Source organism: Primulina tabacum, chromosome 6, assembly GCF_025594145.1.
Source record: "Primulina tabacum isolate GXHZ01 chromosome 6, ASM2559414v2, whole genome shotgun sequence".
Lineage (NCBI taxonomy): Eukaryota > Viridiplantae > Streptophyta > Magnoliopsida > Lamiales > Gesneriaceae > Primulina > Primulina tabacum.
Window position 1 is genome coordinate 10,588,591 of NC_134555.1, and position 72,089 is coordinate 10,660,679.

Here is a 72,089-nt window from a genome sequence, read left to right on the forward strand (position 1 = left end):
CGATCACACAAGCTCTCAACAAATCCTCCAAAATCTAAATCACTCGCTCAGACTGGCCATCTGTCTAAGGTGAAATGCAGTGCTGAATAGCAACTTCATCCTCATGGCTTTATGTAAACTCTTCCAGAAGGATGAGGTAAACCTAGGGTCGCTGTCGGACACAATAGAAACTGAGTACAATCTAACTATCTCCCTGATATAGAGCTCCGCATACTGCGTCATGAAAAAAGTCGTCTTAGTAAGTCGATCCATTATAACCCAAATGGCATTGGATCCTCTAACTGACCTCGACAAACCAACAACGAAGTCTATGGTGATATTCTCCCATTTACACTCGGGGATAGGGAGCGGCTTAAGCATTCCTGCTGGCCTCTGATGCTCTGCCTTCACTTGTTGACAAGTGAGGCATTCAGACACAAATCTGCGGATGTCTCGCTTCATAGCTGGTCAACAATACAAACTCTGAAAATTCTTGTACATCTTGGTACCTCCTGGGTGGATGGAATACGAAGATGTATGTGCCTCTGTCAGAATATCCTATCTGATCGAATCAACACTAGGCACCCACATCCTTTATTCTGTACTTCACAATACCATCAGACACAGTGTAGAGTACACTGCCCTTGGCTTCATCTTTCAGTCTCCATTTCTGTAACTGCTCATCTGAAGGTTGACCTCTACGGATTCGATCAAACAAAAAAGACTGGACTGTCAGATTAGACAGCTTAGGAGCCTTTCCCTTAGGATAAACCTCTAACCCAAATCTCTGAATCTCTGACTGAAGAGATGTCTGCACTGACAGCTGTGCTACGACTGCAACTTTTCTGCTCAAGGCATCTGCCACAACATTAACTTTCTTGGATGTCATAACTTAAAATAAAATACCAAATTTTAAAAATCGCCAAAATCGTTGCGGTCTCTTTTCCTCGATCCCGCATCGAATAATCGTCTGAAAAATGAATTTAAAATTATGCAATTAAATAAATAATGCATCGCTAAAATCAATTTAAATATTTGCATGGGTTTTACGTGTACTGAATTTGGGTTCTACAGTTCAAATGCTGGAAACTTGTCGTCTTCCGTTGCCGGTGCTTTGTTTGTCCCATTGATGATTCTAGTTTTGTTTTTAGCACTTGAATTTTTGCACATTGTACGACTTCATTGCCCATAGTTACTCCCATCGAATAATATGGAGACAAGAACCAAACCGAGATGATCGGATTGTTGTAAGATTAGTGGTTCCGATTGGTTTGTTCCATTCTCCGATTTCTTGCCTTTGTCTCCCATTTCAGCAAAAATACTAAATAGCTTCTCGGAACCTATGATGATCTGATACCGTAATGAATTTGGAAGAATAGATTATGGTACTATTGTTTCTTTTCGTGTATATTACACTATAAAGAGTTTACAAGAATATATATAACTATTATTAATGATTCAAGCTATTCTTTCTAATTGATTCTGCCTAAGAGAAAATTGATTCTCATATGATTTATTTACATAAATACAAGAGAAGAATCGAGGAAATTATAGTATCCAAATCATTCCTTTAATAACAAATGGAAACACTATCATTTATCTTTACCTTATTTTCCACATCAAGAATGTCAGACTCATACACTCACATTTGTACAGAATGGCTATAATATATAGTAGGTAAGGTATAAGCTTTGATGGCAAGATGTTGATTCCAAGGATCGTCCACCGTTGATTCCATCGACTTTACCGATCATTACATGTTGGTTCGACCCAACCACTTCACATCCTTAGTAGTTCGAACCACTACATTGTCACCTAGAACCGTCGTTGCAATATTAATCATATCCTCGATTGAGGCACACACCGTGGCTTGGTCTCTGTAGGGCTTGGAGCTTGTTCACACTCAAGTAGTGTGTTCTTGACCATGCGCTCTATAGTTGAGTTGTCCTGAAGTAGAAAGTTCGTTTAAGCTCGAGTATCTCGCTAGTCGAGAAGAGTAGTTTCGAGGTGATGGCTCTCGGCATCCAATATCAAAATTTGGGCATTTTCATCACCTTCCCTTCTTTCCACAGTCTTTCTCCGAACAATTTGCCCTGTTCTACACCATTATTTACCACTTTGACACTAACCTTTGTTGAATGATGCTGACAATATTGTGCAAATGTGACACCTTTTCTCGCAAAATATTGAAAAGTACTATTTAAACCATAAACCTTGAACATGTAGATTGATCAAAACCCTTTTTTGCGCACTCTATGAATGTATCATACCTTACATAAAATTAGTTGCCATGATTAGAAAAAGTTGTTTTCCCCGAACTCGATTCCCTCCCATATGACTAAAATGAATCAGTATCAACATTCGTAGAGTCTCAATAATTTGTAAAAGTATCTGCACCCCCATATCTACCGGCACCATAGTTCTTGAAATTGTTGCTAGAGTTATTTGCATTATTACTGTAACCCTTGAATGAATCGTTAGCAGCATTGCCTAGCTAGCCATAACTTGTGAATCTGGATCCCACAACATTTGAAGTGTCACTGTAATGTTGAACTCCACTGGTACCGCGTTCCCTTTTTTCCCGTAAGTGGTGAACCCTTGATTCGATCCATTGGATTTGTATTATAGATACAAATGATTAATTGGAACATAATGTATCAACGTAGCTCGAAAAAGAGAGTTTGTGAGTGTTACCCTCAGAATCATACGACAGGAAATGATTATTTGGAACATAATCTCATAACATATAGTTGTCGAACACGCTGGAGCCACCTGTGGCACTAGATACATAAGAAGTGAAGTTGGAACTAGCTACATTGCCATCATTTGCATAGCTAGCAAAGCTTTCATCATGTCCGGTGGAGCTCTGACTATACCAAGTACACAAGTCGGTGGCAAAGTTAATGCTACCGGAATAGTTCTTGAACAGATAAACCCCTCCAACTTGAGAAATCCCATATTTTTCAAGCTATTTGTTAGTGTATAATGTAAATTATACGTCATTATTCTTGAGGTTTTCTATTGCTACGTGTTTCAAGTCGAGATGGCATATAACAATTTAGCGGCTGAGTAGAAGGCGGGTAGATGGGAAGAAAGGGACTTCTGGGGCGCGAGTTTGGCGTAAAAAGCCAATTGCACAGCAGTGAGAGGCGATTATTTGGAGAGTGAACATCAAGGTTGTGTGTTGTTGTGGCAAATGTGTTGGCTCCAATATCGAATCAACGAAGCTTTTGGTGTCAAGGGATTAACTTCGGTTCTTGTTTTTGAATTTGTCTCAGAAAATGAAACCTGCAGGAAAGAGGCAAACATATAAAACATGTCACTCAAAAAGACAAGAATTAGTTAACTGTAAAGAACCTTGCAATATCGGCCGAAAATTAAGCCAATAAGAAGATGATGACTAATTACAGATAAAAATTATACCAGTAAGAACATTCAAAAATGAAGGAAATTCGCAGTTGAGTTTGATTTTTCTTTGTCCATTTTGATAATAGAGAGAATGGACAGGCATAAACCGTTTGATAATTCTTGAGGGAAAAAGTGTTGAAGTACCGTTTTCGTGTACCCAAAATGCAAAGGAATTTAAAATTTTAAAATAAATTTTATTTTTGGCAATCAAAGTATTATTGGACGTCGTATGATTCAAATTTATGCATAAGATGTTTAGAGTTATTATCTTTGCGTTATAAGACGCTGGACTACCAAACTATTCCGAATTTTAAGTAGAGATAGTCTTTGTAATTCTCTACGAATGATCTACTAGAATAACCACCATTCTTAAATCTCCTAATTAGGTTCATGATCAAAGACTGGATTCCTCGTCAAATTCGTACTAGGGAACTAGCGAAGTTTTGCATTGAGAATTGGTCTTCGGAAGTTGGGGAAACCACGGTGGCTACACGGCAAGGCGGTGGCGGTCATGTGGTAGTGTTGTGGATCACGAGCCTGTGCTTCACAAAGAATGATGGAAGTCGAAATTATGTCTTGTGAAAAAATAGAAAAAGTACAGCTCCTTAATATGACATGCATTGTCATATTTATAATTTTCATGAACTGAGTTAGATCCTACTGAGACTCATGGGACTCTTAAGTTTGAATCATAATGGGATATTTACTTGGAGCTTTTATCTTGTTACAAAACTATATTAGGTTTCAATATCAAACTATGACTCCTACTAATTAGAGTTGTATTTGGATTCTCCAGTCATATCAAATAATCCATAGATGTGTAATGATCCCATGTAGTATTTTTTTCAACTTTTGACCATATAGCAAAAAATTAAATAAATAAATATTAATTAATTAATTAATTCTAGATATTCTATGGGAATTTTACGTAGTAGCCAAAATTACATGATTAATATTTAATTATCATATTTTAAATTTACTCATTAAATAATTATGACTTCATTATAATCTCGATCGATGATCAGACATCGTCGATGTGACGAGAGTACATTTCTTGTTATTATAATGAAAAGTGGAATTTTTGAGTATCCAAATTTTCCACTAACTCATGATTGACAGCGGCCTATTTTGGAGCTTCTTCACTAAATTAGACAGTTGCTCTCTCCTCATAATATTAGCAGTCACTTTAACTTCCACAACTTTCAAATATAGAATACACTTATAAGCTCGTTAATAAAAAATTTGTTTGATCTCTATCAAACTTAACCATCAAATTCAATGGAATTTGACTATTTCAACAAGAATGCATTATTCAATAATTGCGTAACCCTCAATGATTCAGTGATACAACTAATCGTGATTTCATAACTTCATATGATTCAGGACAACATTTATCTTTATTCGAGCTTGTCCTAATTTGCACCATTCTTTACATCAATCTTTTGATCAAAAATTTCAGAACTCGGGTTTGATTGCACCCATCAGATCATGGTAAGAGCATCTAGTAGCATCATCCCATGATCCCCTAGGTATTAAGTGTACAGTATGATCCTTTCAATACATCTATCCCAATCAAATCTACAACCATTCATATATCGAGAGTTGAAAATGAATTCGACAACGATGTGATTTATCTTTGAGTATCATAGTGGTATCTTATGTGCATTTAAGAAAACATTTTTCTATCATGCACATGTCTTACTCTGGTCAGATATACATTGCACTATTAATTTATCCATAGGATATTCTTACTTGAAGGAGATCAATGAATCCCCAACTACAATGCACTGACTCCTATGAATGTCGAGACTACACCCAATATCGCTACCTGATGATCCTCTTGGAGTTGGTAAACGAGTCAAAGTATAAGACTAGAACGTAGAGGTTGTATGTTGTCCCGGGTCTAATGATTAATGGTGTACAACTATAACCCTGGACTAATTCACTCGATAAATGATAACCACTTGAAAAGTACGAGAGATGGCGATTCATTGCAATCATCTTATGATAAGTCATCTGTATGATTGGACATGTCCATACATATACCAATGAAACGTGGTGTTAACATCATATATTCTAGTCTCGAGCTCGAGCAATCTTTATGTAACGTCCCGAAAATTTGAAGGTCCACGTAAACTACATGCATGCAAGTTATTAAATTTCTTTTTGATTTTATTAAATTGTTTTAATGCATTTAACGCATGGTTATGTTATGAGTAGGGTTCATTTCATGATTATTTTAAAGTTTCACGCATTAGTGTTTTTAGTTGCATTTCGCGCTCGAACGAAGAACGGAGACCGGGAATTATCAGGAAAATTATTTTTATTACATGTTTAATTTTTATTTATTAATATAAGGTGTTTTAAGTGTATTTTTCAATAAATGGACTTTGTTGAGAATTTTACCCGTCAGAGCAATTTTTAATCGGCAGGCAAATTTTAATGATTCGGAGGACTTTTTGAGGGCTCGGGCGATATTTTAAAAAATGTATCTAAACGAAATATTTTTCGGGATTTTTATTGGGCTTGATGGGTTTATTTTAGTACTTAATGGGCCCAACCCTTTTTTACCTTTTAATTTTTAAGTAAGGGCCCATTAGCATATTATTTTATGGCTTAAACTTAATTAGCAAAACCCTAAACCTATTTTATATTGAGTGGCCACCCACCTCATCCTCCAGCAGCCTCTTTCACGTTAATTTCAGCATTAAACCTTCAACAAGCTTCAGGCCTCCATTTTCTTGCAAGCAAGTTATCTTCCCGCTCCTCCAGTGCTTCCCCGACGCGCGATTCTTCGAGTTTTCGTTAATAAACCGTCAAGGCCTGCATGTTTATTCCTTTGCACATCATTCAAGCCAATATTATACCAAAATGTGTGTAAATGCATGTAAATCTTTCGATCCATATGGTGTGTGCATTTTATTGAAGTTTCGGCATGAATATTTGCATCGTTTGTTGCATACTCACGTTTTTATGATTTGTTGCAAGGGTGCTGCTGAAATTGTGTTGCTAAGGGCCTGAACGTGTCGATTTTTATGAGGAAAGGAGGCTGAAGATCTCGTCGAGGCACGGTTAGCGAAGGGGGCCGATCCCTTTTAGCTTTTGTGTGTGTATGTTGGATAGATCAGGAATTGTAGGAGGGGGCCGATGCATGGGCATGCTAGGGATGTGGGGCAGACCTTGGTGGGTCTGAGACACACCCTTGAGCAACTCGTGTAAGGCTGGTCTCGAGTGGAAGGAAGGTTAAAGGACTTAGCCGTGAGTTAGGGTCGCGCGAGTGGTTCGGGCTCGTGTCTTGTGGTTATTGTTTGCTGCGGGCATAGGGCTAATAGAAGTGGTTGGGGACGTCCAGTAGAGTCCCGAGGTGAGCTAGAGAGGGCTGGTTTGGGGCTGGTGCTCGATGGTTGGGTCTAGGATTGATGAAACGAGAGAATAGTGCGACTAAGGTTACGACTTGAACGTGTAGAAAATTCCAGCACCATTTGGTATCGTTTTTCATGGGTCTTAGGTAGCTGGAGCATGTGGTTTTAAGTCTGGTCGGGTAAGTTTAATACATGATTCAAGTTAGGGGAAATTTGGTTAAGTTTCATGTTGATTCGGGTTAAAACCGGGACCCCGGTCCAAGTTTTAAAATGAATCGTTTAAGTTTTGGAACGGGCTCGATTTTAGGTCTAAGAAACACTTTTTAATATGTTTTGGGTTGTTTTAAGGAGTTTGGTAAGCTTCGGATCGAAATTTAGAGGTCCAGGGGTAAAAAGGTCATTTTGGGTTTCCAGGGGCAAAACAGTCATTTTGTACCCGAGTCGAGATTTTTGTCCTGGAAGCGCCCTGAGCACAAATTTATCATGTTTTTAAATGTTTATGCATCATGATCATGATTTTTATGAAATTACGAAATATACGTTGCATGCTTGATTTTAAGAAAAATTTACGCATGTGCATGATTTTGATAAGTGATGGAAGTGATGATGTTTTGAAGGATGTGAATTAGTTGTGGCTATCGAAGTATATGTAAATGCTTAAGATGTATATGTAAATGACGATGATGAGACCTAGGCACAGTGGATGTGTAATACTGTCACTGATGTCCGACAGCAGCATGGTACCTTCTATGTATATTGGATCCATCGTAAATGATGAATGATGTACGATAGTCACAACTAATGAACTGAATTCATTAAAAGAAATTATGTATGATGATGATAATGATGAGCTGTTTTGACATGTAATGATTTCATATGGCACATCTGCAATTACGCTTTTTAAGTGCATGAAATGTATGTTGATTACAGTATATTTTCACTTCTGTGTGCTATGTATATGTACTTGTTATTTCTGGTACAGGTTTGTTGAGTCTTTAGACTCACTAGGTGTGTGTGATGCAAGTGAACATGTTTTTGAGGGGACTGGAGGTGCCGAACTCTGAGTCGGCGAGATTGGATGTGCATGCATGACCCGAGGACCACATTTCTTCCGCACATGATGTTTTTATGAGTTTTGAGAGGGCATGAACATTTTTATACACTGGTTTTTATACGCTGTTGATTTTTAGGATTTTTACTCGTTTATATTTATGCATAGTTGGATGAGCTTGGCTATTTTAAACTGCTCTATTTTTACTATCAAATATTTACGATTATTTTTAAATAATATATTTTTCAGTAGAGTTGGATGCATGCAAAATATTTAAGTGCATATTTCAAAAATGTGAGCTTTTACAAAAAAAATAAAAAATATTTCCTCATTTTAAATAAGTAGATGTTTCACTTTATTCTTGTTTTATGTGGTTGAATCGACTATGAACGAATTTAGAATATACAATACACTTATTAATGAATTTCATGATTCACGTAACTTTTGGACCTCATGGTTCTTATAGTATATTCAAGGGTTTTATCTATGCAGTTCGTATATACATCAGATAAAGTAAATTCTATAACTAGATAAAATCGTAAAATATTATTAAAATAAAAAATTTTTTTCACATAAGAGTCAAAAAAATCCAAGCCACAAGTTGGCTCGATGAGCACCTACTCTAACAATCTCTCACTTGCTCTATAGCCAACTACCCATAGATCTCAATCTCATGCTTTATGATGCTTCTCAAACAATGGTCATGGCTTCGTAATGGATCAACAATGTTATCTGCAAAAGAGACTTTTTTTTACTGAGATATATCATCTTTCCACAATCTCCTAGATGATGTGGAACTTTCTCGGTATATGTATGCATCGCTAATGAGATATATCATTTTTTTACTAAGATATATCATCTTTACAGAGGTGTTGTCGCAGTACACCAGAAATCGATCAAATTTGTTAGAAATGACGTCCAACTCTTAAACGAAATTTCTCATCCAAATAGTCTCATTTATTGCAGATAATGATGTATGTATTCAGCCTCTGTGGTTGAATCTGATTTGGTGTCTTTCTTTGAACTTTTCAAAGATACACCACCACCATTGAGTTTGAATACAAATCCAGAGGTTTATTTCTAATGATCAACATCTGATTGGAAGCTAGAGTCAGTGTAGCCTTACAATTTTAATTATCTGATCGTATACCACGAACAAATTATTAGTCCTTCTCAAGTACTTAAGAATATCATTCACGATCTTCCAATGTAAGGAACTGGGGTTCGACTAATATCTCCTTGCAACACTTAGTGCAGAGACTATATCAAGTCGAGTAGATATCATATCATAATATTACCAATGGCAGAAGCATAAGGAATGTGTGTCATGGTTTCTATCTCATTATTAGTCATAGGGGACATAGACGTGGATAGAGTCTCACCATGACACATTGACAGATATCTTCTCTTGAGCTCCTCCAGAGAGAATCTCTTTAGTATAGTATCGATATAAGTGGCTTGGATGAACCCTAGCATCCTCTTTGATCTATCCATATAGATTTGTATTCTAAACACAAAAGATGCTTCACCCATCTTTTTCATTGAGAATTTACTTGTGAATCAAACATTAGTGATTGCAACAATCCTACATCAATCCCGATGGGTATTTTGTAATCAACATAAAGTATTAGGAATGTCACAGGACTCCCATAAACTTCTTTTACACACAAAATTTCTCAGGAATCTGAACACAATCAAACTCTTTGATTGTGTTATAAAATCTAAGGTTCCAACTCTCTTATGCATGTTTGAGTCCATAAATGGATATCTTAAGTTTTCATATTTTATGTTCACTTTCTATAGTTGTGAATCCTTCAGGCTGAGACAATAATTATCTTTCTTAATATCACCATTAAGGAACATTGTCTTCACGTCTATTGTTATATTTCATAGTCATACCATGCTATGTGGCTAGCAGTATCCTTATAAACTTGAACATTGTGACTAATGAAAAAGTTTCCTAATAGTCAATTCTTTGCCTTTATGTACATCATTTTAATACCAACCTGGTTTTGAATGTCATTACCTTCCCATCACCCCAAATTTTCTTTCGTAAATCCATTGCATCTTATTAGAACAATTTCCTAAAGTGGATCTACTAAGGATCATACTTGGTTCAAATACATGGAGTCCATCTTGGACTACATGATTACAAGCCATTTGGATGATTTAAATTCGGATAATAGTTCTTTGAAGTTCCTTGGATCGCATTCAAAATTTGACTTATCTTGGCCCTCTTCAAGAAGCAAACTTACGCTCATAGGTGGCCTTGAGTCCCTTTAAGTTCTTCTAGAAGAGTGTACTTATTCGACTAGCTATTGGAGCATGGGTCTACTATTTCACGATTTGGTGCTTCGAATCTTCTCGAGTTATATCATCCCACATTTTCTATCGAATAGAAACTCCTTCTCCAAGAAGGTATCATTCCTAGAAACACACTTTTATTTCTCTGAGAGTATAGAAATAATATCCAACATAATTCTTAGATATCCCACAAAGTAGCAAAAATTGACTCTATTATGCAATTTATTTTCCAGTTTCGGATTGACGTAAGCAGGACATACATATATTGTAACGTCCCAAAAATTTGAAGGTCCACGTGAACCCAATGCATCAAGTTACCAAATTCCTTATGTATTTTATTAAATTGTTTTAATGCATTAAATGCATGTTTATTGCATAAATATGTGTTTTAATTCACGGGTTATTAAAGTTTCATGCATTATGATTTTAAGTTGCATTTCATGCTCGAACGAGGAACAGAGACCAAGGATATTTATTAGGAAAATATTTTTATTGAATGATTAATTTTAATTAATTAATATGAAGTGTTTTTAAGTATGATTTTTTAAAAATGGGCCTTGGTTGAGTATTTTTACTCGCCGAGTCGTACTTTAAACTGATACGCAAATTTTAGCGAGTCGGAGGACTTTTTGAAGGTTCGAGCAATATTTTCTAAAATGTAACAAAACGAAATATTTTTCAGGAGTTTTTTTGGGCTTTATGGGATTATTTTATCCATAATGGGCCTAAAATTCTACTTAATCTCATTAATTTTAATTAAGGATCAATTACACTAATTATATTATACATAAACCTACTTTCAAAACCCTAAACACCCCACCCCTTCAACATGGCCGTCCCTCCCCAACCTTCAGCAGCACACTTTCAAAAAAAATACAGCAGCTTTTCTCTCAAGTTCCTCAAGCTCCTTTCATGAAAATCTTCCCACGTCTCTGGTGCACGTTCTACGCTAGTATCTTCAAGTTTTCGAGCGTAAATACGCAAAGGCACGCCTTGTATCTCTTTTCTCATCATTTACATCATTTATATGCTGATATATATGTAATTGCATGATGAACTCTTCGAATTACCTTAGTGGCATCCTTTTTGCAAAGTTTTGACATGAATTATGCAATATTTTTTTTACATAACTCACGTTTTCTTGCATTGTTATGTAAGGGGCCGCCAGTTGGTATTGATAAGGGTCTTAATCACGTTGAGTAATAAGGGAAATAAGTGCTGGAGTTAGTTAGGGTGCGAGTTGTTGAGAGGGTCGGTAGTTTTCCTTGGAGATAGGGTTCGGTTGTGGGTTGATCGGCGGATGGGACTGAGCTGGCGGTGCAAGGGTCAATCCAAGTTCTGGACTAGACCCTGGTGGGTCTGAGACATGGCCTAGGACGGCTCAAACGCTGCTGGAACTTGCCACAAAGCCGATCGATCGGGTTGAGTAGAGGTTGGCCGCGGGTGGTGCTTCTCTAGTGACTAGCAAGCGTTGGCGTGTTCCAGCATGCATGGGGCTGCAAGCTTGGGTTAGATCGGTCCAGGAAGGTCCTAAGGTGGACTAAGAAGGGATTTGTCCAGGCTGGTCCGAACCGGTAGAGCCTAGGGTCGAAAATTGGCAAGTTTAGTGCATTAGGGTTTGAAGATGTTTTATGCAGAAAATGCCAGCAACCTTTGAGGCTTATTTTGAGAGTCTTAAGTTTTCTGGTCTAAGTATATTAGAGGTTGGTAGATCACTTTCAGGTCATGGTTTAAGTTGGGAAAGATTTGGTTAAATCTCGGGTTGATTCGGGTTAAAATCGGGACCCTGGTCCAAGTTTTAAAACGAATTGTGTATGTTTTGAAACTGGGCTCGAGTTTACGTCTAAGAAATGTTTAAAAATATGTTTTAGGATGTTTTAAGGAGTTTGGTAAGCCTTCGGGCTAAAACTTAGAGGTCCAGCGGTAAAATGGTCATTTTGGGTTTCCAAGGGCAAAATGATCATTTTGCACCCGAGTCGAAATTTTTGTCCTGGCAGCGCCCTAAGCACGATTTGTTATGTTTTAAATTTTATGTTATCATAAATACAACTTTTTATGTAAATATGAAAAATACGTTGTATGCTTGATTTCAAGAAAAATTTACGTATATGCATGATTTTATTAAGTGATAAATATGATGACATGTTTTGAATGATGGGAGTTGGTTGTGACTAATACGATGACACGATGACATGTAAGGCCAAGGATCAGTGGACAGGTAATGCTGTCGCTGATGTCACCGCCGTCGGGTACCGCGGTTACACGTAGATGGATCCATCGACTGACATGATAATACGAAAGTCACAGCTAATGAACGGAATTCAAATAATAAAACGAACACGTATATGATGATATGTTGAGATATGTTTTGACACGCTACGCTACGTTACAATATGTTTAAGTTCATGCTTTTAAGATCATGAAACATATGTTGATTACGGTACTTTTCACTGTTACATGTTATGTATATGTACTCGTATAACGTTACAGGTGTGTTGAGTCTTTAGACTCACTAGGTATGAATGATGCAGGTGATTTTGTTGATGAGGAGGCTGGAGGTGCCGAAGTATGAGTAGGTGCACTACAAAAAAAATGGCTTTTTGCAGCGCGTAAATTCTCTTTCCGCAGCGCACTTTGCAAGCTCTAAAGTTGCAAGCTGTTGAAAATTCAAGATTATCCACAGCGTACATGTGCGCACTGTTAATACTATTATCCACGGCGTGCATATGCTCGTCGTTAATACAACTATCCGCAGCGTGCAATGTACGCCGTTAATATTCATAGAACATCTCTAATCTGCGACGGTTTTGTCAATCCGCGACGGTACGTAACCGAAGACGATGTCGCTAATTTAGCGACGGTTTATAATTCGTCGCTAAATCAGCGACGGTCTTTAAATTTTAACCGTCGCTACATTTCGCGACGGTTTTTGCTAAATTTCTCGTAAAAATTAAAAAAAATTACTTTTATAATTTATTTTAAAAAAACTACAATACAACTATGATAACAATACTCATGATCTTAACTAACATTTAAAAAATTGAACCAAAAATTTAAACAAAAAAACGTATCTAAATCGAAACTAAAATCGTATAAAAAAGAACAATTTTTAATGTTGTGAAGTGGTGTGGAGGAGAAATGGAACTGAAATCGGATATTTATAGGCAATTTGCGACTATTAGCGATGGTTGTTTATTAAATCATCGCTATTAGCGACGGTTGAAATAGAACTGTCGCTAATAGCGACATTTTTTTAATAAAATGTCGCTTATTTATGGCTATTAGCGACAGTAAATAATAATCGTCGCTAAAAACGACGGTGTTTTTATTAAATCGTCGTCGATTTTAAATCGACGACGGTTAATTATAAATCGTCGCTAAATATAGCGACGGTTTTTAAATCTTTAAATTAGCGACGGTTTCACCTAAACCGTCGCTAATATAAAAATTCGCACCCATTTTCCGTAGCATGCTAATAATACGCATTCCGTGAATAATACTATTGACGGCGTGCGATGAATGTATGCCGTTAATGTCTAAACACGATTTTTATTAAAAAAATGATTTACTTTTAACAGCGCACATAAATATGCATGCTGTTAATAATACTATTAACGGCGTGCCTTTATTGTGCGTTGCGAAAATTGCATAGGTTATTAACAGCTCACATATAACTGCACGCTGTCGTTTATATAATTTATTAACAGCACACATAAATGCAAGATGTGGATATTACTATCCGCAGCGTGCTTTTAATGCACGCCGTTATTTCTGTCAAGTGCAACAATATTAACATCGCACATATGGGTGCACGACGTTAAAAAGTAGTATTCGCAGCGTGCTTTTAATGCACGCTGTTGATGACGTGCTGCGGAAAATCATTTTTCTTGTAGTGGCGAGGCTGGCTGTACTTTTCCGCAAATATGTGATTTTATGTGAACATGTTTAAACATCTTTTTTATGTGATTTTATGGGAACACGTTTAAACATCTTTTTTTATGTGATTTTATGTGCGCACGAGAACCCGAGGACCTTGTACTTTTCCACAAATATGTGATTTTATGGGAACACGTTTAAACATCTTTTTTAAATGGTTGATGATTTTATTTTGTTGAGGGTTTTGACAGGTTTTAGTATGCATGACTTCTTATATTTTTAAACGGTAATTGTTTAGGTTGGTTGCTCTTTTCATAATTTCAACTGTAGTTATTTTATTCAGCAGTGAGCTGATTTCGAATTTAATGTATTTATGTAGACATGGATACCGCCATTGCATTTTAAACAAAAAAAATGTTCAGGAGAATTTTAAAATGAGCAGACGTTTCATATATCCTTAGAAAATAATATTTGGAAGGCTTTCCCATCCATATCTCATATAGTGTTTTATCAACTGCCTTTGTATAGACATTATTCAATAACATTGCCCCATTTTCAAGCGCAAATCCCCAAATGATGGCGGCAATTCAGTAAATTTCATCATATAGATCGAACCATGTCCATCAATATTCGATTACGACATTTCGGCACACCATTCAATTGTGGTGTGGCATGAGGAGTCTACTGAGAGAAAATATCATTCTCTTTAAGGTAGACTTGAAATTCAGTACTTAAATATTCTCCACTTCAATCAAATCGAAGTATTTTTAAACTCATTTCTAATTGTTTTTCTACTTCAACTCTGAATTCATTGAATCTTTCAAATGCTTCAAACTTGTATTTCATCAAATACACATACTCATACCTCGAGAAGTCATCAGTAAATGTAATGAAGTAAGAATGTCAAAATTTCATACTAGTACACGGGCACTAGCATCCTGAACAGGTGGAGGCTGTGGAATCTCCTCCTCCTATCTAACCTCATCAGTCCTACGCAAAATTCTTCTAGAAGGCATCTCTGTACACGTCGTCCAACCACGTAACCAACATGCATTTAAAATTTTTCATGCAGCATGCAACTAGCATTTTTATCATTTATCATATAAGCATTTAAAGAAATTCTAAGCTTATAAAATACAAAAGCAGTAAAAACTCACATATTTGAGGCGTGATTTCTTGATCTTATCGAATTGACAGTATACAACCCTTTGGGAAAAACCTTGGTTCTGATACCAACTGAAACGACCACTACTATTTTTTTTTCTCTAATCATAAATCACTAATTCTAAAATACTAAATAAAATAACTTAACATATCTACAAATCATAATAATTCAACATAATCAACAATCATAATAATTTAGCATATGAGATCTCAAGTGCATAAAATAAATCCTAAATCACCGACAAACCAAAACTCCTAAATCGACCTTTAAAAAGATCAACTAACAATAAAACAAAGTATAAAAATATCTCTAATAAAGATCATTAACATAATCTTTAAATAATTTATCTAACAAGCTAGTGCGGAAACATAAAAGCCCTCGGGTGTGTACTGTTGCACTCGATCCACTCAATCGTCGGCGCCTCCCATAAATCATCAAATCCTGCATCATACAAACCTAGTGAGTCTAAAGACTCAGCACGTTCTAAACATGAATAACAAATAATATATATAAAATCACATGCATTAAAAATCATACTTTTATTTAAAATAATCTTTTGAACATAATTGAACCATTTAAAAATCGTTAAAGCATCATAACTCGTAAAATCATTTAAAAATAACTTTAGGCATAAATAAATCCTTTAAAAATCATTTAAAAAATAATTTTTGAGCATCAATAAATCTTATATCATAAAATCATTAAAATCGTAAAGCTTTCAATCATATGTCATTTTAGGTGAAGTTTGATCCTTGAAAATGACTAGCTTTTATTCTCTGGTCGACTGATCAGTCTTCAGCTTCACATGGCCCATGGGGTGTGCACTAGGCTCCACCGTAGAAATACGATCGTCGGGATCCTCTGGGGCCTTTTCCCATACATAGGGTCCCTCTGGGGCCTTGGCCCGTATATGGGGTCTCTCTGTGGCCTTGGCCCTCACGTCATCCCCACAAAATTGTAAGTTCACCGTCCTCACAGAAACGGATCCCCCACAAATCATATATCATATGTCACAGTCAATTCACATCTCTCAAAATATTTTTCCTTTTCCTTAAAAATCATAAAATGACACAGCTTTCAAAAAATAGCATTTTAAACAGTAAAAATTGCACAGCTTTACCATAAATCGTAAAATAACATATTATCATCAAAATTATCATTTTAAATCATAAAATATCATTTAACATGCATTATGATCCTTCGAGACGCTGCCAAACTTTTACATATTTTCCTAATTGTAAAATTATCGTTTTGCCCCTAAACGTAAAAATTTTCGATTTTATCTTTCTCTTACTTTTAATGACATGGGCTTACCTTAAATAATTATATAAGCTTAAATATAATTTTTCATAATTTTATTTCGTTTAAATTTAGGTCTTTCAATTAATTCTTTAATTAACGTTTCGTGCGACGATTAAATCCCGGATAACTTCAAAACTCATTATTTTCTTCCCAAATTTTAAAAATAACATTTTTATTATATATTCTACCCTTGTGAGCCCATGAACCACACCCTTGGTGAAACGTCCACTACTCGTTTTATTAAAAAGTACTAGAAATTTTTTTTGCCTCCTTAAACTTGATAATTCGAAATATACATATATATGCTTAAAAATGCTTTGACACCATTTTAAAATAAAACAACCAACTAACATTTAAAAATCAATGGAAATAGTTCAAATCGTAAAATCGTCAAACGTTTACCAAGCTTAAAAACATTATTCGAAAGGTATAGCCCCTACTATCAACCTCTCAATACATAATCAAAGTCATAAAAAATTCTTTAACATAACTTAAAATCATGAATCGTAAACTAGCGCGAAAAACTAGCGTCGGTCCTCGGGTTATGTGCACCTTCAGTCTAGCAAAGTCAATCATCAAGACCTCCATTATCAATATGATCATAATCACCTGCATCAATCACACCTAGTAAGTCTAAAGACTCAACACACCATAATCTTGATAACAAGTACTACATATACAAATCACATACAACATGAAAAATACTTGTACTTAAAATATCATTTTCATCAAGATGCATAAACTTCAAACATAGACATTTTCAAATCAACCTTTTCATATCAACATAAACATATTCATATCCATATTCATTTTCGTTGAATTCAGATCGTTAATTGTGATTTCGTATTCGTATTGGGCGATGAATCCATCTACATGTAACCACAGTACTAGACGGCGGGGACACCAGCGATACTCTCACCCGCCAACTGGGCCTTGGCCTTACGTCTTAACATATCATGTCATTGGAAATACGATCGTCGGGCTCTCTCTGGGCATTCTCCGGTAAACGGGCTCACTCTGGGATCTTTTATCTCATGATATCTCCATTTGTATCATCGTATTAGTCACAATTACTTCACTTCCTTTAACGTTTCGTATTCTCACCACTTTATAAAATTAAGCATGCATATAACGTTTTTCTTTTAAATTAAGAATGCAACATATCTTTTAACATTATCGTTCCATCATAAAAATCCATAACCATTTAAAATAACATTTTAACATATTAAAAATCCATAAACATTTAAAATAAATATTTTAGCATATAAAAATTCATAAAAATTTAAAATAAACATTTTAGCATATAAAACATCATCCAGGATACTGCCATGACGTTTACTAATTTTTTAGTGTAAAATTACCGTTTTACCCCTAGAAATAAAATTTCACGTTTTGACATTTTCTTAATTCCATTGACTGTAACATGTCCCAAATAATTATTTAAACTTACATTAATTTTTCATATTTTTATTTAGCCTAAATCGATGACTTTTAAATTAGTCTTTAAACAAAATATATTAATATGTTTTAAATCTCGGATTAACCAAACTTTAATATAAAATTCTCATATTAAAAACTTAGACTTTTAATAATTATTTGCCCTTGGGAACCATGACTGGCCCCCGTGAGCCATGTTTCGATTTTAAAACCCAGAGGAAGACCCTAATTCGAACCAACCCAAACCCTTCGAGCCAGATTCAATTTTTCTCGAGCCAAGCTCGGACCACCTCAAACCGGACCCTGCCCAGCCCCTCTACGGATCCTCCTGGACCCTTAGAATAAAAATACTCAATCCAAGCTTATAAACCAAAGCCCCCACTTCAGCACAAGCATGGCCGAGAACCCACCTAGACTAGGACTCCATGTTTTCTTGCTTAGCCACTTAACCAACGAGCCAACCCTTGAACCAGCCCCTCATTCACCCTCCTAGGACCCCAAAGAGTCGACCTAGCCCAGCCCTAGAGCCCCCTGGCCGAGCCTTTCCTCCCTGCACAAGCTGTTGTACCTGCGCGGCTACCGCTGGGCTTCACGGGTTGGGGTTCCTAGCTTGCTAGGACTCCTTCCCAGCCCTGGTGCTCGAGTCCTAGCGTGGATAAGACTCTCTCCCTGACTCATACATGACCCTAGCCCTAGCCCTGGTCCAGCCAAGCCAAGCCATGCACCAAGTTTCCCCTCACCCGTGCCCTATGATCCTCAAACATAGAAAGATGGTTCCAGCTTATTATTTCCTTGTGTGCAGCCTTTCGTGTGTGTTCTAGGACCATGTAACTTGTGTAAAACAATCCCCTTTCAACTCCTAATCATGGCAGGCCCTTATGTACATGTAATTCATGATCTTTGGATCAAAACTCATGTTTTAAAAATCACCCTTGATGCATAAACGAAAATATAACAAAGTTTCCTTAGTTTTCATGCTAAACATGTTCAAACAATTACTATGGTGTGATAGATGAGTAAAAGGGAAAAATATAGCGTGCCTTTGTGTATTTAACGCAAGATTTAACTTTGACGAATCGAAGAATGATGGCACGAAGACGATGGCTTGAAGAACCCTTGCAAACCTTCTAATTTTCCTCTTAATTATGATGTGTGTGCCGTGTGTTTGGATGAAAGGAGTTTTGATGTGTTAGGGGAGCGGGGCGTGTAAAATTGTTGGGTATGGGGTGGTGTTTTTTGCACTTAAAATAGTAAATAAAACACTGACATAGCTTAGGCCCATTAGGAAAGTTATTTAGGCTCAAATAGCCCATTAGTGCTTAATTAAAATATTTTGTTTAATAAAGTTTGTGAATTTATTAGTCGGGTTGCCAAAAAGTTCGTATTTTTTGTTGAAAATCCAACACCGATAAAAATTACGTCCCGTCGTATAAAATCACCTCAAAATTCCTTATTTTCAAAAATAAGAAAAAGCATCAATCATATTTTAAATAATTAAAAATAATTCTTGAATAAAAATATTTTCTATTTTTCAGCCCTTGGTCTCCGTTCCTCGATCGCAACTCGAATAACCTTTAAAAATACATTTTAATACAACCATGTAGAAAAATATATTTTAAACATGTCAAAATGCACAACATATTTAATCCATGAAATTAAAACATTTAATTTAAATACACAAGGAATTTCATAGCTTGCATGCATGTGGTTTACGTGGACCTTTAAATTTTCGGAGCGTTACAATCTTCCCCTCTTAAATTGAATTTCGTCCTCAAAATTCGCTTATCATTAATAATCAAAAGTTTAGACTTAGTTCTAGTATCCCAATAATTCACGCTTCTGCTGCGATACTCTAATAAAAATTAGGTTCTAGAATGTCCTTACGTCTCCTTGATCCCAATTAAGTTTACCTTCTAAATTCTCGCTTCGGAATCGCAACTTAAACCGCCCCATGATGATTTAGTGATATGTTATTATAACCTCGATTTTCAAATTTTCTTACAATTCTCGTTATTAAAAGATGGATGACCACGCTTATCGCATATTACTTTCCTTATATTATCCTCAAAACGTTCATCATCCTACCATAATTCAACATTAAAATCTCTAACTCATCCACTAACGCTTAGATTTTCAAGTCAAATACTGATTCATCCTACAAAAACCCTTGATTAACATTCCTTATAATGTTATAACCAAGATATTTCAAGGTTCTAAATATTCTTTCAAGCCTAAATCATCGAAAATTATTATCATTAAAATCATTCAATTCTTACTTATTGCTAAACTAGTCCCCAAATTCCACAATAACTGCAAAATTATTTCTTAATTTCCTCAAAAATTACCCAATAAGTCCTTAATTTCGAAAATTTCCACAATTAACCCATAAGTTCTTGGTATTCTTATTTCCCTCTACAGGTTTCCGAGGACAAAATTTCGCTAATTTTAAACTTATTGTTGAGTGTTTTCTTGATTGCTCGCAAGCGCACGACGTCAACTTATAGTAAAATGTATTTTTGAGTACAAGTGTCGATCCCACGAGGAATGTGTATATAAATGTATATTAGTACTTGTGATTAAAATAGTCTCAACTTTATTTAGAATAATCAATTAAAAGATTTTTTTGCAAGAATAACTAAACTGAAAATGGATTTAAATGTAACACCAATTTATAGCAATTAACAATGGAATAAAAGATCTAGAGGTCCGATTTCACGCAACTGTTCACCATGTGTAATTTCTTGTAGCTATGTTATAATAATCCTTCTTATTCATTAGCCAAGAATCCTATAATTATCTACTCCCTCTCCCGAGTGTTAAGTAGACTGTAATTATCTAAAAATGGATTGCAACGTTCCCATCAAAAATCTACAAATAAATAACACATCAAGCACTAGATTCTCTATGAGCTTCGATAGCATTATAGGCCCTCCCGAACTCTATAAATACCATTGATGTATTTTTCCATTTCTTGTTTATAATTTCCTCTTCCGAGTGATAAATTGTAAACATATAAATCATTCAAATTATAGCCAATAAATTGAAATCATTAAGATTAGAACAATACAAATGAACAATATGAAGAACTTAAATAACTTAGTTCATAGATTCTAACACATGGTTTTTAGTTTTGTTCCATCTTTCCTCTAGAAAAAAGAATTAGTTCATAATAACACAAGCAAAACAACAAAACATTGTTTGAAAACAATACATATCAACTGAAAAATAAAAGAAAGAAGAACTTAGAACAAGAGTTTGAAGTGCTGATTCCGTCCCCGGAGTTGTGCAAAAAGTTTCCCAAGAACTTGATGAACTTGGATCTTCAATCCTCTAGCAGCCACCTCTACTCCTTCCTTGGCTCCCAATACCCTAGATGGTAAGTAAATGATGTCTTTTTATAGTCCCAGACAAGCCTCAATTCGCAACAAACCAAAATCTTGGACTTCCATGCGCAGCACACAAAAATACAGATTTTCCGGATTCTGTCTTGCAAGGAGCGCTGGTGCGGTCAAGAGGACACCGCGGGTGCGTTGTTGGTTCTGGTGTGCGCGCGCAGGTGCGGTATTGATTTTAGCGTAGGTGCAGTGTGACACCGCGGGTGCGGTGTAAAGATGAACGTGGGTGCGATATGGCCTCTGTATTTTTTTATCTTTTGAACTTTCCAATTCAACACTTTAATACTCCAAACTCTCATTCTAAGCTTCCAAACTACAACAACAAAAACAATAACAAATCACATAAAACCTGCTCAAGAATCATAAAATTCCAAGTTAAAAACAAGTAATAAAAGTGCAATAAATTTCACTTATCAAACTCCCCCAAACTTAGGATTTTGCTAGTCCCGAGCAAAACAAAACAACACAAACAAACAAGTAATGAAATACTTTAAAGAACTTGGCCTCAAGATAATTTAATTAACTCTTCATGCATTCATTATTCAATATATGACCAGTCAAAACAATCCAATCAATTATTTATTCGGATATAATCATGAAATCGGTTAATTTTCTAAACTTATAATCATCTTCAACTCATGTTTCAAAACATTTTCAATTGATTTCAATTTTTACAATCACAATCAAGAGGTCTTTTTCGGTAAAAATTGGGTTCAAAGCAATATTCATTCAAGAAAGGAGTACCCAATAAATATTTGATGCAATGTGGTGTGGGTAAAGTTGATCAAGATTCGTACTCAATGTAAGTGTTTATCGATTGTCCATAGGCTTGATCCTCCCAATCCCGCTCCACTAGTATATTGGACAACTATGACTTGGTCAATAGGATTTGCAATGCTTGTAATGTTAGGTCTTGGCTCATGGCTACAAATGAAGATTTGGAATTCAAATAAGGGAGTAAGTTGAATTTTTATCTCTTTTGCAAACTCCACTTTTTTCTTTTATCTCCATTTTTTTATTCATTTCATCGAACTTTTCTTTTGTAGGAGAATTTCAATATTTTTTTTTAGTCCTTTGAATTCTTACTCCCTTTATAAGGTAGGAAATTAATGTTTAAGATATTCAACGGGGTGGTAACCGTAGGATATTTGAAAAAATATCGAATGGGGGTCTTTTACACATATTTACGTGTGTCATTCGATTCATATAAGCTCAAAGAGGTGACAAATGATAAATTATTTTTATTTGGTAGCTTAAAAGGCTCAATCGATCAAAAAAATCACCTAAATCATTCTTAAATCATAAGTTGTCCGTATTTCTCCTCGAGTGTTGTTTGGATAGTTATAGACAAAATCTCAATTCACAACCGCAGAGTAGAATCTAATCATCGTGAAAAATAGTGTCTCAATGCATCAACCAAATACATATATATTCAAAAGAAAAGTGCTTGGCTTCCAAGAAATTTCAAGAACACAATTCTTTTCTCATATAGGCTCAAGAAGGCTTCAAATATATATTTATGAACAATATAAATAGGCCCAAATAAAATCAAAGATTGCCTCAATCATATAGGTGTTTGCAAAAATTTATTTCAATGTCAAATGAAAATCACAGAGTTGTTCAGAAATTATAAGTCTCAAACTTACCAAATCTCATTATTGTTCTCTAAATTTTCCAATTGATTATGAACATGAATGAAATACATGACATTTCTTCTCAATACACAAATTTTGTTCTTCATTGGCCATTTCAAAAATTTTCATGACTATGACACTACAAACACACAATAAATAAAACACTCAAATAAAACTAAATGACACTACAAACACACAAGCAAATATAAATAAACACTACAAACACACAAGCAAATATAAATAAATCTCCCCCAAACTTAAATATGTGCATCGCCCTCGATGTAAATGATCGTTAAAGTTAGGGGAATACACATACCTCGGGCAATGACTGTCACGCCCCGAGTCCGAAGCGTCGGTGACATCCGGCATTGTTTAACAATTATACTGCAAACAATAAAGCCTCGTATAAAATCAAACCAGTCTTTTTCATAAATAAAGTATTGTCTTACAATGACAATGAAATAAAATACATCAGAGTTGCGAAATGCGGAAAACTTAAACAAAAGGGATAACTTGATTTTTGCTCTTGATCATCGATCACCAACCCCAGAAAGCTTCCTGCTCCTCCTCATTTATTTGTTCTTCATTTTTATCTGAAATTGTAAGGGGGTGAGTATTTTTGGGAAAACACTCAGCAAGTGGGGGTCGATCGAATTCAAAAATACATATAGAACTTAATTCTTTAAAACAATTCTTTAACAATCTTTCAAATCTTATTACCTTTAACTTATCATATCGAAATGAACAAATATGAGACAGATAATTCAGAACAAATCAGATTTTTCAGAACGGTTCAGAAACAGATCAGATTATAACCAACAGAACACTGTTACTCATCTCATTTCCATGGTCAAATTATCCCCAATATGTTACTCCTCTAAGGGGTGAGGCCAGAACTCGGTTTTATACCCACCGGTGGGGGCCAGACAGAAATGGTTTTATACCCACCATTGGGGGCCAAACAGAAATGGTTTTATGCCCACCATTGGGGGCCAGACAGAATCACAATTCTCGTCTCATTTCAAATTGACTCGTAACAGTGTAACAAAGAGTTCAGAGGTAACAGACAGAACTTATCAATTTCTCAGAGTTCAGACTTTTAGACATGTACATCGGAATCAAAAGAATTCGAAGCATAGCAAGAAAACATAATCGATCGAATTTTTCAACGGAGCAAACCAATATTTTCGAAAAAGACATAAAAAACATGCATGTCATGTATCTATATCAAGCTTTAAAAATAGAAAGAAGATACGTAAAACAAAAGCCCACTTACTGATTTCTTGTATGAAGCTTCCTCTTGAAATTTCGACAGCATTTCGGCGCAACTTTAACAAACACTGTCTTCGGTCGGGCAGCACTTCGACACGGAAAAGCAACTCTGGACTGCACGAAATTCTTTCCTCCTTCTTCTTTGACTTCGGCCGAGATTTGTGAGGGGTGAGGGGAACCGAAATTTTAGTGTCTTTCTTGGAGCACTTTTTCCTTCCCTTTGATGTGGTATTTATAGGCCAAAGATAGCCCCTTCACCTAGCCCCTTGGCCGAAATCTTGGGGTCCAAGATTAGCCATGAATGTAGTCCAAACTCCCATGCATTCCTCAAGTCCAATGTTAGCCTTAATTGTGGTTCAAAATCTCATGCACTCTTCAAGAGTCACCTTGACTCTTCTATAGGGTCATTTCTTGCATCATTAATGTGTCTTAGTCCTTTAGCTCCTCCCTTAGCTTCTTCATGGTTTTACTCAAAGGTTATTTCTTGCATACTTAATTTGTCCAAACCTTAGCTCAACTTACAGCTCCCTTTTTGGTCCTGTTAGGACAACTTGGTTGAGCTGCTTTGAGCTAACAGATCGTGTTCTTGATCTGGGGTTTTACTCCTCCCATGACAATACTTTGATGGATGCGATTACTTGTAGCTTGGCCTCCTGCTGAGCTCATTCCCGAGCTTTGAAGTTGCTTTCTCGAGTTAAATTTAATGAAAATCTAAGTTAATATTCAAGTTATTTAGTTGGAACAAACATTTTTGAGCTTAGTTTTAGTAAAATTTCAAGTTCGTATTACTTACTTGATTTGCTTAGGATCGTAAAATTTCGGGTTCTCACATCCCTCCCTCCTTATTAAAAGTTTCGTCCTCGAAACTTGCATTAACTTGTTCTTTCGAATAGATGAGGGTATTGTGATCGCATTTTCTCCTCGAGTTCCCAAGTTGCCTCCATTTCAGAGTGATTTGACCACTGTACCTTGACATAAGGTATTGTCCGGTTTCTCAACACTTGGTCTTTTGAGTCCACTATTCGGGTTAGGACTTCTTCATATTTAAGTTCTTCGTTGAGTTTTCCTTCAATCATCAATGGTGTAACCTTGAGTACATGACTCGAGTTTGGACATACTTCTTCAGCTGTGAGATGTGGAAAACGTTATGTATTCTGGCCATATCTGGTGGTAACGCTAATCGGTAGGCTAAGGTTCCTACCTTCTCCAGTATCTCGAACGGTCCCACATATCTCGGATTTAGCTTTCCGGATTTATTGAACCGAACTATTCCTTTCATGGGGGAGACCTTGACGTAAGCCTTTTCACCAATTTCCAACTCTAAGGGTCTTCTCTTCAGATCGGCCCAACTCTTCTGTCTATCTTGTGCTGCTTTGAGTCTTTCCTTGATTATGGCTACTTTTTCAACGGTTAATTGAACAAGCTCTGGTCCAGTAACGGCTTTTTCTCCGACTTCGTCCCAATATAGAGGCGACCTACACTTTCTACCATACAAAGCTTCATACGGAGCCATCTTGATGCTACTATGATAGCTGTTATTATAGGCGAATTCTATCAAGGTAACTGTTCAGTCCAATTTCCAGAAAAATCTAGTGCACATGCCCTTAGCATATCCTCGAGGGTTTGAATTGCCCTTTCAGTTTGGCCATCCGTCTGAGGATGATAGGCCGTGTTGAGAGTAACTTTCGCCCCCATAGCCTTTTGGAAACTTTTCCAAAATCTTGATACAAATCTTGGATCTCTGTCAGACAGTATACTTGTCGGGACTCCGTGTAGCCTCACTACGTTGTCCATATACAGGGTAGCGAGCTTATCCAGGTTGTAAGTCATCCGCATCGGTAAGAAATGTGCCGACTTAGTCAATCTGTCAACGATTACCCAAATTCCATCATGACCTTGTATTGATTTTGGTAGCCCGACTACAAAGTCCATGGAGATACTATCCCACTTCCATATTGGTATTTCCAATGGCTGTAAAAGTCCCCCAGGCCGTTGATGCTCTGCCTTGACTTGTTGACAGGTTAGGCACTTGGAAACAAAGACAGCCACGTCTTTCTTCATTCCGTTCCACCAGTAATTATTTTTCAGATCTCTATACATTTTGGTACTCCCTGGATGTACCAAAAATCTCGATTTATGCGCCTCGGCCATTACTTCTTCTCGAATTCCATCGACGTTTGGCACATACAATCGTCTTTTCATCCAGAGTATTCCATTTTCATCAATTTGAAATTCTGGAGCTTTTCCTTCTTGGATTTGTTCTTTAATTTTAAGAATGGAGGTGTCTTGACTCTGCTTCAATTTGACGTCATCTCGGAGACCTAGTTGTACAGACAATGAAGATAAGTTCACTTTCCCAGGGTTCCTTCGGCTCAAAGCATCTGCCACCTTATTTGCCTTACCCGGATGATAATTGATTGACAGATCATAGTCCTTGAGAAGTTCCATCCACCTTCTTTGCCTCATGTTTAATTCATTTTGAGTGAAAATGTACTTGAGGCTCTGGTGATCAGTAAAAACTTCGCATTTTACTCCATAAAGGTAGTGCCTCCAGATTTTAAGCGCGAATACCACTGCGGCTAATTCCAAATCATGAATGGGGTAATTCTGCTCATATGGTTTTAGTTGCCGTGAGGCATAAGCAATTACCTGACCCTCTTTCATAAGCACACACCCTAATCCTCCCTTTGAAGCGTCACTGTATACAGTGAAATTCTTACCATACTCGGGAAGAACTAGTACTGGTGTGGATGCGAGTTTTGTCTTCAGGGTTTCAAAGCTTCTTTCACATTCTTCATTCCAAATGAATTTCGAATTTTTCTGAGTAAGTTTGGTGAGTGGAATGGCTATCGAAGAAAATCCTTCCACAAATTTTCTATAGTAGCCTGCTAAATCCAGAAAACTCCTGACTTCAGTCACTGTCTTTGGTTGTGGCCAATCTTTGATTGCCTCTACCTTCTTAGGGTCTACTGATACTCCTAATTCAGAAATTATATGTCCTAAGAACGCCACACTTTTAAACCAAAATTCACATTTCTTGAATTTGGCATATAGTTCTTTTTCTCGAAGTGTCTGCAAAGTGAGACGCAGATGTTCTCTGTGTTCTTCTCAGATCTAGTTTTGAGAAGACCTTAGCTCCCTTTAACTGATCGAAAAGATCATCTATTCTTGGGAGTGGGTACTTATTCTTTATGGTGATCTTGTTCAACTCCCGGTAGTCAATACATAGCCTCATGCTTCCGTCCTTTTTCTTTACAAAAAGCACTGGGGCTCCCCACGGGGATGCACTAGGACGAACCTGCTTCTTATCCAGTAATTCCTGAAGTTGCTCCTTTAGCTCCTTTAATTCAGCTGGAGCCATTCGGTATGGTGCCTTTGATATTGGTGCAGCACTAGGGACCAAATTGATTTCAAATTCTACTTCCCTATTTGGTATCTCTCCCGGTAGTTCCTCGGGAAAAACGTCTGGAAATTCTTGAACAATTGGAATATCCTTCAACTTTGGGACTTCTTCTTCTTTGATTTCATTGATCACTGCCAAGTAAATTTCTTCTCCTCCCTTTATAGCTTTCCAGGCTTGTGAAGCCGATAGTAGAGATTTTCTTTCTTTGGATTTTCCGTGATATACGACTTCCCCTTTTGTCGTAGTTTGAAGTCTAATATCTTTCTTTTGACAGTCTACTATGGCATGGTTTTTGGCTAACCAGTCCATTCCAAGGATGATGTCAAACTCAACCATATTGAGTTGAATTAATTCCACTTTAAAAGTTTGATTGCTGATACGAATTTTACAGTTTCGATACACTTTGTGTGTTTCAATTGTTTTGCTACCAGGTGTTGCTACTCTTAACGGTTCACTAAGAATATCATGCTCAAGTTTAAGCTTTTTAGCAAATCTTCTAGACACAAATGAATGTGTGGCACCACAATCAAACAAAGCATATGCAGGCATTTTATTGAGTAAGATGGTACCTGCCACCACTTCATTGGTGTTATCAGCTTCCTCTTGGGTTATTGCATAAACCCGAGAATTAGTCTTCTTTTCATGTTGCTTGCTGGGCCCCATCCCTTTGTCCTTGTTGTCTGGACAATCTTTAATTCTATGACCCACCTTTCCGCACTTAAAACAAGTGCATGTCTTCCGATGACATTCTCCAACATGTTTCTGTCGGCATGTATCATACCACTTTCCTTCGGTGTTACCAGCACTGCTAGAATTTCCTTTGAAAGACCCACCTGAATAATTTGGTTTCTTAAACTTGGGACCATTCTGAGTAGATTGACTGCTCATCGGTCTTTTATTCTTGTTTTCTTCCTCGCGTCGCTTGATATCAGTTTCTGCGCTCATTGCAGCGCCCATCAAATCCGCAAAACTGTTTGGCTTGAATACTGCCAATGCCGACTGAATTCGACTGTTGAGTCCCTTCTTGAATCGATGCATTTTTAATGTTTCATCTGACATGATCATTGGGACATAGGTTCCCAGATCGTTGAACCGTGAAGTGTATTCCATCATTGACATGTCCGGAGCCTGTTTGAAGTTTTCGAATTCACCCAACTTCTGTAGTCGAAATTCAGCGGGATAATATTATTTCAAAAATTCTCTTTTAAAAATCTGCCATGTGATCTCTTCCACTTCTGCCAAAGATGGCAACACAGTTTCCCACCATTTCCTAGCTCGGTCTTCCAAAAACGGTGTTACAACCTCCACTCTCAGTTCTTCAGGTATCTCCTGTAAATGTAGTTGTGTTTCGACGTTCTTGAGCCTGTTGTGGCTGACTTCTGGGTCTGGGTTCCCATCAAAAGTTGGAACTCGATTCCTTCTGAGAGATTCGTAATGGTACTTAATCCCACGCGGTTGCGGTTCAGGTGGTGGTTGGATGGCGTTAGCCAATGGGTTCACGAATCCTTATAACGTTGCAGCCACGATAGTAGCTATTGCCATCATATCCTCTTGACTGAGATTCACTCTGGGTGGTGGTGGATTTTCATTTTGGTTGGCACCACGGGGGTTACGGTTGTTTCGGGGTGGTCTGCCTGCCATTTCCTAGGATAAAAATTGAAAGCAAAGCATCATAATCGTACAAAGGATAGAAAGGCACAAATAGTAGAAACAAAGTTGTCGTGGAAAATTTTCGATATTCAGAGTTTGTGGAATGATCGAAGGGATAGATTTTTTAAGTCTATTCGAAATTTAGGAAACAGGTGAAAGTTAGACTTCAAGAACGGGTGAAAGTTGGACTCAAATTGGGATACACTAGGCTTTTGCCAAAATTTGACTTCGCCAAATTTTGTCTATCAAAATTCCAGCGGGATTATGAACCTGACGGCTCTGATACCACTTAAATGTCACGCCCCGAGTCCGAAGCATCGGTGACATCCGGCATTGTTTAAAAATTATATTGCAAACAATAAAGCCTCGTATCAAATCAAACCAGTCTTTTTCATAAATAAAGTATTGTCTTACAATGAAAATGAAATAAAATACATCAGAGTTGCGAAATGCGGAAAACTTAAACAAAAGGGATAAATTGATTCTTGCTCTTGATCATCGATCACAACCCTAGAAAGCTTCCTGCTCCTCCTCATTTATTTGTTCTTCATTTTTATCTGAAATTGTATGGGGGTGAGTGTTTTTGGGAAAACACTCAGCAAGTGGGGGTCGATCGAATCCAAAAATACATATAGAACTTAATTCTTTAAAACAGTTCTTTAACAATCTTTCAAATCTTATTACCTTTAACTTATCATATCGAAATGAACAAATATGAGAAAGATAATTCAGAACAAATCAGATTTTTCGGAACGGTTCAGAAACAGATCAGATTATAACCAACAGAACACTGTTACTCATCTCATTTCCATGGTCAAATTATCCCCAATATGTTACTCCTCTAAGGGGTGAGGCCAGAACTCGGTTTTATACCCACCGGTGGGGGCCAGACAGAAATGGTTTTATACCCACCATTGGGGGCCAAACAGAAATGGTTTTATGCCCACCATTGGGGGCCAGACAGAATCGCAATTCTCGTCCCATTTCAAATTGACTCGTAACAGTGTAACAAAGAGTTCAGAGGTAACAGACAGAACTTATCAAATTTCTCAGAGTTCAAACTTTTAGACATGCACAGCGGAATCAAAAGAATTCGAAGCATAGCAAGAAAACATAATCGATCGAATTTTTCAACGGAACAAACCAATATTTCGAAAAAAACATACCAACATGCATGTCATGTTATCTATATTAAGGTTTAAAAATAGAAAGAAGATACGTAAAACAAAAGCCCACTTACTGATTTCTTGTATGAAGCTTCATCTTGAAATTTCGACAGCACTTCGGCGCAACTTTAACAAACATTGTCTTCGGTCGGGCAGCACTTCGACACGGAAAAGCAACTCTGGACTGCACGAAATTCTTTCCTCCTTCTTCTTTGACTTCGGCTGAGATTTGTGAGGGGTGAGGGGAACCAAAATTTTAGTGTCATTCTTGGAGCACTTTTTCCTTCCCTTTGATGTGGTATTTATAGGCCAAAGATAGCCCCTTCACCTAGCCCCTTGGCCAAAATCTTGGGGTCCAAGATTAGCCATGAATATAGTCCAAACTCCCATGCATTCCTCAAGTCCAAGGTTAGCCTTAATTGTGGTTCAAAATCTCATGCACTCTACAAGAGTCACCTTGATCTTCTATAGGGTCATTTCTTGCATCATTAATGTGTCTTAGTCATTTAGTTCCTCCCTTAGCTCCTTCATGGTTTTACTCAAAGGTTATTTCTTGCATACTTAATTTGTCCAAACCTTAGCTCAACTTACAGCTCCCTTTTTGGTCCTGTTAGGACAACTTGGTTGAGCTGCTTTGAGCTGACAGATCATGGTCTTGAGCTGGGGTTTTACTCCTCCCGTGACAATACTTTGATGGATGCGAATTACTTGTAGCTTGGCCTCCTGTTGAGCTCATTCCCGAGCTTTGAAGTTGCTTCCTCGAGTTAAATTTAATGAAAATCTAAGTTAATATTCAAGTTATTTAGTTGGAACAAACATTTTTGAGCTTAGTTTTAGTAAAATTTCAAGTTCGTATTACTTACTTGATTTGCTTCGGATCGTAAAATCTCGGGTTCTCACAATGACCCAGTGGTCATTGCTATCCTCATCATCTGCTCCTTCTTGTGGTGGGTGGTACTCCAGAGGATCATATGCGGGCGGCCATTGCGGAGGTTGTGGAAATGGATTACCAGATGTGGAAGCTGATGGAAATTGTTGAGCCAAGACAGACGTGAAATCCATCATATAATCCATGAATGTATCGGTCCTAAACCAAAACTCGTCCATGTCTTGGCATTGTTGGCGCATCTCTTCTTCCAAATGAGTTGATCTATCTCGCACATTTCTTGGTTGCGGTTGTGTTTGTTGTTGTTGGGCCTGAGCATGGGCACGTCTTTCAGCAGCTCTTCTGTTGAATTATCTCTGAGCTTCACGTGTATCTTGTTGATCAGATGTCAGTGACCTATGTGGTTGAATTACCACAATGGTATTTTTTGATTTCAACAATTCTTCATTTGCTGCCCAAGTCACTCCCGCATAATGGCATAGGTCTGTGATAAGAGAATGATGGAGGAGTCCACTAGGAGAGTTACCTTTTGCATAATCTAGCATTGAGTTCTGAAGAAATTGACCTAAATCAATCGTCTTTCCTGTTAAGATGCAAAAAGTCAGAATTGCCCTCTCCTTGATGACGGTAGTAGTATGGTCAGTAGGCTTAATCCTAGCCGAAATGAAGGAATACCAATCTTTGGCAACATTTTTCAGATAAGATTTGGCTAGGCTTAAATGCACATTGTCTCTCATTCGCCACTCCGCTCCCTCAATGCAAATAGTCTGAAGAATATTATTATAATCAACTTCCTCGGTCCGATATTCTTCATATTCATCATGCATGACTGGAGGGATACCATACATCGTGTTGATGGTATGAGAATCAAAAGCTACCATCTTTCCTCACACCAAAACTTTCAAGTGATCATGCTTAACCTTAAGGTTAGCATAAAATTCTCGTACCAACGAAATGACCGCATCCTGTGGTGGCTTGCCAAACTCCTCCCAATGCCTAGCAGTAAGCATTAATCCGATTTCGGTTCGTGGGAAGCTCAGGTCAAATCCCCTCTCTTTCACAATGCTGTTGTTCAGAATTTTAGCATAATTTTCCTCCGCCTTCTCGTCCCAGAAATTGTGTGCATCATAATTCGCAGACGAGGATGCACCCTTTGATTGTTTTTTTCTTGGAGGCATTTTGTCGAACACTTTCAAAGCACCAACTTCCCCTTCAACCCAATGCACTAAACTTGATGATTTTTCACTCCCCCAAACTTATTAATCACAATAACTACAACTCAACAATATACACACCAATCCAATCAACAATGTAAAGAATGCACTCCACTAAAATTTCATATTTCTTTCATAGCCAATAGCACCAATAATTTTGAATTTCAAAGCCAATGTAGTATGGATTTGCTCACCTTGAGTGTTGAAATTTGTCTTGGAAGAACAAAATCAAAGCTCCAATCAATCCTTGGTGTACAAATTTCGAGCCCCCTTTCACACCCTAGGTTGAGTGTTGAATTTGTGGAATGAAGATAGATATTGGATGAGATGAATTGAAGGTATGCATGTGTGGAGTGGGAAATGTGTTTTTGAAAGAAAAAAATCGAGTGTTGAATGATTTCTTGAGAGAATATTTCGAAGTGAAGGAGAATTGTTCTTCGGTTATGTCCAATGTTCGCCTGTTTCAGAGTTTAAAACCATCGACCGCAGGTGCGGTGTAGCTACTGAAATTTTTTTATTTTTGACCTTCGGCGACCGCGGGTGCGGTACTTAGCTTACCGCGGGTGCGGTGTGGGTTCTGGAAACCTATTGCGGGTGCACTACAAAATAGGCCGCGGGTGCGCTTCACCTACTGGAAATTTTCATTCTTCATAAAGCAAACACCACAGGTGCGCTGTAAAAATGCCGCGGGTGCGGTTTGGTCTCTGTCAAACCAATGTTGGTGCGCTCAATAACGGACTGCGGGTGCACTCTTTGAAATTGTTTTCTCCTCTAATTGTTAGTCCTGAAAAACACAATCGGTATTCATAAGATTTGGAGGGAATACAAGAACACACTAAACCAAAAAAATAAACCGAAAATGGAATGCAATAAAGAAACAAAAATTTGGGTTGCCTCCCGAAAAACGTTTGGTTTAACGTCGTCAGCCTGACTGCCACCAGTCTACATCAAGTTGATCCGCCCAAAGAAATGTTGTCAAGATGCCGTACTTCAGTCCCATAATAATGCTTGATCCGTTGTCCATTTACTTTAAACGTTCTTCCGTCACTGCACTTTAGCTCAATGGCTCCATATGGTTGGACTGATTCTATTATAAATAGCCCCGACCATCTTGATTTTAGCTTACCAGGAAAAAATTTGAGGCGTGAATTGAACAACAGTACTTGTTGTCCGGGCTCGAAATTTCTATGCAAGATATGGTTGTCGTGCCACTTCTTGGTCTTCTCCTTGTAGATCTTTGCGTTCTCATAAGCCTCATTTCTGAACTCCTCCATCTCATTCAATTGCAATAGCCGCTGCTCACCAGATGCTTCCACTGTCAAAAGTTGAGCTTTTCCACGGCCCAAAAAGCTCTGTGTTCCAATTCAGGTGGTAAGTGACAGGCCTTACCAAAGACCAACCTATAAGGTGACATCCCAATAGGTGTCTTATATGCCGTTCTGTACGCCCATAAGGCATCATCCAGCTTTAGTGCCCAATCCTTCCGGTTTGTCTTCACCATTTTCTCCAATATCTGCTTAATCTCCCGATTGGATACTTCGGCTTGTCCATTTGCTTGTGGGTGGTATGTCAGAGTCACCTCATGCTTCACATCATATTTAGCCAAAAGTGAGTTAAAGATTTTGTTACAAAAATGTGTACCTGCATTACTAATTATGGCTCTTGGTGTCCTAAATCTTGTTAAGATGTTCCTGTGAACAAACTTAGCAACCACTCGAGCATCATTAGTACTGGTGGCAATTGCTTCCACCCATTTTGACACATAATTCACAGCAAGCAAAATATAAGATTGACCAAAAGAAGATGGGAATGGTCCCATGAAGTCAATACCCCAAACATCAAAAAGTTCAACTTCCAAAATATTGGTCAATGGGAACTCATGGCGTCTAGAAATATTGCCAACACTTTGGCATTTGTCACATGACTTGGCTAAGGTAAAACTATCTTTGAACAAAGTAGGCCAATAAAAACCAGACTGTAATACCTTTGCTGCTGTTCTTGATGCTCCAAAGTGACCGTCATATGGTGAAGAGTGGCACTGTTCAAGAATAATTTTCGCTTCTTCCTCTGCTACGCATCTTCTAATCATCTGATCAGCACATCTCTTGAAGACGTATGGATCATCCCATAGGTAAAACTTTGCATCGTGAAAGAACTTCTTCTTTTGGTGATGACTCAAATCTGGAGGGAGAGTACCACAAGACAAGAAATTAGCTATATCAGCAAACCAAGGGAGTATAGCATTTACCTCAAACAGCTGTTCATCTGGGAATGCTTCTTTTATGGTTCCTTCATCTATTTTATATTCAAGTTCGAGCCGTGACAAGTGGTTAGCCACTTGATTTTCACACCCCTTCCTATCCTTCACTTCAAAATCAAACTCTTGGAGCAATAAAATCCACCTTATCAAGCGTGGTTTTGCATCCTTCTTGGCAAATAGGTATCGAATAGCTGCATGGTCAGTGAAAACAATTACCTTTGTGCTGACCAAGTAGGGTTTAAACTTGTCAAATGCAAACACTATTGCAAGCATCTCCTTTTCAGTAGTTGTGTAATTTTGCTATGCAGCTTCCATGGTTCGACTTGCATAGTAGATTGATCTAAAAAATTTATCACGCCTTTGGCCCAACACCACACAAACTGCATAATCACTAGCATCGCACATCAACTCGAAGGGCTCCTTCCAATCTGGTACTATCATGATTGGTGCTGTCACCAATGCCTTCTTGATCTTCTCAAATGCCTGCAGACAATCATCATCAAAAATAAAAGTGGATTCTTTTTCAAACAAATTACACAAAGGTTTAGTAATCTTAGAAAAATCTTTGATAATTCTACGATAAAACCCGGCGTGTCCTAAGAAACTCCTTATCCCTTTGATGTTCTTTGGTGGTGGAAGCTTTTCAATTGCAACTACTTTGGCTCTGTCTACCTCTAATCCCTTTGAAGACACTTTATGTCCAAGAACAATACCCTCTTGAACCATAAAATGACACTTTTCCCAATTAAGAACTAAGTTCTTTTCTTGACATCTCTGCAAAACGAGGGAAAGGTTATGTAAACAGTGATCAAATGAAGAGCCAAATACCGAGAAATCATCCATGAAGACTTCCATGATGTCTTCCACCATGTCTGCAAATATGGCCATCATACATCTTTGAAAAGTAGCAGGTGCATTGCATAGCCCAAAAGGCATCCTCCTAAAAGCAAATGTTCCATAGGGGCACGTGAATGTTGTCTTCTCTTGATCTTCTGGTGCTATAGAAATCTGGTTATAACCTGAATAACCATCTAAAAAATAGTAGTGACAATAACCAGCAAGTCTATCAAGCATTTAATCAATAAAAGGTAATGGAAAATGATCTTTACGTGTGGCATTGTTCAACTTCCTATAATCAATACATACTCGCCATCCAGTCACAGTACGAGTAGATATTAATTCATCATTTTCATTCTTTACGACAGTCATTCCACACTTTTTAGGCACTACTCGCACAGGAGACACCCAACTGCTGTCAGAAATAGCATATATAACTCCAGCATTTAACAATTTCAACACTTCATTTTTTACTACCTCTTTCATGGCTGGATTTAACCTTCTCTGATGATCTACATAAGGAGCGTATGACTCTTCCATTAAAATCCTATGCATGCATATGGTTGGACTAATCCCCTTGATATCAGAAATCGACCACCCAAATGCAGTTTTAAATTTCCTCAACACTCTCAACAATTTCTCTTTTTCATCTAAAGTAAGAGAGGAAGAGATAATTACAGGATATGTCGACTTCTCACCCAAGAAAGCATGGCAAAGATGGCTTGGCAATTCCTTCAAAACAGGGGATGAAGGTATTATCTCTGAACATTTTTCTTCTTCCAACTTCTCCTGTGCGGCTTCCTTCACCTTTGGCAACTCTTCAAGAGCTAAAAGTTGCTCTCTCAATTCCCAATCATCATCATCAACTATACTGACAGTACTAGAAAGGCATCTTTCTAATGGATCTTCTACTGTATGACATATACCAATCTCAGCAACACAAGAGTCAATTATATCAATACTTTTACAAGTACTCACCTCGTCGTTACCTTTAATAGCCTTATAGATGTTGAATATCACAGCTTCCCCACCAACTCTCAAGGTGAGTTCTCCTTTGTGTACATCTATCAATGCTTTTCCAGTGGCTAAGAAGGGTCGCCCAAAAATCAATGGAGCATCTTGATCTTCCTCCATATCAAGTATTACGAAATCAGCAGGGAAGATAAACTTGTCAACTTTTACCAAAACATCTTCAACAATTCCACGAGGGTAAGTGATTGACCTATCTGCAAGTTGCAAAGTCATAGTGGTTGGTTTTACCTCCCCAAACTCCAAGTCTCTATAAACAGAAAATGGCATAAGATTAATACTCGCTCCAAGATCACATAAAGCTTTATTAACTTGAGTACTACCAATAATATAAGGAATAGTAAAACTCCCTGAATCTTTTAGTTTTTGTGGTAACTTCTTTTGGAGAATGGCGCTGCACTCTTCGGTCAACTTCACTGTCTCGAACTCTTGCAACTTCCTCTTCTTTGACATCACATCTTTGATGAACTTTGCATAGTTTGGCATTTGCTCTAAAGCATCAGCAAATGGAATGTTGATGTGAATCTTCTTGAAAATCTCCAAAAATTTTGCAAATTGATCATCAATAATATTCTTTCTAAATCTCTGTATGTATGGAAGAGTCGGTTTCAGTATAGGAATCCGTTCAACTTCAGTTTCAATCCGAGACTCCTCAACCTTGTTCTCCTTTCCATTTTCACATTCATCTTCTTCAACTCTCTTCTCATTTTCCTCATTCTCTTTGAATTTTTTAACCTCAAGTTCTCTTCCACTTCTCAAAGTTACAGCTTTGCATTGCTCCTTTGGATTTACTTCAGTATTACTTGGGAATTGACCTCTATTTTGATATCTCAATGCATTGGCCAACTGTCCAATCTGTATCTCCAATGATTTCATTGTGGCACCCATATTTCTCATGTGAGTTTCCATGCCATCAAGACGAGATTCAGTCCTAGACATCCTTTTACTAGATTCAGCAACAATTGTCCCAACTAGATCCTCAAGTGAAGGCTTTCCTTCCCCCTTCGATGTATTGAACGTCGGTGGAGGATTCAACACATTCTTATTATTAGCATATGAAAAATTCTCATGATTTCTCAAACCAGGATGATAAGTGTTAGGGGGAGGGATTAACTCGATATCCTCCGTATCCACCAAAATTCCTATTGTTGATATAATGCGCCTCATCAGGAATATGTGATTCTTCAATAACAACCGATGCATTTTCAAACTCTGGTGTACTAGCTTTATTCATAGCTGCAATTTGAGTTGTTAAAGCTGAAACTTGTGCGGTCAGTGATGTAATAGGATCTACGGCATAAATTCCAGCTGGTTTCTTTACTCCTGACCTCTTAGACGGCCACTGATAACTGTTAATGGTCATCTGTTCAAGCAAATCATATGCTTGATCAGGTGATTTGGCAAATATCGTGCCACCAGCTGCTGCATCCACAGAGCCACTTGTTTGTCCATTCAAACCATTGTAAAACAATTCAATCTGTACCCAATCTTCAAAACCATGGTTTGGACACCTCCTCAACAACTCCTTATACCGTTCCCATGCCTCATATAATTGCTCAAAGTCAGTTTGCCTAAAATTACTTATCTCAATCTTCAATTGTGCAGACTTCGCAGGTGGAAAATATTTAGCAAGGAACTTGGTTGCTAACTCCTGCCATGTAGTGATACTCCCCAAAGGAAGCGATTGGAGCCATCCTCTTGCTTGGTCCCTAAGAGAAAAAGGAAACAAGTGCAAACGAATTATATCATCAGGTACACCATTTATCTTTACCGTGTCAGTGATTTCAAGGAATTTTCTGAGATGTAGATGAGGATCTGCAGTAGCGGCTCCCCCAAATTGGTTCTGTTGAACCATGTTTATCAATGCGGTCTTGAGCTCAAAGTTGTTTGCATTAATAGTCCCTCGTGCTGTGCCCGAATAATGAGCATTTAGTACCGGCCTAAAATGATCTCTGATGGGTATTGCAGGGGGTGGATTTTCGTTATCTCTAAGCAGCTCTAAATTAAAATCTAGACTAATTTTGGTAACAATACAAATATAAATTTAAAATAAACATCCCCAGCAACGGCGCCAAAAACTTGTTGCATGTTTTCTTGATTGCTTGCAAGTGCACGACGTCAAGTTATAGTAAAATGTATTTTCGAGTACAAGTATCGATCCCACGAGGAATATGTATATAAATGTATATTAGTACTTGTGATTAAAATAGTCTCAACTTTATTTAGAATAATCGATTAAAAGATTTGTTTGCAAGAATAACTAAATTGAAAATGGATTTAAATGTAACACCAATTTATAGCAATTAACAATGGAATAAAAGATCTAGAGGTCCGATTTCACGCAACTGTCCACCATGTGTAATTTCTTGTAGCTATGTTATAAAAATCCTTCTTATTCATTAGCCAAGAATCCTATAATTATCTACTCCCTCTCCCGAGTGTTAAGTAGACTGTAATTATCTAAAAATGGATTGCAACGTTCCCATCAACAATCTACAAATAAATAACACATCAAGCACTAGATTCTCAATGAGCTTCGATAGCATTATAGGCCCTTCCGAACTCTATAAATACCATTGATGTATTTTTCCATTTCTTGTTTATAATTTCCTCTTCCGAGTGATAAATTGTAAACATATAAATCATTCAAATTATGGCCAATAAATTGAAAGCATTAAGATTAGAACAATACAAATGAACAATATAAAGAACTTAAATAACTTAGTTCATAGATTCTAACACATGGTTTTTAGTTTTGTTCCATCTTTCCTCTAGAAAAAAAAAAATTAGTTCATAATAACACAAGCAAAACAACAAAACATAGTTTTAAAACAAGACATATCAACTGAAAAATAAAAGAAAGAAGAACTTAGAACAAGAGTTTGAAGTGCCTGATTCCGTCCCCGGAGTTGTGCAAAAAGTTTCCCAAGAACTTGATGAACTTGGATCTTCAATCCTCTAGCAGCCACCTCTACTCCTTCCTTGGCTCCCAATACCCTAAATGGTAAGTAAATGATGTCTTTTTATAGTCCCAGACAATCCTCAATTCGCAGCACACCAAAATCTTGGACTTCCATGCGCAGCACACAAAAATACAGATTTTCCGGATTCTGTCTTGCAAGGAGCGTGGGTGCGGTCAAGAGGACACCGCGGGTGCGGTGTTGGTTCTGGTGTGCGCGCGCAGGTGCGGTATGGATTTTAGCGCAGGTGCGGTGTAAAGATGAACGCGGGTGCGATATGGCCTCTGTATTTTTTTATCTTTTGCACTTTCCAATTCAACACTTTAATACTCCAAACTCTCATTCTAAGCTTCCAAACTACAACAACAAAAACAATAACAAATCACATAAAACCTGCTCAAGAATCAAAAAATTTCAAGTTTAAAACAAGTAATAAAAGTTCAATAAATTGCACTTATCACTTATTTACCCAAAAATCAATTCTCATCACCAATCTTACCTTTCATCAAAACATAAAATCCCAATTTATAAATTTTCTTACTTTCAAATATCATCGCAGTCTTCGGATCATTATTCCTTATGTCTAATTCCCAAAATTAGCTTAACTAGTACCCACGAGTCATCAGTATTTTCTTAGAAAAATCTACGTGTCCCAAAAGAATTCATAATATTTACGATTAACTTATGACCCCAAAAGTAAAACATCAATACCAAGACCCAAAAATCAATGTAGTCAAATCATTTTCATCTTTTCCTGATGCCCAAATAATCAAATTCTTAAACACGTCCGATTCCACTACGAGGCCAGCAAGCATGAACATCATAATAATTCCTTATTCCACAACGTAACATGTATAAAAATCATAATTCATTCAATCTTTTAGCATATCAAAATCATGCAACCATGCAAGATAAAAATCATTTATCATGCAAACTTAAACGTAAACGTCTTTTAACTTCAAAACGTATAATCACATGTAGCTTAAACGTATCGATCATGTAAACATGTAGGTAACATCATATAAATCATATAAAGTATGTAAACTTACAGATTGAGGCTTGACGACTGAGCTTCCCGGCACTGATGGTGGCACAACCCTTTACAGAATCATTGCTCTGATACCAACTGCAACGTCCACTATTCGTTTTCTTAAAAGTACTAGAATTTTTTTTCCCCACCTTAAACTTGATAATTCAAAATATACATATATATACTTAAAACTTCTTTGACATCATTTTAAAATAAAACAACCAACTAACATTTAAAAATAAATGGAAATAGTTCAAATCATAAAATCGTCAAACATTTTACCAAGCTTAAAAACATTATTCGAAAGGTATAGCCCATACTATCAACATCTCAAAACATAATCAAAGTCATAAAAATATCTTTAACATAACTTAAAATCATGAATCGTAAACTAGTGCGGAAAACTAGCGTTGGTCCTCGGGTTATGTGCACCTTCAGTCCAGCAAAGTCAACTATCAAGACCTCCATTATCAATATGATCATAATCACCTGCATCAAGTCATACCTAGTGAGTCTAAAGACTCAACACACCATAATCTTGATAACAAGTACTACATATACAGATCACATACAACAGTGAAAATACTTGTACTTGAAATATCATTTTCATTATGATGCATAAACTTCAAACATAGACATTTTCACAAACATTTTCATATCAACATAAACATATTCATATTCATCATAAGCATATTCATATCCATATTCATTTTCGTTGAATTCAGATCGTTAATTGTGACTTTCGTATTCGTATTCGTATTGGGCGATGGATCCATCTACATGTAACCACAGTACTGGGCGGCGGGGACACTAGAAAATCCATAACCATTTAAAATAAACATTTTAACATATTAAAAATTCATAAACATTTAAAATAAACATTTTAACATAAAAAAATTCATAAAAATTTAAAATAAACAATTTACATATAAAACAGCATTCAAGACACTGCCATGACGTTTACTAATTTTTGGATGTAAAATTACCGTTTTACCCCTAGACGTAAAATTTCATGTTTTGATATTTTCTTAATTTCGTTGACTCTAACATCTCCTAAATAATTATTTAAACTTACATGAATTTTTTCATATTTTTATTTGGCTTAAATCGATGACTTTTAAATTAATTTTTAAACAAAACATATTAATGCGTTTTAAATCTCGAATTCAACCAAACTTTAATATAAAATTTCCATATAAAAAACTTAGACTTTTAATAATTATTTGGACCTCGTGACCCATGACTCGACCCCCGTGAGCCATGTTTCGATTTTAAAACCAAGAGGAAGACCCTAATTCGAACCAACCTAAACCCTTCGAGCCGTATTCAATTTTTCTCGAGCCAAGCTCGGACCACCTCGAGCCAAACCCTGCCCAGCCCCTCTAGGGAAAGACTCAACCCCAAGTTCCAAAACCGAAGCCCCCACTTCAGCACAAGCATGGCCGAGAACCCACCTAAACTAGGACTCCATGTTTTCTTGATTAGCCACTTAACCAACGAGCAAACCCTTGAACCAGCCCCTCATGCACCCTCCTAGGTCCCTAAAGATTCGACCTAGCCCAGCCCGAGCCCCCTGCCCGAGCCTTTCCTCCCTGCACAAGCTGTTGTACCTGCGCAGCTACCTCCCTGCACAATTACTTCACTTCCTTAAATGTTCGTATTCTCATCAATTTATAAATTTAAACATGCATGTAATGTTTTTCTTTTAAACCAAGCATGCAACATATCTTTTAACGTTATCGTTAAATCTATAACCATTTAAAATAAACATTTTAACATATTAAATCATAAAAATCCATAAACATTTAAAATAACATTTTAACATATTAAAATTCATAAACATTTTAACATATAAAAATTCATAAAAATTTAAAATAAACAATTTACATATAAAACAGCTTTCAGGACACTGCCATGACATTTACTAATTTTCAGGTGCGAAATTACTGTTTTACCCCTAGACGTAAAATTTCACGTTTTGCGATTTTCTTAATTCCATTTACTCTAACATGTCCCAAATAATTATTTAAACTTACATGAATTTTCTCATATTTTATTTAGCTTAAATCGATGACTTTTAAATTAATTTTTAAACAAAACATATTAATGAGTTTTAAATTTTGAATTAAATCAAACTTTAATATAAAATTTCCATATTAAAAACATAGACTTTTAATAATTATTTGGCCCTCGTGAACCATGACTCATCCCCCGTGAGCCATGTTTCGAATTTAAAACCAAGATGAAGTCACTAATTCGAACCAACCTAAACCCTTCGAGCCACATTCAATTTTTCTCGAGCCAAGCTCGGACCACCTCGAGCCGGGCCCTGCCCAGCCCCTCTAGGGAACCTCCTGGACCTTTAGAAAGAAAAGACTCAACCCCAAGCTCCAAAACCGAAGCCCCCACATCAGCACAAGCATGGCCGAGAACCCACCTAAACTAGGACTCCATGTTTTCTTGCTTAGCCACTTAACCAACGAGCCAACCCTTGAACCAGCCCCACATGCACCCTCCTAGGACCCTAAAGAGTCGACCTAGCCCAGCCTAGAGCCCCCTGGTCAAGCCATTCCTCCCTGCACAAGTTGTTGTACCTGCGCGGCTACCATGGGGCTTCATGGGCTGGAGTCCTTGCTTGCTAGGACTCCTTCCCAGCCCTGGTGCTCGAGTCCTAGCGTGGCTAGGACTCTCTCCCTTACTCATACATGACCCTAGCCTAGCCCTGGTTCAGTCAAGCCAAGCCATGCACCAAGTTTCCCCTCACCCGTGCCCTATGATCCTCAAACACAGAAAGATGGTTCCAACTTATTATTTCCTTGTGTGCAGCCTTTTGTGTGTGTTCTAGGACCATGTAACTTGTGTAAAACAATCCCCTTTCAACTCATAATTATGGCAGCCCCTTATGTACATGTAATTCATGATTTTTGGATCAAAACTCATGTTTTAAAAATCACCCTTGATGCATAAACGAAAATATAACAAAGTGTCCTTTATTTTTCATGCAAAACATGTTCAAACAAATACTATGGTGTGATAGATGAGTAAAAAGGAAGAATATGGTGTGCCTTTACATATTTAACTGTTGACGAATCAAAAAACGATGGCACGAAGACGATGGCTTGAAGAAACCTTGCAAACCTTCGAATTTTCCTCTTAATTATGATGTGTGTGCCGTGTGTTTGGAGTGAAGGAGTTTTTATGTGTTAGGGGAGTGGGGCGTGTAAAATTGTTGGGTATGGGGTGGTGTTTTTGCACTTTAAATAGTAAATAAAACACTAACAAAGCTTAGGCCCATTAGGAAAGTTAATTAGGCTCAAATAGCCCATTAGTGCTTAATTAAAATATTTTGTTTGATAAAGTTTTTGAATTTATTAGCCGGGTTGTCCAAAACGTTCGTATTTTGGTTGAAAATCTAACACCGATAAAAATTTCGTCCCGGCGTATAAAATCACCTCAAAACTCCTTATTTTCAAAAATAAGAAAAATTATCAATTATATTTTAAATAATTATCAAATAAAAACATTTTCTATCTTCCAGCCCTCGGTCTCTGTTCCTCGATCGCAACTCGAATAACCTTTAAAAATACATTTTAATGCAACCATGTAGAAAAGTATATTTTAAACATGTCAACATGCACAACATATTTAATCCATGCAATTAAAACATTTAATTGAAATATAAATTTCATAACTTGCATACATGTGGTTTACGTGGACCTTTAAATTTTCGGAGCCGTTACACGTGGACCCATGATTCCAATTTTATTCTTTATATTTTCGTTTTTGACACATATTAGAACATATATAATTTGTATAATTTGTATGATGTTTGAAAGGGTTTAGAAAACGTTCCTTTGTGTTTATAACACTTGAATATACGATCGTTGGCGAGGGTGCGACGTTGGACGACCGGACGACGAAGAACACAAGCCTTTTCTTCCTTCCTATTTTTGAAAATATTGAAGTGTGTATATGGTGAATTCGGCTGCTACTAGGTGAAGGAATATGGTGTTTAAAAGACCTAAGTAGCTTATTTATAGATTTATTTACATGCTAATGTGCTTTAGTTTTGGGCTTGCAAGCTTAAGGGCAATTGGGCCTACTTTAAATAATTAAATTGGGCCCTATAACATTTAATTAATTAAAACATAAAAGTTTATAAAATTAGTTTCCAAAAAATAATATTTTTTATCTTTTAAAATTCTTTGTTTGCCCAAAGCCGGCTTCCCGGGAAAGATCGAGTTCGATTCGTAAAATAATTCGAACTCCAACGTTTTTAAGAAAATTAAATAATTTTTATATCATATTAGGAAGCTTTGTCATTAATTAATGAAAAATACATATTCTTGTCTTGGTCGTCCACGGTCTCCTTTCCTATGCCTATTATCGAATATTCGGGTAAAATCCTTAATTTCATGTAATCATATCATATTATTATTTAATCATGCAATCATACATTTAATCATATACTAAATATCATGCTAGCATTTAAAATCAATTAAATAAAACAATTAAGCAATAAAACAATTTGCATAGATGCGGTTTATGTATGTTGGTTTTTCAGACATTACAGATCTTATATACTAGATTGATATTCTTCATGAATATTGAAAAATTTTATAACTTAAATTAAAGTTCTAATATTCTTCAGGAATAAAAATTATCTTCATATTTTAAATAATATATCTAATATTTTTCAAGAATACTAGAGAGATCCGTCTAGGTTATCAATTGTAAAATTAATATTATTTGAGAATATTGATATATATAAGATATTTGATCAATATGCTTTAGGATTATTGAAATATCTTGTATTTTAGATTGATATTCTTCTGGAATATTGACAAATATTATATCTGATGTCCATATTCATCAATGAGTAGGTCTTTCATAAGACGGTGTCACAGATCTTTATTCGTGAGACGGATCAATCATGTCCATATTTACAACAAAAATTAATATATACATTTCACAAAATTGACCCGTGAGACCGTTCACAGGATTTTTTGTGTTCATCAAATTCATTACGAATATTGATGAATGCTTTATCTAACATCAATATTCTTCGGGAAATTGTTAATCTTACATATTATATCAATATTTTTCGGAAATATTGATCTTATGTCTTTAAATTCTAGGCATAATATTTTTCAAGAATATAGACATTATCATAAATCACATATCTGACTAGATTTTTAATTTTCAAATCAATATTCTTCAAGAATATAAGTAGATCGATCTTGGATCTCGCTAATTATCAATATAAAATTGTGAGCCACAATTCGAGTTTCACGAATTTTTCAGGTTTTTGAGCTGAAATTTCGAGTTCTAGCGTTTTAAATTTCAAACCATCACAAGTTATAACCTTGGCATTCTTAAATAATTATTTAAAAATGTATATATGAAATTGACCTCCATTGAATATCGGTTCAATTGGGTTCTCGTTCTCAATATAATACAATTTGACTTGAAAGTCAATAATATGTTTATAATTCTACATGGAAAAGCAAAATAAATCCCTCTCATGTGTGTGAGGATCAAGATTTGTCTCCCACTCCCATATTTTTTAAATAATAATAATGAAAAGGACCCAAATGTTTTATTAAACTCCCAACTGGTGGAATTTGATTTAATCGAATCAAAGCCAACACATTTGACATATCAACATTAAATGTAGCCCGTAATTCAAAGTCCAATAGAACTTTCCAACAATACGATTATTTTATCACCAAAACTCCTGCGAGATGGTCTCACGAATAAAGATCGGTGAGACCGTCTTATGAAAGACATACTCTTATTTATTGTATTTGTTTTTTTAGGAGGGACACAATTATGAATGGTTATTCACAATTATATGGTTTAAACAATTATTACTAGCGGATAACATATTGGAAAATATTAAGTTTGGTAGTTTTTTTTTTTAAAAAAAAGATAATACTTGATTAGGTTTAAAAATTGTAACGTCCGAAAAATAAATCTACGTAAATTGCATGCATGCAAATTTGTTTTAATTGCTTAATTGTTTTATTTAATTTTAAACGCTATCATAATGTTTATTATATGATTAAATATGTGATGACATGATTAAATGATAATATGACATGATTACATGAAAATTAAGGATTTTACCCGAATATTCGATAAAAGGCAGGGGAAAGGAGATTGGGGACGACCAAGACAAGAAAATGTATTTTTATTTAACTAATGGCAAGGCTCCCTAATATGATTTAAAAATGATTTAATTTTTCTAAAAAAGTTGGAGTTCGAATTATTTTACGAGTCGAGCTCGATTTTTCCCGGGAACCCGGTTTTGGGCAAACAAAGAATTTTAAAAGATCAAAAATATTATTTTTGAGAATTAATTTTATAAACTTTTATGTTTAAATTTTTTAAGTGTTATTGGACCCAATCTAATTATTTAAAGTAGGTCCAATTGTCCTTAAGCTTGCAAGCCCAAAACCAAAGCCCATTAGCATGTAATTAAATTTATAAATAACTAAACCTAGGTCTTTTAACATCAGAGTTCTTTTCCAAACCATCCGAAATACACCTCAAAGCACACACAATTTTCGAAATTAAGGAAAGGAGAAAAAGCTTGTGTTCTTCGTCGTTCGGTCGTCAAACATCGCACCCTCACCAAAAATCGTATATTCGAGCGTTATAAACGCAAAGACACGTTTTCTAAACCCTTTTAAACATCATAAAAATCATAATATGTGTGTGTTTATTGATTATGCATAAAAAATATTGGTGTTCGATTATTTTACGGTAGGATACGTTTTTTCATAGTTTTAACGATTTTACGTTTATTCAAAAAACATTTTTAATCCAATGGTTAAGGTGCCAAAACATGATAAAATATGAGTGAATTATAGCAAAAACATGACAAAATAATAGAGAAAACTAAGCTGGAACCGTGGGCAAAGAATCACAAAGGGCCGTGAGTTTTGTGTTGATTGGTGCTAGATGCATGTGGCTTGATTACTATGAATGGGGATTAGGGGTTCGACCAGGTATCGAGGAGGGCTCGTGCTGGACATGGTTCAGGATCAGGAAGGGTCCTAGCATGGCTATGACCCCTTGCACGCAGCTTTGGAGGAGTCCCATGGAGCAGGGACTCCTCGCGCGTTTAGGTAAGGGTGACAGCAGCCAAGGGGGCTTGCTGCTGGGGCTGGGTGGCTTAGGGTAGGTCCATCAGGGTTCAAGGGTGATGTGAAGGGGTCGGGCAAGGGACTGGAGCGGCTGGGCGCGCTGTGGCTCGAACCAAAAGCTGAAAACCATGAGAGAGCTTGGAACGCGCAGCTTGGGTCTTCTGATTCAGGTGCTTCGCTACTGGGGTTCAAGGGCTTGAGCTAGTCTGGGTTGGGTCTGGGAGTGGTCCAGGGATGGTTATGGTTAGGTGGACACGGTGGTGGCTCGGTTGGGAGAGTCTTAGGCTAGCTAGGAGTCCTCACATGCATGCGATTGGGTCAGTTTTCAGGCGAGTTTGAGCGATTTAGGAGCTGGTTCTTTGGGCTTAGCTTGGTCAGGAGGGTCCCTAGATGGGTTGGCTAGGGTTTGGATCGAGGTGGCTCTGGCATGGCTCGTGTAAATTGGGAGATGGCTTGATGTGTTCAACTATGTGTCAAATTCGAAAATTAAAAGGCTAAAATTGGAATTATGGGTCCACGAGTGTGATTCATGGCTCCCATAGGAAGAATAAATAATAAAAATATTATGTTTAAAATTTGGGATCAAAATAATGAGTTTTGGATTTAATCGCCGTACGAAACGTTAATTAAAGAATTAATTGAAAAACATAGTTTTAAGCTTTATAAAATTATTGGAAATTATATTTAAACTTAAATAATTATTTAAAATAAACCCATGTCATTAAATGTGAGAAAAAGATAAATTCGAGAATTTTTATATCTAGGGGCAAAACGGTAATTTTACACTTAGGAAAATACGTAAACGCTTGGCAACGTCCCGAAAGATCATAACGCATGTTAAATGATATTTTGTGATTTATTACGATGATTTTGATGATAATATGTTATTTTATGATTTATGGTAAAGCTGTGTAATTTATACTGTTTAAATGTTATTTTTGGAAATCTATATTATTTTATTATTTTTAAAGAAAAGGAAAAATATTTTGAGTAATGTGAATTAACTTTGACATATGATATATGATTTGTGGGGGATCCTTTTATGTGAGGACATTGAACTTACAATTTTGTGGGGATGACGTGAGGGCCAAGGCCCCAGAAGGAGCCCATACGGGGCAAGGCCCCAGAGGAGCCTCGTTTACGGGCCAAAGCCCTAGAGGACCCCGTGTATGGGAAAAAGCCCAGAGAGATCCCGACGATTGTATTTCCACGGTGGAGCCTAATGCACACCCCCATGGGTCATGTGGAGCTGAAGACTGATCAGTCGACCGAAGGATAATAGCTAGTCACTTTCAAGAATCAAACTTCACCCAAAATGATATATGATTGAAGCTAATGATTAAAAATGATTTTATGATACATGATTCATGATGATGATTAAAGATATTTTTAAAATGATTTAGTTATGCTCAAAGTTTATTTGAAATGATTTTTTAAAGGATTTATTTATGCTTAAAGTTATTTTTAAATGATTTTACTATTCATGATTTTACTATGTTTAAATGATTTTAAATGGTTTATTTATGTTCAAAAATTGTTTTAAATAAAAGTATGATTTTAATGCATGTGATTGTATATATATTATCTGCTAACCATGTTTATAATGTGCTGAGTCTTTAGACTCACTAGGTTTGTATGATGCAGGATTTGATGATTTATGAGATGTGCTGACGATTGAGTTGATCGAGTGCAGGAGTACACACCCGAGGGTCTTTATGTTTCCGCACTAGCTTGTTAGATAAATGATTTAAAGATTATGTAGATGATTTTTATTAGAGATATTTTCATGCTTTATTTTATTGTTAGTTGATCTTTGTGAAAGTCGATTTAGGGATTTTGATTAGTAGATGATTTATGATTTATTTTATGCACTTGAAATTTCATATGTTAATTTATTATGATGGTTAGAATTCTTAAGTTATATATTTAGTTAATATTTTTGAGTTTATGATTTATGAAAAAAAAGTCGAGCTAGTTTAAAAAATACTTAAAAATCAATATTTAAAAAATGAAATAGGCATTATTATGGCCTTTTCTTTTCTTGAAAAACTTCTATTTCATACATTTTAATTAAACTCAAGAAAAAATCCAAATACACGAAAATAGGCATGAATATTTACAGCGCCCCACCAAACTATAAAAAATAATTAATTAAGCACACATAAATTCAAAACTCAGTGGAGTTCGGGCCATGACGCCGGCCAACTCGATTCCCGGCGTGGCCTACTCCACCCTTCATCACCGCCTCCCAGTCCACCTCCTCCGCCTCTTCCCTACGCCGTAAACCCTCCAAAATCCTCCGAGACTGCTCCCTGGCGAGCTCGCTCCCTGTTTTGGCCACTTCCTCCAACACCTCGGCCGCACCCGCCTCCATCGCCAACCCCTTAAACCTCAAGCTTCCGAAGCTCAGCAGATACAGAGCGGCGACACAGTTTTCCCGTGTCGACTCGGATGCTACTTCATTCCCTACTCTCAAAACCTCCAGCAAACTCCTCACTCCTCCGGCTTCCAACGACGCCGACCTACCAGGTTCGCACGCCGCCAAGTTGCACACCACCAGAACAACACGGGCTGCCAATTCTGTATCCTCCAAAAGGCCTAATAAAACCCCGACAGCCCCAAGCTTGGCGATCTTAACTCTATTAGTCTGCACCAGGGTCAAGTGATACAGCGCTGACGCCGAGTCGAGGCGGCACCGCTGGCTACCGGATCTTAGCGCGTGCATCAGTGGCTGCAAAGCTCCAAGCACGCCGATTGTAGTCCTGTTCTCATTTTCAATCGCCAAACTGAATATCGCCCCGGCGGCATGTTCCCTCGATTCATCGGAGCCGTTCCTCAAAACCTCGATCAACAGAGGCACAATGCCAGCTCTCACAATCTTGATCTTGTTACGTTTCTCGATCGAAAGGTTCACCAAAGTTGCCGCAGCGTTTGTCTGCAAGGTGGCAAAAGGTGAAATCAATGCCAGCTTTAAAACAGATAACAGCTTCTCCGTGCAAAGCGTGGCTCTTGATTCTTCATCAGTTTTAGTGGTTTCCCTTACCCAAATCAGAGCCCGTTCTTGGTCATAAACATCCATACTCTGAATCTTGCTCACAAAATTCTCATCTTCCACGTGAGAAGTGGAAGATCGAGCTGAAACATCATTCAACGAAGACTCAACCGGAATGAATTCTGATGAGGTAGAAGACGAAGACAAAGACGAAGAAGAAAAGCAAGAAGGGCGAGTTCTAAATTGCGATAGTGGCGACATGCTGGTGATAGATGAATCATCAGAACTGGAGGAAGAGGAAAAATCTCGAGAATTTGATTCAGTCGCGGCATGTGAGGATAAAACCTGAGGGATTTCCTCAACCCCCTTTAACAATTCTCTATCTGAAACCCGATTCGTCGAACAATCAAGGTTCTTCGAGGTAGAAGAACCCATCAGAAAATAGATAATGGACTCGATATCCGAATATATTGGTGGGTTTGGACGAGCCCACCCGGATTTCGAGCACCAGTTCTGAATGGCGGTCTTGAGGGCTAAATTAGGAATCACCGTCGAAAAGTCCGGCTTCGAGCCGTCGGGGAGCGTTGGAATGAATCCCAAATCATTGCAAACTTGCACTGCTATGCGCTCGAAGGTCTGGCCGGAAGAAACAATTGTGGGGTCGAACATTAAAGACTTGGAAATGGGGCATATGAATTCCGACGGTGGCACGGCGGTGGCTGAGGACGGTCGGTGGAAAGAGATCCTCCATCGTCGGGGTTTCCCATCTCCCCCCATTCGACAAATTTGGGGTGTTTTCTATGAATTAATTTATGAAATGGTTTAAGGAAAAAATGGATAAATGGGGTTCAAGATAAGATGAAAAATTGAACTTTATTTGAAGATTGGAATCTGTTAACGATCGGATTTTTAGGCGAAAAAACAGAGCAGGAGGAAGAGGAAGAGTTGTTGGAGGTAATGACACGGAAGTTGCCGTCGGGGACTAATTTGTATATTGGGTAATTCTGATATTAAATTACTGTGTTGTTTAGCGACGATAAATCAATTCATTTATTCATCTAATAAACTAATAATATTTTCTTTTATCACAAGTCAAAACGTTTATTCCAATTTTTCTATGCATTTAACAAGTTAATCTTGCAATAAATTATAAAATATTAAAATTTAATTTGGTAAATGCCACCAAATTTCGGCCAATTACAGGTGAAATTTAACTACCCGTAAATTGGAACTTAATTTTATCTTTTAACTTCCTATACCTAAAAAACTTTGTTTTCACTCTCTAAAACATTAAAAAAAGGCAAAAGTATCCTTAATACTCTTATAATGTTAATGATTGATTTTCCTCATAGAAAATGATATCAAATCCTAGATAAAATTATTTCAAACATACATATTTATTATTATTGAGTAATTAAATGTTTGAGGAGGAGAATTTTCTCAAAATAACATGAATCCGAACTCAGATTCGAGAGTAATTATTTACAAGATTTATTCCAGAACTTTGGAATATTTGAGACAGAAAGATCTAACCAAGGTATCAAGAAAACATGTGAACTTATTAGGGTCCTGAGGTACTGCCGACCCAACATGGCTCATTGATCCCCGCCCTCGATCCCGACCTCATTTTCAGCATTTATAATTTTTATGCCTAAACATTTTATCTTTGTTGGATTATTTTAAATTGTTATTTTGCAAACAATAATTACTTCCGTTGTGCTATTTTGAACATTAAACTCTATTTATCAGTTTATTTTACGAATGAGGCAAATTACTTATTTTAAAAGAAAATTTTAAATTTTTCCGCAAATTTTCAAGTACGAATTTCGGGCCTCTACAGCTGGTATCACAGCCGACCTCTCTTAGTACTGTGTGGTTTGGGGACGAACCAAGCGGAAGCTGGTGGGCATGTGAGGCCTGGGGCCGAAGAGGGCGGGGGGTGATCGTCGGTGCCATCAGTTGCACGGATAATGAGCAGCTCCTGGCAGGCTTCTAGGTGGAGGGAACATGAATGAACCGATCCCACACGGGAATGAGAGGGATTCCGAGACTGTTCACTGTAATGGACTATACAGTTGAAGAGGGCTTGAAAGATTTGATGTGTACTACTCATATCACGAAGGTGCATCTTCTTTTCGGTAGCTCATCACATAAGAACTCCAAAGTTAAGCGTGCTTGACTTGGGGCAATTTTGAGATGGGTGACCTTCTGGGAAGTTTCCTAGGGTGCGTGTGAGTGAGGACATAAGCACGCTGGAAAGACTCGTCTTGGTACAGTGAGGACAGTCGTCGAATCTGGGGCGTCACATGAGGTAAACTTATGATTCAAAATAATAGGTTCCTAGAAATATTTCTGGATTCCTCTAAATTCTCTGGAGATCTTAGAGAAATTGAAAAGATAGTACAAAATTATGGTATTATACTATACTATGTATCACAAAATGTAGAAAAAATCCTTGAAAATAAGGAAGAAATTATTGGAATATGGAATATTAAAGGATATTCGAACAAGAATTCAAAACCTAGAACAAAAACCAAGTTCTAGTAGAAGGACTTTAGAAGGAAGGTTATCACCATCATTTGGTACTGAACCCTTATTACATCAAATAGAGAAAACCAAAGTGATGCCAAAACCGTTAACTGAAGAAGAAAAAATGATCAATCTAATCAAAACAATCTCAGAAAAGAAATTGATCTGATGACAAATTTAGAAAGGATTGGTCCAGAGGATCTCCAAGAGCTGGCAGAATCTTTTACAAATCTCAAGGTCGTAAATCTAAAGATAAACACAACTGGGAGTGAACAACCTACCATAACCTGATCATCTTCGCAGCAACCACCAAGAGAAAGTGTAGGATCTCGGAATATAAATATGAGAGAATCCCAACCAGATTTTTACACTGGTAGAGAATCACACCCAGCGGGAACAAGGTCAAGAAAGAGTCAAATTCCTTTGCGTCAAACACCCTATAGGAAATCTGTTTTAGAACCTATGCATCTTTATGGGGTTATGCTTAACCTAGATGTATTAGACTTGAAAAACAGAGAAGATCTCATAGATAATTGGACATCTGCTATGAGAATTGCGGCAGAAACACTTGATCTCAACACAGAAGGATTCATTAAACTATTAGAAATGAGTCTTATGGGATCAGTAAAGATTGCTTGGTACCTGACTTCGGTAGAAACCAAAGAGTTAGTCCTAGCCGTAGAATCTCTAAGTGAGATTGCCGGAAAAATGGCTACCCTATTTAAAGCACAATTTATAGGGGTAGATTATTTTAACAGTCAAGCTACAGAAAATAAAAAGAAATATACTCAAGCTTTGTACAGTCTTTAGTTACATGACATATGCTTAGTGAATGAATATATATATTATGTTATTCAATGAATATAGATGGAATTCAGGGGTCGAAGAAGATATAGCTGTAACGTCTACTCATTTTAAAAGTACGGAAATATTTTTTTTAAAGCTCGCAATTATTAAATAACATTTAAAATAAACGTATTTATTTGACAATAAGAATAGCAGTTTAAAATAACCAACATCATCCAAAAATCAAACATAAACATAAACGAGTAAAAATCGTAATATCACCAACATATAAAAATGTTGAAATCCTCTCAAAAACTCATGAATCAATATGCGGAACAATCGTGCGGTCCTCGGGTCGTCTCACCGCACCAGGGCTGCCTGTTCAGAGTTCAGCACCTCCAGTCTCCTCAGCAACAAGCTCACCTGCATCACACACGTCTAGTGAGTCTAAAGACTAAACACACATGTACCAAGAATAAAAAGTATATATACATAGCACACAACAGTGAAAAATAGCATAATCAACATATATTTCATGTCTGCAGTAAAATCGTATGCATAAACGTGACCTGTCAAAACATAGTAATAATCATAGCATGCATCATCGTATCAAAATATACGTGTTAATTTTCTTAATTTGAGTTTCGTTCATTAGCTGTGACTTTCGTATCATCATGTCAGTCGATGGATCCATCTATGTGTAACCGTGGTACCCGGCATCGAGGACATCAGCGACAGCATTACCCGCCCACTGAGTCTCGGCCTTACATGTCATCGTGTCATCGTGTTAGTCAGAACTAACTCACTTCCTTCAAAACGTATTATCATTTTCACAACTTAAATAAAAGCATGCATATACATAATTTTTCTTTTAAACCAAACATTCAACGTATTTATCGTAATTACGTAAAAATCATAAACATGATGCATAAAAATTTAAAAGCATGATAATTTGTGCTCAGGACGCTGCCAGGACCAAAATCTCCCTCGGGTGAAAAATGATCATTTTGCCCTTGAAAACCCAAAAGTTTTCGTTTTAAATCGGGACCTCTAAACTTGACCCGAAACTTACCAAACTCCTTAAAATGTCCCAAAACATATTTATGAGCATTCCTAGACGTAAACTCATGTTCATTATACAACTTAACCGATTCGTTTTAAAACTTGGACCGGGGTCCCGATTTTAACCCGAATCGACTCGAAACTCAAACAAAATTTTCCCAACTTTTTACCACACCTTAAAAACACTTAAAAGGTCCTAAAGATCTCAAAACCAGACATTAGACACTCGAATAAAGCCCTGAACGGTGGCTGGAAAATTCCAGCAAGCTATCCACCGATACCCTAGTGCACCAAATTCACGTCTTAACAATCCTAGACCGAACCACCAAGGACCAGCCATTACCTGACCTTCCCTAGACCATCCTAGGACTCCTCTGAACCCAAAGGAACCACGGCTACACCCTTATGCAACAGACACAGCTTGCCCGATTGGTGCTCTCCTCCATTGCACCCAAGACACATCTCCTACCCTAAGCTCGATCGGCTTCGTTGCTTGACCCAGCCATGGCCGAGCCTTCCTGGGCCGTGGCTCAGACCCACTAGGGTCTGGTCCATTGCTTACTTTGGCCCTTGCACCGCTAGATCAGGTCACACCACCGATCCTCCCACCTACGAGCCAAAATTCCAAGAAAACCCGCTCGGACCTTACTCTACTCTCCAAAGCCTCATCTCCAGCCTACATGCCCTTTCTTTCTCGATGATGACAGGCCCTTAACACACCACCCAGCAGCCCCTTGCAAAAACTCAGAAGAAAACCGTGAGCACAACCGAGAGAATGAAAGAAACATGTAAAAAAAATTCGAAAGCTTTCACCCTCATTGCTGGATCGAAAGTTCTCATGCAACAATGCATTCAACAGCATATAAAACATGTGTGATGCAAAAACAATAGATACAATGCGTGTCTTGATGATGCAGACGCGAGGAGATCAAATAACGAGCGCCGGAGACAAATTTCCTTGAAGAAAATGATATGGCCGAGGGGACCAGATGCTAAGCAGCTGAAACCGAGAGAAAAAGGTTGAGGGAGAAGGTGTCGGCTGGTTGGGGAGCTTAGGTTTAGGTTTAATGAGGCTTAGGTACAAATTAAATAGATTAACAAATAGTTAATGGGCTCTAAATTAAAATTTAAAAATGATTTTTAGTCCAACAAGCTTAAAAGTAGTCCCATTAAATCCAAATACACTCCTGAAAAATATTTCGTGTTGGGAAGTTTTTGAAAATCTTAGCCGAACTCTCAAAAAGTCCTCCGATTCGATAAAATTTGCGTACAGCTGGAAAATATGCTCTGGCGGGTAAAAATACCCATAAAGCCCATTATTTGAAAAATACATATAAAACATCTTATAATAATTAATAAAAATTATTCTTGTAATAAAAATAATTTTTCTGATAATTCTCCGGTCTCCGTTCCTCGTTCGAGCGCGAAATGCATCTAGAAACCTAATGCATGAACTTTTAAAATTTCATGAAATAAATCCTACCATGCAATAATTATACATAAAATGCATAAAATAATTAAACTCATAATTTAAATAAAAATCCTAGATTGCATGCATTCAGGTTACGTGATTTAAATTTCTGGACCTTACAACTCTCCCCCCTTAAATAAAATTTCGTCTTCGAAATTAAAACGTACCGAATAACTTCGGGTAGCGGCTCCTCATCTTGGTCTCGGTCTCCCAAGTAGCCTCCTCCTCGAAATGATTCAGCGACTTGACCTTGACCATCTGGATCACCTTGTTCCGGAGTCTCTTCTCCTGTCTGTCCAGTATCTGAGTCGGTCTCTCCTCAAATGATAGGTGCGGAGTTAGCTGAAGTGGCTCATAGTTAAGCACATGCGAAGGATTTGACATGTACTTACGTAGCTTGGAGACGTTGAACACATTATGAACTCCCACCAGATTCGGCGGTAAAGCAACTCTGTGGGCAAGTGTCCCAACTCTCTCTATGATCTCAAATGGTCCGATGAATCTAGGGCTGAGCTTGCCCTTCTTCCCGAATCTCATCACACTATTCATCGGTGTGATCTTCACAAAAACATAATCCCCTATTGCGAACTCAAGATCTCGCCGCCTCTGATCAGCATAGCTCTTCTGACGGCTCTGAGCAGTCTTCATCATGTCCCTAATCTAGGCCACTAAATTTGCTATCTGTCTGACAATATCCGGGCCCAACTCTGCTCGCTCTCCTACCTCATCCCAATAAACTGGCGACCTACACTTCCTCCCGTAAAGTGCCTCATAAGGAGCCATATCTATCGATGCCTAATAACTGTTGTTGTATGTGAACTCCACAAGAGGTAACTTCAGCTCCCAGCTGCCCTGGAAGTCGATATGCATGCTCGGAATAGGTACTCCAGCATCTGAATCACCCTCTCTGACCGACCTTCTGTCTGAGGATGGAAGGCATTACTGAACAATAACTTTGTACCTAGAGCATGATGGAGACTCTTCCATAATGCAGACGTGAATCTTGGGTCCTTGTCTGACACGATGGACACTGGAATTCCATGCAGTCTGACTATCTCTCTGATGTACAGCTATGCGTACTGAGTCATGGTGAATGTCTTCCTGATCGGTAAGAAATGAGCTGATTTAGTGAGCCGATCAACAATCACCCAGATGACGTTAAATCCTCCAGTAGTCCGCGGAAGCCCTGTCACAAAATCCATAGTAATATTCTCCCATTTCCACTTGGGAATAGAGAGTCGTTTCAGCTTCCCTGCAGGTCTCTGATGCTCTGTCTTAACCTGCTGAAAAGTCAAACACTCGGAGACGAAACACAGAATATCCCTCTTCATGCTCGACCACCAATACATAGTCTGTAGATCCTTATACATCTTCGTACTCCTTGGATGGATGGAGTACGGGGTGCTGTGGGCCTCACTCAAGATATCTGTTCGAAGGGAATCACTGTCAAGAACCCATAGACGGTCCCTATATCTGACTATGACATCCACAGCTGTATACAGTCTCTGGACCCTAGCCTTGTCCCTCTGTCTCCACTTCTGTAACTGCTCGTCAGAAGTCTGCCCTGCCCGGATTCTGTCTCTCAGAGTCAGCTGTACTGTCAGAGTAGCAAGATTTGGGGCCTCTCCCCTGGCATAAACTGCAAGCTCAAATCTCTGAATCTCAACCTGTAGCGATCTCTGCATTGATAGATGAGCAATCACTGTGTGCTTCCTGCTCAGAGCATCTGCGACCACATTAGCCTTACGCGGATGGTAGCTAATGTCGCAATCATAGTCCTTCACCAGCTAAAGCCCCCTCCTCTGTCGCATATTCAGCTCCTTCTGAGTGAAGAAGTACTTCAGGCTCTTGTGATCTGTGAAAATCCTGCACTTCTCCCCATACAGATAGTGTCTCCAGATCTTCAGGGCGAATACCACTCCTGCTAGCTCGAGATCATGAGTCGGATAATTCTTCTAATGAAGCTTCAGCTTTCTGGACGCGTAGGCTATCACTCTGTCCTCCTGCATCAGAACCGCGCCCAACCCAAGCTTAGATGCATCAGTATAAACCATAAACTCTCCTTGCCTTGATGGCATAGCTAGTACTGGTGCAATGGTCAATGCTAACTTCAGTCTGTCAAAGCTCTCCTGACACTCATGTCCCCAGATGAACTTGGCATTCTTCTTCATCAAGGCGGTCATAGGTACCGCAATAGCAGAGAAGCCCTGGATGAACTTCATGTAGTAACCTGCCAATCCCAAGAAACTATGGATCTCTGTCACGCTCTTAGGAACTGGCCAATCTCTGACTGCCTCTACTTTTCTGGGGTCGACCTCTATGTCATCCTGAGATACAATGTGGCCCAAAAATACCACTCTATCAAGCCAGAACTCACACTTGCTGAATTTGGCATACAATCATCTATCTTGTAAAATCTGCAATACTGTCCTCAGGTGCTGACTGTGCTCCTCTCTGCTCTTCGAATAGATCAGGATATCGTCAATGAAAACTATGACGAACTGATCCAAAAATGGCTGAAACACGCAATTCATGAGATCCATAAAAATCACTGGCACGTTCATCATGCCGAAGGGCATCACCATAAACTCATAGTGACCGTAAGGCGTCTGCAAAGCTGTCTTATGCACATCTGCCTCTCTCACTCTCAACTGATGGTATCCGGATCGAAGGTCTATCTTGGAGAACAATGAGGCTCCCTGAAGCTGACCAAATAAGTCCTCGATCCTAGGCAACATATACTTATTCTTAACTGTGAACCTGTTCAGGTCTCGGTAGTCAATGCACAGTCGCATGCTGCCATCCTTCTTCTTAACAAATAGCACTGGTGCGCCCCAAGGAGAAAAACTAGGGCGAATAAAAACCTTTTCTAGCAGATCCTGAATCTGATCCTTGAGCTTCTTAATCTCTGCATGCGCTAAATGGTAGGGTGTCTTAGATATCGGCAATGTCCCTGGCATGAGTTCAATAGAGAAGTCCACCTCGCTGTCTGGTGGAATGCCTGAAACATCGTCAGGGAAAACACTGGAGAACTCACTGACCACAACCACATCCCCCAGCCTCTGACTGACTGGCTCTGTCACTGATACAATGTTCGCTAAGAATGCCTAGCAGCCTCTCTTGATAAGCTTCCTCATTCACATGCAGGAAATGACATGGGTCATCTACTGATGTCTAGCTCCCTAAAAAACAAAAGACTTCCCAATGGGTGGTCTGACAGAAACTGACCTCTGTCAAAAATCTATGACTGCACCGTGAGAAGATAGACAGTCCATACCAAATATGATGTCGAACTCCGGTAATGGTAGCCGAAGCTCCAATCTCTTCACTATCTGGGAAGTGAACATCTGATCCTCGGATGAGATCAATACTCTGAAACCAAAATCCATCGCTGCAGGTATGATTCCTAGTCGCTTCACGAAAGATTCAGATATAAATGAGTGTGTAGCCCCCGAATCTATCAGTGCATACGTGGCTAGACCTGAAATATATATCCTCCTTGCGACAAAACATACCATCAAATCTAATAGAGTTTGAACTTAAGGGATTTCTTATCGGCCATGAACCAAAAATCCCTGTAATATAACTGCAATAAACCCAAACATCGATTCCCAAAATTCGAAATTGACCCTCAGAAAAATCAAAAATTGGAAATTAACCCCTTAAAGTTTCGAAAATTGCATCATGGTCCTTCAAATTGTTCGAAAATTGTAGCATTACCCTATTCTCATTTTCGAATTTAAACCCCAAAAATTTATAAAATTCCGAAAATGTCACCAATAAATCCTCTAATTTACAGAAGTTTCGAAATAGTCCCAAAATTTTTGATTTTAAGCAATTAAGTCCTCAATTTTCTAGTTAATACAATTGGCCCCTAAAGTTTCTTAAATCAAACCATTAAATTCTTTATCCTAAATAGGTAGAGCATGCATCCTAATTCCTTCTATGTTATCAATCCCTAAAATAAATCCTCAAGCAAGAATTAAATCCATTCAATCAAGGCGGTAAACATATAAAACTTAAGTATAAGGGTTACCGGTGATCAAAGTAGAATTTGACTCTGCCTCAGCCTCCTCGGCATGCATCACATATGCCCTGTCGGTAGTGGGACCCTTGTTTTGAGGGCAATCTATAGCTTTGTGCCCTTCCTGTTTGCATACAAAACATCTTTAGGTGTCCCACATGCATTTGCCGTAATGGAGTTTGTTGCACTGTTTGAACGGCGGTCCTCCCTCCTGCCTAGGATCCCCTGGTGCCTAAGGTGGTCGCTGCTGTCCTGGCCCCCTATGCTGTTCCTGGGGCTTCTGCTGCCCTTGCTATCTCGGTGGCCCCGAAAACTGCTTCTTCTGTGGCTGAGAACTGGACTGGGCTTGATGCCGCTTCCGCTGCATCTCAAAATCTATGTCTCAAGGCGCCTGCTCCGCCTGGAAGGCACAGGAAGTGGCCTCATCATAGCTCGCCGGCCTCATCAACATCACATCCTAGCAAAGGGTAGGTCTCAGTCCATCCATAAAGTGCCGCAGATTCTGATCGGCATTTCTGGAAATAAGTGGCACGAAGTGGCAGCCTTTGTCAAACTTGCAGATAAACTCTGCCACAGACAAGTCCCCCTGGTGGAGACTCATAAACTCCCTTGTCAGGCGGCCCCTAACATCAGCTGGAAAGTATTTCCCATAGAACATCTCTTTAAATCTGGCCCATATGAGAGTAGTCACATCCACTGCATGTGCAGCCCCCTCCCACCATAGGGACACATCATCCCTCAGCATATAAATGGCGCACCTAGCCCAGTCGCCATCCTTCATCTGCAGATACTCAAAATGTAACTCCAGAGATCTAATTCATCCCTCTGGAACTAATGGATCGGTGGTACTCCCGAACTCCTTTGGTTGAGCCTACGGAACTGCTCAAAAACATCAGTCTGCTGGCGAGGTGCCTGCTGAGCCTTCTCCATGAGCCTCGCTATCCCCTAAGTACTCGGGTAGCTGGGTCCCCTGGTGGTGGTGGTGGAGGGCCCCTGCCACCCTCAGGGATATCATCATGCCTGTCCGTGCTAGGAGCGCGTCCGGGAGGCATATCTGAATATAGTTCAATTTATAAACGTAACCCATCATGCAATTAATCTGGTTTTTAAAACAACAAATCTTAAATCGTATAGGCAGTTAAACAGGTGTAATAGATAATCGTAAAGCATAAATCATGAAAGCATGCAGCTTATAACAGTAAATAATTTTAAACATTTAAAACATGAAAGCTTACAGACTTGAGCCTTGAAGATTGAGCGGCAGAAGCTGGCGGTGGCACAACCCTATACAGGACCCTTGCTCTGATACCAACTGTAACGTCTAATCATTTTAAAAGTGCGAAAATAAATTTTTTTAAAAGCTCGCAATTACTAAATAACATTTAAAGTAAACGTATTTATTTGACATAAAAAATAGCACAGTTTAAAATAACCAACATCATCCAAAAATCAAACAAAAACATAAATGAGTTAAAATTGTAATATCACCAACGTATAAAAATGTTGAATTTCCCTCAAAAACTCATGAATCAATATGCAGAACAATCATGCCGTCCTCGGATCGTGTCACCGCACCAGGGCTGCCTGCTCAGAGTTCAGCACCACCAGTCTCCTCAGCAACAAGCTCACCTGCATCACACACGCCTAGTGAGTCTAAAGAATCAACACACCTGTACCAGGAATAACAAGTATATATACATAGCACACAACAGTGAAAAATAGCATAATCAACATACATTTCATGTCTGCAGTAAAATCGTATGCGTAAACGTGACCTATCAAAACATGGTAATAATCATACCATGCATCATCGTATCAACATATGCGTGTTAATTTTCTTAATTTGAGTTCCGTTCATTAGCTGTGACTTTCGTATCATCATGTCAGTCTATGGATCCATCTAAGTGTAACAATGGTACCCGGCGGTGAGGACTTCAGCGACAACATTATCCGCCCACTGAGTCCCGGCCTTACATGTCATCGTGTCATCGTGTTAGTCACAACCAACTCACTTCCTTCAAAATGTATCATCATTTTCACCACTTACATAAAAGCATGCATATACATAATTTTTTCCTTTAAACCAAACATGCAACGTATTTATCGTAATTACGTAAAAATCATAAATATGATGCATAAACATTTAAAAACATGATAATTTATGCTCAGGGCGCTGCCAGGACCAAAATCTCTCTCGGGAGCAAAATGACCGTTTTGCCCCTGGAAACCCAAAAATTTTGTTTAACCTTGGACCCCTAAAATTGACCCCAAGCTTGCCAAACTCCTTAAAATGTCCCAAAACATATTTATGAGCATTCCTAGACGTAAACTCATGCTCATTATACAACTTAACCGATTTTTTTTTTAAAACTTCGAATGGAGTCCTGGTTTTAACCCGAATCGACTCGAAACTCAACCAAAATTTTCCCAACTTTTTACCACACCTTAAAAACAATTAAAAGGTCCTAAAGATCTCAAAACCAAACGTTAGACACTCGATAAAGCTCTGAACGGTGGCTGGAAAATTCCAGCAAGCTATCCACCGATACCCTAGTGCACCAAATTCACGTCTTAACAATCCTAGGCCGAACCACCGAGGACCAGCCATTACCCGACCTTCCCTAGACCACCCTAGGACTCCTCTAAATCCAAAGGAACCACGGCTACACCCCCCTGCAACAGACACAGCTCGCCCGATCGGTGATCTCCTCCAACGCACCCAAGACACATCTCCTACCCTAAGCTCGATCGGCTTCGTGGCTTGTCCCAGCCATGGCCGAGCCTTTCTGGGCCGTGGCTCAGACCCACCAGTGTCTGGTCCATGGCTCAGTTTGGCCCTTGCACCGTTGGATCAGGTCATACCACCGATCCTCCCACCTACGAGCCAAAATTACAAGAAAACCCGCTCGACCCTTACTCTACTCGCCAAAGCCTCATCTCCAGCCTACATGCCCTTTCTTTCTTGATGATAACAATCCCTTAACACACCACCCAGCAGCCCCTTGCAAAAACTTAGAAGAAAACCGTGAGCACAACCGAGAGAATGAAAGAAACATGTAAAAAAAATTCGAAAGCTTTCACCCTCATTGTTGGATCGAGAGTTCTCATGCAACAATGCATTCAACAACATATAAAACATGTGTGATGCAAAAACAATAGTACAATGCGTGCCTTGATGATGCAGATGCGAGGAGATCGAAGAACGAGCGCTGGAGACAAATTTCCTTGAAGAAAATGCTATGGCCGAGGGGACCAGATGCTAAGCTGCTGAAACTGAGAGAAAAAGGTTGAGGGAGAGGGTGTCGGCTGGTTGGGGAGCTTAGGTTTAGGTTTAATGAGGCTTAGGTACTAATTAAATAGATTAACAGATAGTTAATGGGCTCTAAATTGTTTAATTAAAAGTTAAAAAGGATTTTTAGTCCAACAAGCTTAAAAGTAGGCCCATTAAATCTAAACACACTCCCGAAAAATATTTCGTGTTGGGAAGTTTTTGAAAATATTAGCCGAACTCTAAAAAAGTTTCCCGATTCGATAAAATTTGCGTACCGCTGGAAAATATGCTCTGATGGGTAAAAATACCCAAAAAAACCCATTACTTGAAAAATACCTTTAAAAAATCTTACAATAATTAATAAAAATTATTCGTGTAATAAAAATAATTTTTCTGATAATTCTCCGGTCTCCATTCCTCGTTCGAGCGTGAAATGCATCTAGAAACCTAATGCATGAACTTTTAAAATTTCATGAAATAAATCCTACCATGCAATAATTATGCATAAAATAATTAAACTCATAATTTAAATAAAAATCCTAGATTGCATGTATTCATGTTACGTGATTTAAATTCCTGGACCTTACAATAGCAATGCAACTTTTCTTCGCCAAAATGCATAGTCCTTGGAGAGAAATGCTAATGAGAGAATATGTCCCTGGCAATCCAGATATGTAGGCATGAAGAGCCCCTTTTCTCAAAGAAAAATTGGCATGACAGCATTACAAAAGAATTACAAACGATTAAGGGGTATTAACAAACGTACTCCTTTGTATTGTAAAGAAAAAGATATTCCAATAATTATTGAAAGTAAACCACAAAGGCAAGAAAAAGTTTTAGAACTCATTTTTACGCTGGAAGTGGCAAAAGTTCTTGGAAACTAAGAGCAGTTTGGTCTAGACAAAGGCCAGATCTTACAAATCTGGGCAAAGAAGTGGATCATCAGGAAGTAGGATATCATCTCAAGTATCGAGTACATCTCGAAGCACAGGAAGAACACCTACAAAGAAAGCTTTCAGAAGAGCTCACACTTGAACTAATGAAAGTTTTAAGGATTGTAACTGCTGGACATGTGGAGCAAGATGTCATATCTCAACCAATTGTCCAGAAAATGAAAAAAGAGTATTAAACGCTTTGATCCGACCCCGGATATTGAAGAAGCAGTTTATTATAAGGATCTTATTCAAGTATGCCGGTTTGATGATATTGCCTCAGACGAAAGTATATATGAAGAAGAAGAAGTCTTAAGTCAGGAAGAATATGATGGAACTGAATCCTAATCTGACTGAAGACGAGGTGTTTTGGCATGAAACACATGAATATTTGCCTGGTTTCTTTAGTCAGACAACTATATACTATAACATGGTCCAAAGGATCACGAGAGAAAATTCTAGTCTTCAAAAATATCAAGGATTCTCTGCAGGACAGGTAGAAAAATTCTTAGGAAATCTTGGCCTAAGAAATAGAAAGCATCATCTAATCTATAAATTTCCAGAAAGGAAATGGCAATTCCTATGGAACTTACATGAAATAGAATGGAGATGCATTTAATTTCTTCTGAAGAAATTAAATAGGAATTACAAAAACTCAAGATAGAAGTAGCACGAACCATGTCCTGGATTCATATAAGAGCAATCCAGATTATGATAAAAGCTACTTTCAAAGAAAGAATGGATTCACCTATTGATATCGCTATATGTGATAAACGAATGGGTAACCTTCAAGATTCAATACTATGAACAATATCAGGAAATCTCTGTGCAGTAAAAATTGTAGGAGTAATTTATCCAATAATTGCCTACAACATGGCATATCGAGATTTCAGCCGAGCTTTGATGTTGGACCATAACTTCAAAGAAAAAAGGCTGATGAAAGAGGATAATAGACCGTATTCTATTACCTATCAAATTTCATATGCTTTATCTAATACACATCATTCGGAATTGTTTATTAGAAATGAGTTTATTGAAATAACTGAGATATTTGGAAAAGTTGTCAAGGTAATTTATCTAGAGAGAGTTGAGTTTCCTTTAATGCAAGAAACATATATCCAAATACAAGACAAACCGATTCTACAGAGGAATCAAAGTCTTAGATTAGAATCAAGAAGACTATCTTTTCAAGGAGATAGAATTACGAGCTACAGGTGGGGAAAAACACCGGTCCAAGAAACCCAACAGGCACTAAAAAGATTTTTGACAATAGGAAAGTTTAGATGTCCAGAAGGGTGGAAGGAAGTAGAAATAGTATTTGATATTACGAAAGAAAGGAATCAATTTCCTTGTAATACCATATACTATTTAGAGCAACCTATGATATGAACTTACCAGGGAATGATCAATATCGAAGAATTGGAAGTTCATATCAAAAGAATTTCAGGAAAAGAACAAGATCGATTGGTTTTTGGGCTAGAGTTTCTCGAGGAACATAAATCTTTGAAACGTTTAGAACATGGAATGGAGTTTATGGCTAAAGATAGGATGTGGAAAATGCAATGGCTACAAGCACATTCTCGATATACATTCTAGTAGGAATTTTATACGAACAATATAAGGCAAAATATTTTGCTACTTTATTGATTTAGGTGCTGGAATCTGTACAGCAAAAAGCTGTGTAATGTCCAAAATTAAGAAGACGTAATCCAACTACATGCAAATCTAGGGAATATGGAACATAGTTAATTAATTGATTTAATTGCTAAATTGATTATGTGATATGTTTATATGACGTTTTAGTAGTTTTCTACTTAAATGCATTAAAATGTATTTTAAGGATTATTCGAGTTGCGATAGAGGAATAGAGAGCGAGGGTTGAAAATTAAAAATAATTTTATTAAATAATTGTTTTTAATTATTTAAAATAAGGATGATGCTTTTTCTTATTTTTGAAAATAAATAGTTTTGAGGTGATTTTATACGCCGGGACGTAATTTTTACCGGTTTTGGATTTTCAACAAAAATACAAACGTTTTGACAACCCGGCTAATAATTTCACAAACTTTTCTACACGAAATATTTTAAATAAGCACTAATAGGCTTATTGAGCCTTGCTAACCTTGTTAAGGAGCCTAAGCTACCATTAGTATTTTAATTAGTATTTAAAATACAAAACTTTACCCCATAACCCCATTATATTCACGCCTCCCTCACCCATCAAATTACCAAGACTCCTAGCATCTAAAACCCCACGGCACACACAAAATATCAAGGGAAAAGCTTCGAAAAATCCAAGGGTCTTCAAGCCAAGGTCTTCTCGTCATCGTTCTTCGATTTCTCAACGATAATTCGTGCGTTAAAAACGCAAAGGAACGCCATATTATTTCCTTTACTCATCGTCACACCATATTATGTATTAGATCATGGATTGTATGAAAAACAATTTATGCTTCTATTTATTTTCATTTATGCATCAAACATGAATTTCTAAAGCATGTTGTTGATCCAAAAATCATGATTTTTATGTGCATAAGAGGCTGCCATGATTAGGAATTGTTTTGAGATGTTTTTACACGTTTTTAAAGGGTTCTAAGACACACAAACATGCTGCACACAATGAAAAACAAGCTGGAACCATCTTTAGGGTTTTGTTGATCAAGGTTCGGGTTTAAGGGGTTAGGCTTTGCATGGCTTGGCTCGGGTCATGGCTGGGTCATGGTCTGAGTCAGGGAAGGAGTCCTAGCCACGCTAGGACTCATGTCGAGTGGCTGGGAGGAGTCCTAGCAAGATAGGACTATACTCGAGAGCCACCGAGAAGGATCGTGCTTGTGTAGCTGCGATGCGCGGGGAAAAGGGCTCAGCCAGGGGGCTTCGCGCTGGGCTAGGTCAAGTCCTCAGGGTCCTATGATGGTGCACAAGGGGCTGGCTCAGGGGCTGGTCTAGTGGCTAGAGTCCTAGGCGTGAAAACATAAAATCCTAGTGCATGAGTTTGATGTTGATGGTAGTAGAGGTCTTGATGGTTGATCTGACTAGACTGAAGGTGCACATAACCCGAGGACCAGCGCTATTAGTTTTCCACACTTATGTTTATGATTAAAGATTTTTACGAATTTTATTTATGCTTTTGAGAGGTTTTTGAGAAGTTGATAGTATTGTCTTTATTTTCAAATATTGCTTTTAGGTTTGGTAAAACGTTTGGCGACTTTGATGTTTGAACTAGTTCTTTTGATTTCAAATATAGTTGGTTGATTTATTTTAAAATGGTGTCAAAAATAAGTTATATATAGATATTATGGTTCGACCGATTTATTAGTAAGGTTTTTTTAAAAAATATTTCTTATACTTTTTAAGCAAAACGAGTATTGGACGTTTTAGTTGATATCAGAGCAATGTTCCTGTAAAGGGTTGTGCCACCATTAGTGCCGAGAAGCTCAGTCTCGTCGTCAAGCCTCAATCTTTAAGTTTACTTGCCTTATATGATTTTTATGATGCTACCAGTATGATTACATGAATTATATGTTTACTTCACATGTTTAGTGTCTTTTTCAGAATATATGATTTATATGCTTAAATTGCTAAAATGGATTATAACACGTTGCATGGGGCCTCCTAGACCAACAGCACAATTAGTCGAATAAGAGGCCATTCATGGGGCCTCCTAGACCTCAAGGGTTTCAAAAGCCCCAAGATCAAGTCAAGAAGCAAGGGCCAAAAAAGCCACCAAATCCTGGAGCACCAAAACCTACAGATAAACAACCTTGCAAGGAGTGCAATCGCTTACACTATGGAAATTGCATGTGGGGATCTTTTAGATGCTTCATATGCAAGGAAGGAGGGCACAAAGCTGCTGATTGCCCGAAGAAGAATGCACCTACTGTGGGCAGAGCTTATGTTATGCATGCCGAGGAGGCTGAAGAGGAGCCAAACACGACTCTTATTACCGGTAACCAAGTTATTTAATATTTTTATATTTATTTTATTGCATGAAATATTAAATTGGTTATTAGAAGTGAATTGGGATCAAGGACAACCTAGTGGAAATTAGGTTGCATGTTCTACCTTAGTTGGACTTAAGTTATGATTTTAGAAACCATAGAAATTGGTATTGATTTTGAGCCTTATTGTATGTAAATGATGTAATAATTAAAAATAAAAAGTTTTATGGCCAAAAATTAAGGAAAATCATAACCAAGGGCATGATAGGAGGTTTCGAATGGTTGGGGGTCTATTATGCAATTTTCGAAAATATAAGGACTTAATTGGAATTTTCGAAAAAGACTAACGACTTAATTGCAATTATCGAAAAGATTGAGGACCGAAATTCAATATCCAAAAATTTTAAGGACTAAAAGTGTAATTTTCGAAAATTTAGGGACCAAAATTGTAAATTCCGAAATTTAAGGGGTCAATTTGCAATATTCAAAAATTTTGAGGGACAAAAACGCAAATTTTGAAAAAATTGAAGGGGTAAAATGCATTTTTTCATGAAATTCTTTAGTTCACAGCGTACTCTTCACATAACTTCAAGAAAATAATGATAGAAATTTATTAAGCTTCAACACGAAAAGATTTAAAAGACGTTTTCATCACAGTGAAGATAATCATTCTAGGTGTAGATACCTAGGCACTGCTAGATCCGGGAGCTACACATTCTTTCATATCTGAAACTTTCATCAAGCGACTTAATATTATTCCTAAGGATATGGGATTGGGTTTTAAAGTTTCTATTCCTTCCCGTGATCAAATGCTCACGTCTAGAATTGTCAAGAATCTGGAGTTTCGTTTATTCAAAGATGTGGTTAGGGCAGATCTTACTGTACTCCCTATGCCTGAATTTGATATCACACTTGGTATGGATTGGTTATCAATGAATGGAGCTTCGATTGATTTTCATCAGATATCAGTGTCTATTCGACCGCCTAGTGGTAAATTTTTTATTTTTGAGGCGGCTAAGAACAAGCAAATGCCGCACATTATCTCTTGTCTGTCTGCGAGCAAACTTATGAGAGGTGGATGCCAAGGTTTTCTAGCATGTGTCATTACCGCACATGCTCCTATCAGTAATAAGTGAGAGGATGTTGATATTGTCAGAGACTTTCCTAGTGTCTTTTCTGAGGACGTTTCTGGCATTCCACCTGACCGTGAGGTAGAATTTTCTATTGAGTTGATGTCGGGCACTGTACCAATATCTAAAGTACTTTATTGTCTAGCACCCGCTGAAATGAAAGAATTAAAAGATCAAATCCAAGAATTGCTAGAAAAAAATTTTATTCGCCCTAGTTATTCTCAATGGGACGCACCCGTATTATTTGTGAAGAAGAAGAATGGTAGTATGCAACTCTGTATTGATTATCGAGAGCTGAATGGGGTCACTATCAAGAATCAATATCCTCTACCAATAATTGAAGACTAATTTGATCAGTTGCGAGGAGCATCGATATTTTCGAAGATTGATCTTCGTTCTGGATACCATCAGTTGAAAGTGAAAGAGTTCGATGTTCATAAGACACCGTTTAGGACTAGATATGGGCACTACGAGTTTATGGTCATGCCATTGGGTTGACCAATGTGCCAACGATCTTCATGGATCTCATGAATCGCGTATTTCATCCGTATCTGGATCAGTTTATTATAGTCTTCATTGATGATATTTTGATCTATTCAAATAATAAAGAGGAGCATAGTTGTCATTTGAGAACAACACTGCAAGTACTGGAAGATAGGAAGTTGTTTGCAAAATTCAGCAAGTGTGAGTTTTGGCTTGATAGAGTGGCTTTCTTAGGCAACATCATTTCTAGCGAGAGAGTCGAGGTTGATCCGAGTAAATTAGAGGTAATGAGAGAGTGGCAAGTACCGAAGATTCTTACCGAGATTCGTAGTTTCTTGGGACTAGCTGGCTATTATTGAATGTTTATCGAAGGATTCTCATTTATAGTGGTACCCATGTTCGTCTTGACTAAGAAGAATGCAAAGTTTACATGGAGATCCGAGTATCAAGACAATTTTGATAAGTTGAAGCAATTCTTGATTTTAGCGCCAGTGTTATCTATGCCATCGGGGCAAAGAGAGTATGTTCTTTATATCGGCGCTTCTAAACTTGGGTAGGGTGCAGTTCTGATGCAAAATGACTGAGTTATAGCCTATGCGACAGTTGAAAGTTCACGAGAAAAACTACCCTACTCGTGATCTTGAGCTTGCAGCGGTAGTTTTTGCATTGAAGATTTGGAGACATTACTTGTATGAGGAGAAGTGCAAAATATTCACCTATCATAAAAGTTTGAAATACTTATTCACTCAAAAGGAATTAAATATGAGACAACGAAGATGGCTTGAGTTAGTGAAAGATTACGACTGTGACATTAGATACCATCCGGGAAAAGCTAATGTAGTGACAGACGCATTGAGCCGAAAAGCAACAGTTATTACTCATTTATCTCTTGAAAGACCGTTGTAGTCCGAGATATAGCGGTTTGAGATTACAGTGTATGCTAGGGGCGAGGCCCCTAATCTTGCCACTTTGTTAATTCGGTCGACTTTGTGAGATCGAATCCGTGAGGGACAGTCCACTGATGAGCAATTGCAAAAGTGGAGATTGAGAGACGAAGCCAAGGGCCAGAAGTTGTATTCCGAGGTGGATGGTATAGTTCGTTATCGAGATCTTTTATCGGTTCCTACTGACGACTCTTTGAGGGAGCTCATTATGAAGGAAGCTCATGACTCACCATATTCCATTCATCTTGAAATCACGAAGATGTACATAGTTCTTCAATTATTATATTGGTGGCCGGGCATGAAGAGAGATATTCTGCGTTTTGTGACCGAGTGTTTGACATGTCAACAAGTAAAAGCAGAGCATCAGATGCTAGTGGGAAAGCTTCAGCCACTTTCTATTCCCAAATGGAAATGGGAAAATATTATCATGAACTTTGTTGTTGGATAGCCAAGGACTATCAAGGGATTTAAATCCATATGGGTGATAGTTGATCGTCTTATGAAATCAGCGCATTTTCTAACTATCAAGATGACATTCACCATTATTCAGTATGCTGATCTGTATATTCGAGAGATAGGTCGTTTGCATGGGATTCTTGTATCTATTATTTCTGACAGAGATCCGAGATTTACATCGTCATTTTGGAAGAGTGTGCATGCAGCGGTGGGGACCAAATTATTATTCAGTACAACATTCCATCCTCAAATCGATGGTCAGTCAGAAAGAGTTATTCAAATTTTAGAGGATCTACTGTG

At 37.7% G+C, this 72,089-nt stretch overlaps 1 protein-coding gene and 1 pseudogene across 1 annotated transcript; both read right to left on the reverse strand.

The window, feature by feature from the left end:
* Window positions 1-1,549: 1,549 nt before the first annotated feature.
* Window positions 1,550-31,511, reverse strand: LOC142550038 (polygalacturonase 1 beta-like protein 2; annotated as a pseudogene).
* Window positions 31,512-49,827: 18,316 nt separating this feature from the next.
* LOC142549145 (U-box domain-containing protein 40-like) lies at window positions 49,828-51,765 on the reverse strand. The gene has a single exon (XM_075657955.1). It carries the CDS (start codon window positions 51,538-51,540, stop codon window positions 49,939-49,941), a length of 1,602 nt encoding a protein of 533 aa, XP_075514070.1. The 5' UTR covers window positions 51,541-51,765; the 3' UTR covers window positions 49,828-49,938.
* Between the last annotated feature and the right edge of the window lie 20,324 nt (window positions 51,766-72,089).

Coding starts and splice junctions, on each gene's coding strand:
- LOC142549145 (XM_075657955.1), bottom strand. CDS start 51,540: ATGGGGGGAGATGGGAAACCCCGACGATGGAGGATCTCTTTCCACCGA.